General features: G+C 48.6%; 5 protein-coding genes across 13 annotated transcripts in view; 3 read left to right on the top strand and 2 right to left on the bottom strand.

Moving 5' to 3' along the window:
- The first annotated feature begins 613 nt into the window (after positions 1 to 613).
- Positions 614 to 27,225, top strand: Vrk3 (VRK serine/threonine kinase 3). 8 transcript variants are annotated; one of them, XM_050121298.1, is made up of 17 exons: positions 614 to 858; positions 3,365 to 3,426; positions 6,205 to 6,287; positions 6,649 to 6,788; positions 8,950 to 9,099; positions 10,776 to 10,970; positions 11,932 to 11,996; positions 13,902 to 13,968; positions 15,088 to 15,172; positions 15,754 to 15,859; positions 17,793 to 17,885; positions 18,780 to 18,912; positions 19,671 to 19,828; positions 20,135 to 20,255; positions 23,035 to 23,093; positions 24,923 to 25,010; positions 26,161 to 26,292. In XM_050121298.1, exons 4-16 carry the CDS (start codon positions 6,650 to 6,652, stop codon positions 24,980 to 24,982), a joined length of 1,431 nt encoding a protein of 476 aa, XP_049977255.1. In that variant the 5' UTR covers positions 614 to 858; positions 3,365 to 3,426; positions 6,205 to 6,287; position 6,649; the 3' UTR covers positions 24,983 to 25,010; positions 26,161 to 26,292. The 8 variants fall into 8 exon arrangements, 7 of the variants coding, with proteins under 7 accessions (XP_049977255.1, XP_049977252.1, XP_049977254.1 ...); XM_050121295.1 differs by lacking the exons at positions 23,035 to 23,093; positions 24,923 to 25,010 and adding an exon at positions 26,937 to 27,225 and having other exon boundaries at positions 615 to 858; positions 3,365 to 3,667; positions 26,161 to 26,320; XM_050121294.1 differs by lacking the exons at positions 23,035 to 23,093; positions 24,923 to 25,010 and adding an exon at positions 26,937 to 27,225 and having other exon boundaries at positions 616 to 858; positions 26,161 to 26,320.
- A 23,793-nt stretch (positions 27,226 to 51,018) lies between these two features.
- Positions 51,019 to 53,956, bottom strand: LOC126488164 (60S ribosomal protein L8-like). Its single transcript, XM_050121394.1, is given in 1 exon segment — positions 51,019 to 53,956. A coding segment is annotated over 1 exon segment (843 nt). The 5' UTR covers positions 52,210 to 53,956; the 3' UTR covers positions 51,019 to 51,366.
- A 2,925-nt stretch (positions 53,957 to 56,881) lies between these two features.
- On the bottom strand, positions 56,882 to 60,885 carry Atf5 (activating transcription factor 5). Its single transcript, XM_050121487.1, has 3 exons — positions 60,737 to 60,885; positions 59,453 to 59,746; positions 56,882 to 58,129 (listed from the first exon to the last, which is right to left on the bottom strand). The coding sequence occupies exons 2-3, from the start codon at positions 59,628 to 59,630 to the stop codon at positions 57,456 to 57,458; spliced, it is 852 nt and encodes a 283-aa protein (XP_049977444.1). The 5' UTR covers positions 59,631 to 59,746; positions 60,737 to 60,885; the 3' UTR covers positions 56,882 to 57,455.
- Positions 60,667 to 60,997, top strand: part of Nup62 (nucleoporin 62) — an 18,145-nt gene continuing 17,814 nt past the window's right edge. The window contains exon 1 of one of the 2 annotated variants that reach the window (XM_050121479.1): positions 60,667 to 60,812. The gene's annotated coding sequence lies outside the window, so the exon portion shown is untranslated. The remainder of the gene's footprint in view (positions 60,813 to 60,997) is intronic. The other variant, XM_050121480.1, reaches the window with a different exon arrangement.
- The window catches only part of Il4i1 (interleukin 4 induced 1), a 27,290-nt gene continuing 26,968 nt past the window's right edge, over positions 60,676 to 60,997 (top strand). The window contains exon 1 of the mRNA XM_050121477.1: positions 60,676 to 60,812. The gene's annotated coding sequence lies outside the window, so the exon portion shown is untranslated. The remainder of the gene's footprint in view (positions 60,813 to 60,997) is intronic.

The raw sequence follows: 60,997 nt of genomic DNA, 5'->3' as shown, positions 1-60,997 counted from the left end.
GATAAAGTCAGCCATGTGAGCACTGGGGGTGGTGCCAGTCTAGAGCTCCTGGAAGGTAAAGTCCTTCCTGGGGTGGATGCTCTCAGCAATGTTTAGTATTTTCCTGCCTTTTGGTTCCTGTGCACAACCCCTAAGTCAACTTAGTGTGTTTTCCGCATCTCCATTTGGTGTTAGTGCAAGATTCAGCTAGTGACCGAGATGCAGCACCAGGAACCCTTAAACAGTTGCACAGCATCGCAGCTCGTCCTTCCTTCATTGGGATTTGTCTACATTCTTCAAGATCCCATTTAAATTCCATAGTGACTAAAGCCATTGTGCATTCTAGAGTGCATCTATTTCTATTCTGCCTGTAGAAGAAAGTGAGCTATGAAAGCTTAGTCCTCTTCGAGTAGCCTCTGGTTGGCTTTGTCACTGTTCATGACTCAGCATGGAAATAAGATGAAATTCCAGCTGGAGGTTTGGAGAAGTTGATGGTCTATTAATAAAGATGTCCGCCGGGAAAAAAAAAAAAAAAAGAAAGAAAAGAAACAGTTTGGGGCGAGGCTGACGCAACGGAAGAGGATAGAAGTGATTGGTAGCTACTCGTATCTCGTCGTCCGTCATTGGCTTCCTATTAGCAAGTGCGCAGTAGGAGGAAAAAGTTCTAGAGAAGGCCAAAGAAGGGTGGCCGAAGAGGAAATGGAATAATTCCTCTTTCGGTTCCGTGCTGCTCAGGCTTCTGGGAAATGGAGCCCCAGCGGGGCTTGGGGCCGAGTTAGAGGAAGTTGGCAGCGCCGGCACGCCCTTGTCAGGCCCAGCGGAGGATGCGCGCGCAGCACCTTCGCCTCTCCCGGAAGTTTATGCTGGGCAACTGAAAAGGTGAGTACAGGTTCCCGCTCCGTTTCGGAGCGAGAGTCCGGGCCGTGGGAAACCCGGCGCCCACGGCTCTTTCTTAAGTACCGTGGTGAAAGGCCGCTCGGGCGGGGAGCCTGTGACGTCACCGCCTGTGGGCTGTGGAAGTCGACCGTGGCGGGGTTGGGGGGGGAGAACCCCCACTCATACTGCGCTGCCCGTGGGGTGGAGCCTCCGCGGTCCTGTCATTGCTGGTTTCTTTTGGATTGTGGGGCCCCAGTGCAGTTTTTGTTACCTAGGCACCTGCTAGTCCAGCACTTGTGGAAGACTGTCTAGCCTTTGGTCCCCCGGTATGCTGCGTTCTAGGGACAGGAGCATAGTCGACGATGCCAAGCTGATGTTAATAAGTAAGATAAATTAAATAAGCGGACGGATGCAGAATAAAGGCAGACTTGAGTATAATAGCCGAAATCACTGGCTGTGCAATCTTCGACGACAGGGGACCTCAGCACTTTGGGTCCCCTTCGTTCCTTCCGGCCGCACTGATTTAGCACTATTGTATGTAAGGATCTGCGCCGCATAAGTCTGTAGCTCTATACTCCAATGGTAGTGATGGCTAAACGTGGCTAATAGCTAGAGTCCTAGCATTTGGAAGGCCATGTCGCGAGGATTTTGGAGACTAGTGAGTTCCAGGACAGCCCTGCGTGGATTACAGAGTGACACCCTGTTCTGGTAATAAAGCTGGGTGTGGTGGTATGTGCTGGTAAGTTTAGCACTTGGGAGGTGAAGACAGGAGGCTCAAAAGTTCAAAGTCAGCCTGGGCTACTTAAGGCCCTATCTAAAATAATGTGTGTGTGTTTTTTAAACCTTGCCTAAGGGTTGGAGAGTTGGCTCAATTTTTGAGTGCTTACTGCTCTTCCAGAAGACCCAAGTTGCTTCCCAGTTCCAGGGGATCAATGCATGTGACCTTAATGGGCACTTACATCCACATCCCCATGTGCAGACATACACGTACATAAATTGAAATCATAAAGATAAATGTTCCTGGGGCTGGAGAGATGGCTCAACCGTTTAAGAGCTGCTTTTGCAGAGGACGTGGATTTAACTCCCAGCAGCCTCGTGGCAGCTAACAACTGTCCGTAACTCTAAGATCTGTCACCCTCGCACAAACATACATGCAGGGAAAACTCTAGTGCACATGAAATCAAAATAAGTTTTTTTTAAAGGATAAATATTTCTAAGCCCTGCACAACTAGTTTATATTCTAACATTGGTTGGTTGCCAAACAGAAAATGTAGTCGGTTGTGTAATATGCCTCCATAGAGCCTTACCTGCACGTCTGTGCAGAATCTGGAAAACAGAAGGCTTTCTCTGCCTGCAGTCCACATGGTGCCCGGGGTGGCCGGCCTGGTTCTGCTGTGGTGGTCAGCAGAGATAGTGCTGTGCTAGTTCCAGATTCTCTGCCTGTATATGGCATGGATTTGCAGTTCCTGGGGAGGCCAGCAGAGGGTATCAGTTCCCCTGGAACTGGAGCTGAAGTTAAAGGTGATTGTGAGCCATCCGTCAAACTTGAGTGAGAGACTTGTTGCAAAATATTTGTTTAACTATGTAAAGATGTGTTGCTGTTTTATCTTGTCTGCCTATGGCACCTGATTAGTCTAATGAAAAAACTGAACAGCCAATAGCAAGGGAGGAGGTGTAGGCAGGCCTTCTGGGCAGGGAGAGTAAGTAGGAGGAGGAATTTAGGTCAGAGGGAAGAAAGAGACACCAGGAAAATGCCAGGAGCCAGACAGACAGACAGACAGAGGAAGCGGGAAAATAGGACATACACAATGAAAGAAAGGAAAAGGCCCAGAGGCAAATGAATAGAAACATTAAATTAAAAGAACTAGTGGGACAAGCCTAAGATAAGGCAGAGCATTCATAATTAATAAGTCTCGTGCCTTTATTTGGGAGCCGGTTTGCAGCCCAAAGAAAATTCCAGCTACAGAGACTGGATTCGGGTCCTATAGCAGAATAGTGTGAATTCCGAATTATTAAGACATCAAGCCTGTCCTCAAAACTGACTTCAGTGGATCCCCATGGCCCCTGTTTTGATTGTAAATCACAGTAACAAGATGTGGAACCTGATGTTACCTGTAGTGAGAGGGGGTGACAGCCTAGGCTGGTGACAGTGTGGGAGAGCTAGAGGCCAGTGGTTACAAGCCTGGTGTTCCCTGGCTCAGTTTCGTACCAGCATCACCTTCCACATGGGACCCTCCAGGAACATTCTGCTCTGAAGCTAGGAACCCAGTCCATTTTCTTGATGTTTACTTTGTAAGTCAGAACCGGGTTGGGCTGGCCATGGTGCGCATGTGAGACCCTGGCCCTCGGGAAGTAACAGCAGGAATACAAGGCCAGTGCTATATAGACCCTATCTCATGGGCACTCAAGTAGCACTTGCTGACTGACCAATGCCCAGTAAATATTAGCCAGTACCTTTCCCTTATAAAATGAGTCTCGGTTCATGTCTTCCCTCTTTGTTCTTTTCCAGGCTGTTGTCACGATGGAGTTTCCAACTCAGTAATCCAAGGACTAGACCCTGAGTCCACAAAGGTACTGTTGCCCCTGCGGCCTGTTTCCCACCAAGAGCCCAGCCGTACTGCCTCCTCTCTATGGCCGCTGGTAGACCTCCCTGCCCTGTCAGTTTGGGTATGGCAAGGCTCACCTAGTCAGGCATTGGCTCCTTCAAAGAGGCCACCTTTTCCCAGTGACCACTGAAGAAAATAGACATAACATGGAATTAGCAAAGAACACCAACAGAAGTAGGTGTGGTGGTGATACCTGTTACCTTGAGGTAAGCCTGGACTATACAGCAAGACCCTGAGCAACGGTTAATACTATCGGCTTGACTGGAAGGATCATCTTGGAGACAAACGTGTGGGAAGGATTATCTAGATTGTGTTTGTTGTATCCCGAATGTGGGTGGCAACATTTTCTGGGTCCTGGACTGTATAAAAAGGAGAAAGTGATCTGGGCACCAGCATGCATGGCTCTGTGCTTCCTGACTGTGTGCAGTGTGACCAGGTGTGAGCAACTGCCTGCTCCTGCTGCCATGACTTCTGCCATGACGGATTGTGCTCTTGAACTCTGAGCCTTCAGTTGCTTTTGGTAGGATATTTTATCACAGAAACAGAGAAAGTAATTGAGACACCGTATCTCAAACAAAACACAGGCACACATACAGTTTATAGACAGAAAACAAACAGGGAGTTTGCAGTGGTGGCACACGCCTTTAATCCCAGCATTTGGGAGGCAGAGGCAGGTGATCTCTGAGTTTGAGGCCAGCCTGGTGTACAGAGTAAGTTCCAGGACACCCAAGGCTACACAGAGAAATCCTGTCTCCAAAAAACAAAACAAAACAATAAAAAACACCAGAGATTTCTAAACCGCTCCACTTTTTACATAAGTCAAGTGGACTGTCTGATCTTACTCAGTCTAGGCTGTGAAATGCCACAGTAACAAATAGCCCCTAAGTCTGTGGCTTGACACAGTTACACATTCTCTTTCACTGGTACCAACTTCAGACGACTGTCCATATCCAGTTTTGGTCTGGTGGTTCCAGAGTCACCACCTAAGCTTCAAACTTGTCACCACCAGAAGGGAGAAGGAGAAAGAGACACTAACAAGAAATAAAAATAAAAAAGCCTCCCCAGTATTTGTCCTATTGACAGAACAGTTGTGTAGTTGGCTTTTTTACTCTTTACTCAGCTCCCAAGTAATCACATGGAGAGACTCACTCTTGCCTCACCTGCAGGGCCTGGATAGCTGAGACTGGGGTGGGGGAGGGGTGCCGGGATTGAGACAGGGAGGCTTCTTTTCAGGTGGAAGAATAGCAACCTTTTTTTTTTGCCCCGAGCTAAAGCCTTTTATACCTCTACTGCTTCTGTGGAAAACCATTGGCCAGAAAGAACACAAACATCCTTGTCAATTTCAGACCACAAGGAAGTTCTGCTGTCAGTCAGGGGGAGTGAGGGCAGCTGGATCACAACAACTACCCCCACCCCCGTTTTATTTTATAAAATAAATTATGTCTGTCTTGTTACTTTGGGTGGAATACCTTGCCTGTCATGGGGAATAGCCCTCTAATATTCCCGGTCTTAGATGGTATTCTGCCCCCAAAGTATTGCTCATCCGTGGCTACCCAAATACATAGCCCTAAACCAAGTATCCCCAGGACTGACAGTGCCAACTAGCCAGACCAGCGCTGCAGCCATCTAGCATGCACTAACTGGGTGGTAAAATTAACAAAAGCAGTATTGCAAACCCCTCTCATATGACGGTTGAGTTCCTTAACAGTAGCAGAAGCATGCAATACAGTGCCATGAGTAACGCACATAACATGATAAAAAGCTAGAACATGTTAGCCGTTGAAAAGTCCAAAGATAGTCTACTTGCTCCTGAACCAGAGCCACTTGTTGGTTCAAGGTCAATATTAAGATTGCTGACTCTGAGCCAGCTGGTTGACAGTCTCAGCTGTCTGCACAGTCTGGGAAAGAGCAATTCCGGCCGCAGTATCTGAGGTAACAGAGATAGCAATAACGGCAATCACAGCTGCAGTGATTCCAAGGTCTCTCTTCTGCTGATCTATGGTCCAGCACTTGTTGCCATATTTGCTGATACTCCTGACACCGCCGTAGTGTCCCCTGGGCCGGGCACTGACTGGGCCAGGGCAACATGCCTGGCAAAGCTCTCCTCCAGCTGCCTTCTGGCCCCAGCCACACTCTCTCTGGGTCCAAACTGCTGCATGGAGTGGAGCAGAAGTCAGGGAAGCAGGCTCGCTGCTCTGCCCCAGAACCATTGAAGGGGCCCCACTTTAACAATCTTTTAGGGAATTTGGGCGTTGTCAACAAGACTAAGCTATTGACCAGGCATAATAAGTCTCTGTGTGGTTATTGGGGGCGGCTGGTGGCACAGAGCTGAGCAAGGGTCCTGGGGAGAACTCCGTCTGCATTTCTCCTCTGTGCTGAGGATCTGTAACCACTTGTCAGGTTGGCTTGTGACTTTCAAAGGCAAATTCTGGAATTCTCTCAGCCATCAGTCAGACGAAACAGGCCCAAAGGCTCTGAGATTTCCCCGTGGAAAGATGAAAGTGCAGGAATAGCAGTAAAGGGGTGGTGGGAGCAGCTCAGCTGGGAGAGCTGGTTTCTGCTGGTTTCTGCTGCTGAAACACTCTGACCAGATAGAACTTAGGGGAAGAAAGAAAGGACTTGTTTGGCTTACACGTCCAAGGTACTGTCCATCGCTGAGGGTGTCAGTATGTACCTGGTTCTGGTTCAGAAACTGGAGGGCCACCGCTTGCCGCTCATGGTCATCTCTCTGGTTCTTTTACAGTCCATGACAGTCTGCACAGGCAGTGGTGCTACCTGCAGTAGGCTGGTCCCTCCTGCGTCCACCCACATGAAAACCTGATCCAGGTAGTCCCTCAAATGAAGCTTTCCTCTCAAACGCTTTCAGGCTATGTCAAGTTGATAATTAAAGCAAAGACATCAAACAAATATAAAAGACCTGAGTTCAATTCTCTCGACTCAGAAAAAAATCTGAGTGTGATAAGCATACACCTATAATCCTAGCACTGGGATTCAGAGATGGGGCTTCATAAGTTGAATTGGCCAGACACACTGTCTTCTTGACAAGCTACAGACGGGGAGAGGCATTGTCTAACACACAAGGTGGGTGGTGCCTAGGGACCCACACCTGAGGCTGACCTTGGCTTTCCCCACGGTTCACACTCTGGATGGTTCATTCTGATCCCTGTCCCCACCTTCTGTGTTGCAGCATGATCTCCTTCTGTCCAGTCTGTGGCAAAGGTGTCAAAGGATCATTCAAGTTCTGCCCATTCTGTGGCAATTCCCTGCCTGTAGAGGAGCATGCAGAAGCTCAGACTGGCCTTTCACCTCCTGGGTCATCCTTCCAAGGTAGGAGCCTCCTGCAGCTTCTTACAGCTTCTAGTTGGTGCCGTCCTGTTGGAATTCCTGTCTGCGTACTTGTCAGAGGTGGTCTGGGGCGTCAGGACCACAAGAGGACGTTTCTGTCGCAGTTAAGCATGTCTGCAAGAGCAGAGGAGGCCCTGGGAGCTCCGTTTCTTTAGCAAACAGTTCACTGGACAGCTGTTCTTAGAAGAAAGATGTGGAGCTGAAGCCAGCAGGAGCACAAGTCAGACTTAGCAAACGCAGCGCTTCCGTCTCCATAGTCCTAGTAGCTCGGCTAACTGTTGCATGGCCATAGTGCAGGGCAGTAGTTGGGCTGCGTTGGATGCATATTAGCACACTGAGTGTTTAGTGTCTATTTCTTGTTCAAGGGCACACGTGTGGAGTTTAGAGGGCAGCGTACAGGAGTCCACAGTCTCTCCCCCATGTGCGGCCTGGGGGTTGAACTCTTGTCTTAGGCTCAGTAGCAAGTGCCCACTGAGCCATCGTGCTGGGCTTCTACGGTCTTTCTAGGCATCGTGGTGGAGGTTGTCAGCTGTCATGCTATTGGGGTCCACACAAATATCGGCAAAGCATGTTTAATGTTTGCAGAAAGGAATAAAAGTGCTTTAAATACCCATAAAAGCATATAAATAGATACGTACATACATAATCATTGCCACATGAAACTTAGTGTATGGGGCTGGAGGAATGGCTCAGAGGTAAAGAGCACTGGCTACTCTTCCAGAGGTCCTGAGTTCAATTCCCAGCAACCACATGGTAGCTTACAACCATCTATAAGGCGATCTGGTGCCCTCTTCTGGACTGCAGGATACCTGTAGGAAGAACCCTGTATACATAATACATAAAAATCTTTAAAAAAAAAATAGGAAGGAAGGAAGAAAGAAAGAAAAGAAAGAAACTTATGTATGCTTTAAATGGCAGACTAGATAGGGCTGGAGAATTTGCTCCAAAGTCGAACACAGTGGCATCATACCTGTAATCCCAGCATCGGGGAGGCTGAGGAAGGAGAACTGGGATCTTCCTGATTTTAAGACCAATCTAGGCCATATAGAAAGACCTTGTCTTTTCTTTTTGCTTTTTATTGCTTTGTTTTGTTTTTGTCTTGTGTAGCCTTGACTGTCTGGAACTCTAGACCAGGCTGGCTGTTGTGTCCGGTGTGGTTCTAACGGGTCTATGGAAAGAAGACACAGAGGCACTCTTAGGATGGCTTTTTAACTGTGCGGGGAAGCGGGGGAGGTCAGCCCCTGGCGGATTGACTCACTGTAGCTTCACAAAGCTCCCCAAAGAGACGAAGCCAGTGCAGATTCTCAGTTAAGAGACTTCTTGGTTTGCCAAGTCCTCCGTAACCAAGTTTTGCATAGGCTTTGAACCCTAGGACACTCTCAGATAAGATTTACATACTTCAGGAAAAAAAAAAAGTATTACCCAGAAAAGGCAGATCAAGGCCAGGTGCTTTGAGTCAAATGAGCTGCACAAGTGCAGACGCTCAGATCCTCCTGCTCTGCCTCTCAAGTGCTGGGGTTAAAGTGAATTAAAGGCCCGAGCCACCACAGCCCAGCTGCAGGATCTTGTCTTAAACAAACGAACAACAAACAAATGCCGGACCAGCAGGCTGGCTCGGAGAATAAAGTGCTTGCTGCACAAGCTGACCAACTGCTTCAACCCCTTAGAAGCACAGTGCAAGGAGAGAACTGAGTCCCAAAAGTTGTCATCTGACTTCCGGTATACACATTCATGCTCACACACACACCTGTGTGTCCCTGTGTATGCACACATACACATTGATAATACAGTAAATTAAAATTTTCAAAAATGGTCCTGGTAGTGGTGACGTGCACCTTTAATCCCGGCACTCAGGAGTCAAAGGCAGGCAGATCTCTGTGAGAAAGTTCCAGGACAGCTAGGACTGTTACACAGAGTAACCTTGTCTCAAAAAAAAAAAAAAATTCAAAAAAGAAGTTGCTTAGAAGACAGCAAAATGACAAGTCATGGAAGATATAAAAGAGGCTGGGGCTGGCGGAAAAGAGATAAGCGGGAAGAAGGAACACTGGGTCAGGGCAGTAGAGACAGCAGGGCTGCAGCGTTCAGGACTGGCTGTACCTGGAAGGCCCTTCAGAACTCTAATCTGCATTTGGTTCACCTTTAGGCTCAAGGAGAGGGCTGAACTCCAGTCCTGAAACCTCCCCCAAGAAAGTGAAATGGTCGCCCACTGTCACTTCTCTTCCACCCTCTGTCCCTTCTGGCTGTGGCAGTTCTGACTCTGAAGAATCCTTTAATTCTCCTGAGAGAGCCACAGGTGAGAGAGAGTTGGGACTGGTCCGTGTCTGGAAGGGGCAAAGATGGGGCATTTGAGTGTGCCTGGTCCAAGGGGCTGGAGCGGAGGCTCAGCGGCTGAGAGTCCTGGCAGCTCTGGCTTCAGGGGCTCCAGTGCGCTCCTCTACCTCCAAGGCACTGCACTCGAGTGAAATTACCCAGCCCCCACACAAACACACAGACATGGTCAAAACTAACATAAAATCAAGAAATTAAAGCAATGTTTGAGGAAAAACTGCTGTTGTTTCAATTCATTGCCTGGAACTTCTTCCCAGTGTCCCCTTCCTGTCTGTCCCCACAGGTACCTTTCACACCCACAAGTGGATCCATTGCCCACAGTCCATGCCCCTGCCTCTACTCTGACCACTCCACAAACCCAGCACCTCGCTTATCTGTGCTCCTTTATCATTCTGTATGTTTTCTAGACAATTTCTTTTGTTTGTGTTTGAGACAGGTTCTCACTATGTAGCCTAGACTGGCCTGAAACTCCCAGCTCTCCTCCTGGCTCAGCCTCCTAAGAACTTGGATTATGGGAATATGCCATCACAGTCAGTTTCTGAGTAATTTCTTCATCTCTAGCTCCCAATTTATGATTTCTTTCTCTAGCCATATCTAGCCTGCCACTTAAAACACATACTGTGTTTCTGACTCCATATCCCAGTTTCAGCTGAGCCACTTGAGGGCCCTCCATCTCTAAGTTCTGCTCCTGTGTTCCCTCAGACCAGCCTTCACCACTGCTCCCTCTGGCTGGACCTGCCCTCGTTTGTCCACTTGTCACCTCTGGTTCCGTGTCCCTTGTAGCCTCTCTACCTGCCCTGCATGTTCTTTGTGGAAAGGACCATACAGGACTCGTGTGTCTTCCCAACTCTGGCTGGGAAGAGAGGCCTGATGTCCGGGCTTCCTGGGCCCTCTGCATAGTTCAACACATAGCCAGGACCCATTTCAGGGTATTTTGGAGTGAATGTCTGTAATGCCCTTTCTATCGGGCAGACATCTATTAACCCGTAAGACCCTGCTCTAATGTCCCCTCCCCGAGAAAGCCTCCCTTGACTTCTTCCGGTCACCTATCTCTTCTCTGGCCCCAATATCCACCTTGACTGTTTCATCTCTGATTCAATTCTGACTGGTTATATCTAGGTCATAATCCCTACCATACTGGGAAGGGTCCCGACCTGACCCATGAGGGTCTCCGATACTGTAAAACAAAGATTCTGCTCTATGGGAGCCAAGGGATGGTGTGGGAAGTCCTTCTGTCTATGAGTTGCTTTTATTGGTTAATAGAGAATCTGTCTTGGGCGTGGCAAGGCAGAATAGAGGTAGGCAGGGAAAACTAAACTGAATGCTGGGAGAAAAAAGGCAGAGTTAGAGGCCATGTAGCTGCCAGCTGGCACCTTGCCAGTAGACCACAAACCTCATGGTAAAATATAAAATAGTAGAAGTGGGTTAATTTAATATGTAAGAGCTTGCTAGGAATATGCTATAGTGATTGGCCAAGCAGTGGTTTAATTAATACGGTTTCTGTGTGGTTATTTTGGGTCTAAGTGGCCGGGAACAAACAAGCAGCTTTCCCACAACACAGCGAGAATCCCCAAATGAGTAGGAGGATCTCAGCCCTGCTTCTCTCTGCTGCTTTCTCTTTATCTGGTCATCTCCCTGCAGGTACCTGGAGCAGACCCCTGACCCCCAGAGGCAGCCCCCAATCCTCCAGGCGAAGTCCTCAGACACTGAAGCGGAGCCGGGTGACCACCAACCTCCAGGCTTTGCCCACAGGGACAAAACTGACAGACAAGAAAGGGCAGCACTGGACACTGGGGGCCCTCCAGACCCGGGATGACCAAGGCATTCTCTATGAAGGTACATGCTGTTCCAGTGCACAGGGGAAGCACCACAAGGACACGGGAGGTATAATACCCAAGGACAGCAACTTGAAGGAGGAAAGATCAGCTAGGGCGCAGGGTTCCTTCCACCAGTGTTAATCCATCAGGACAGGGAGAGCAGAGCAGCTCAGACCAGGTACCCAGGAACCAGAGGAAAGGGTTACAGGAGATGACCAAGGCAAGGGGTGGCCATCAGGGACATACCCCAGTTGCCTCCTTCCTCTAGCTTGACCCCACCTCCCAGTGATGCTGTTATATTTGAGTCCTTCAAAGGACTAACCCATCCTTGAGGTCAGAGCCCCAGGACCTCATCATCTCTGGAAGCCATGGTAGTCTCCCGGAAGATGTTCCTAGCCTTGCTACTCCTCAGTCCCATCAAGTTGATGGTCAAGATAGCATCAGGACGGGGTGTGGTGAAGGGCTGTCTGTTCTGCTTCCATTCTGCTGGGAGAAGGTGGTGGATTGGGTTCACAGTTCCAGTTCATGATAACAGGGAAATAAGGCAGGAACTTGAGGGGGGCTGGTCACAACCATAAAGAACAAAGGACAAAATTGAATGCATGTTTGTTTGCATGCTTGCTTGTGCTCAGCCTGGCATCTCCACTCTTACAGCTCAGGGCCCCTTCCTAAAGAATGTGCCACCCACAGTGGGTTGAGTTTTCCCACATCAGTGCAGACAGTCCTTCATTGAGACTTTCTCCCCAGCTGCTTCTAGATTGTATCATGTTGACAAGTCTAACTATCACACTCACCTAATCTCTGGAACTTTGGAGAGGGGAGGGAGGGAGGCAGATACACATAAAGGAATAGGTTTTGAGCACCAAGTGTGCACTTTGCCATGGGAACCAGAGAACTGGCTCCTGGTTCTGACAGCTTGGGGGTCAGTGGCCCTGACTCTCCCCTTAAGTTCTGAAGTTTCTCTCTCTGCCATTCCACAGCTGAGCCCACTTCTGCCCTCCCCTGTGAATCAAGGACTGAGAAGTATAGATTCTCACTCAAACTGGTAAGTGGTCCAGGGGAAGCTCAGAAGGGAGGGTGCAGGGCTTTCAAATTAACCCTTGACTTCTGAGTCCCCTCGCAGCCTGGGGAGCCAACCCTGGAAACAGGGTGCTCCTAGTCTATGAAGAGCCATGGGACTCTGACTGAGCATACTCCTTCACTTTGGGGAGCAGAGGTGAGACATGGTGCTTCCTGGTCATGTGACACTCTCCCCTCTCAGCTCCAAGCTTCTGCATCAGTACTGCTGACTTCCTGAGCCTGCCTGCCCACTGCAGCCTGCCTTCTACATAGAATGTGTCAGCTTTGTGTGACAGTATTTCGGTGTAAAACACATCAAGGGAGGAGGGATTTATTTGGTTCATGATTTGAAAAATATGAGTGTATCATATGAGGGTATTGCCAAGCAGAGCATCTCACTTGTCAATCATATGGGGAAGATGTGGCCCAGAGCAGTTCTCGTTGTGGCAGCCAGGAAGCAGAGAGTCGAGAGAGCATGAGCAAGAGGATGTGGCGGTGGACAGTATCTGTGCAGACCCCTGCGGCCTAGTACCATCTGCTTCAAGTTCTGTGTGACGTACCCCAGCTGTCTCTGTGACGACCCCAGCTGTCTGTGTGTGACGTACCCCAGCTGTCTGTGTGTGACGTACCCCAGCTGTCTGTGTGTGACGTACCCCAGTTGTCTGTGTGTGACGTACCCCAGCTGTCTGTGTGTGACGTACCCCAGCTGTCTCTGTGACGTACCCCAGCTGTCTGTGTGTGACGTACCCAACCCCGTGCACTGCCTCTGGATCCCGTCAGCAGTCTTTGAGGTTGCCACTGCATTCCAAATTAACAGAAGAAAGGAATGGAGAGAGATGGGGAGGGAAAGGGGCAGGAAAAAAGGAAGAAAGGAGTCGGATTGGGGTGCACCTCAGTCAGTTAGTATAGTGCCTGCCAGTGCACAGACCCTGGGTCTGTCAGCACACTGCACAAGCCAGCTGTGGTTCATGCCGTCACTCCAGCATTCAGAATGCGGAGGCAGGAGGATTCAGTTTTCAGCTACATCAAGAGTTTGAGGCCAGCATTGGATACATGAGGCCATGTCCTAGAAGAATCCGGGGCTGTAGAGGATGGGGAGGAAGGGAAGGGAGACCAGGGGAACAGAAAGAGAGGAGACTGTTGGGCAGAAACCTGGCTGTGTTTAATGCTATGGTCTTCAAAACCAAGGTAGAATAGCATATATAGTTAAAAGATTTGGCTTGACTGGTGTGTGTGTGTTCAATCTTTAAAATACATATTTTATGTGAATGAGTATTTTGCCTGCATGTATATCTTTGTACCATTTGCTTGTTTGGTGCCCACAAAGGCCAGAAGAGGTGCCAGGTCCCCTAGAGCTGGACTTACAAGTGGTTGTGAGCTGCCTGATGTAGGCTCTGGCAACCAAACCTGGATTCTCTGAAAGAGCAGCTAGTCCTCTTAACCACTGAACCATCTCTTCAGCCTCTGACACACCTTTTTTTTTCTTTTCTTTTTTTTTTTTTTTTTTTTTTTTTTTTTTTTTTTTTTTGAGTCTGGTTCTCAATACATGGGCCAGAGACCAGGTTGGTCTGGATTCCCTGGTAGTGGTGGTTATGTCCTCATTGGCCAAAACTTGGTCATGAAGCTGTGCCTCATTGCAAAGGGGGCTGGAAAATGAAGTTTTTAGCTAAGGGCCACATGTCTAGGGCAAACTTGTGGGTCTTACCATGAAATAATCAAGGGGGTGGGTACTGAGAAGCACAGCCTGCTCAGTCAGGACCCTTCAGTACTGTCCTGATATAGGGACAGGAAGACTCAGTCTGCTGGTGTCACCCTGGGGTCTGGCTGAGAATTTGGGGCCCTTGTCTAAGGGAGTTTGGTATAACAGCCTCTGCCCTCCTCTCACCCCCAGGACTCCAAGAATGGGCGCCTTTTCAATGAGCAGAACTTCTTTCAGAGGGCAGCCAAGCCTATGCAAGGTATTCCTTGGGGACTGTGCAGGAGAGTTAAGTCGGGTGCTAGGGCCCATAGGGTGCTCCACGGTGACTGGGCAAGTGACGGGGTCCTCAAGATATTTAATGAAAATGGGTATGCATCTACCTGCACCCACAACCTGACTCCCATCACCCTCAGCCCTCTGACCTCAGAAGACAGCTCTGCAGAGACAAATGGTGATTGTCAGCACACTGTATGACAATCACATCACAAATCTTAGGGAAATTTTTAACTAAAAATTGGTTACTTTCAAAACAAACATACACATGGTGCCTGGTGTCCTAGACTTTTCTGTTCTGTAGCCATGCTCCATGGGTTGACTGACTCTATCATGTGCTCAGAGGGCACTGCCTGCTCCGCCCCACCTCCAGCTGCGCTCACGCCTGTGCTGCTGCCGCCGACACTGGCCTGCTGGGAAGTACTTACCCCGTAGGTCAGAGCTGACCTACCAGCTGCCATGGACCCCTGCCAGCCCGCACCTGGCCAGATCTCAATACACCCAGCCCCTCTGCACTAGCCCAGGGGCCAGTGATGCTGTGGCTGGTTAGATTTCTGCTAATCTTATCTGCTTTGCATGTAAACTCAGAGATCACCCTGTCCGCCCTCCCTTCTTCCTTTTCTTTCTTTCATTATTTTGAAACTGGGTCTCATGTAGCCCTGGGTTTCTAGAACTTGGAATGCAGTCAAGGCTAACCTTGAACTCCTGATCGTCCTGCGTCCACCTCCTGATTAGTGGGATTCCGTGTGCTCCAGCACGTTCCATTTTATGCAGTACTGAGGATGGGACCCAGGGCATTACACATGCTAGGGAGGCACTCTGCCAACTGAGCCCATCGCTCATACCTGTTGCTCTTAACCTCTTTCCCTCGTGCCGGTTTTGTGCATGTTTGCCTAGCAGTTGCTGGCAGAGGTGGTTCACAGATGTGCCCACCCTGTCCCACCTCTTGTCACTGTCACCTGCAAGGACATCATACCATTGAGGACAAATAAAGAGCTCAGAGTCTGGTCTGGGCTCTCTGCGTCTGGCTAAGCAGGGCTTGTTCCTGTGAACCTGGCACCTGGCACCTGGCCGTGAGTCTGACCCGAGTCTCTACCTCATGCAGTGAACAAGTGGAAGAAGCGATGCTTGGTTCCGCTCCTGGCCATCCCCACCTGCGTTGGCTTTGGCATTCACCAGGACAAGTACAGGTGAGTCGCCTCCCTTGCTGCTGCCACTCCTTACCCCAGCCAGTGGCCCCTCTGCTGTATAAGTAGGCTTTCTCAGGGGGACATCTGTGCCCTTCAGAATGGGGCTGTGGCTCATATGACCAGGGTAGGTCCAGCTTTCCAAGTGATGAATTTTATTCAGCTTAACTTACAGAGCAGCAGGTGACCTCAGCATCTCTTCCAGCAAAGTCTCACCGCCCTTAATTGTTCCTTTCTTTTATTGGGCAGCAGAGCGGAAGGGAAAAAAGCAAAGTGGAACAGGCAGCAAAGAGAGTGAAGGCTCAGAGACCCAAGAGTAAGGAAGGGCAGCATACCTACGAGGCCCCTGCTTGCTGAGAGCTGGGTTGTGGGAGCTGGTGGAAGCAAATGGGATTCTTTACACTCTGGTCAAGGACTAAGGGGTAGAGAACCTCAGAACTTACGGGGGAAAGGGACAGGGTGCTCAAAGGCAGAAACCCACAGCTATGGACTAGCACTGACGGAGATGGGTGTCCTAACTCACCCTGTCCAATTCCTGTGGGATACCTTGTAGGGCTTGTAGCTCCCATGGTTCTGTCTTCTAGGTTCCTGGTGTTCCCCAGCCTGGGGAGGAGCCTTCAGTCAGCCCTGGATGACAACCCAAAGCATGTGCTATCAGAGAAATGTGTGCTGCAGGTGGCCTGCAGGCTGGTACGTACCTCAGAACCACTCCTCCTCATCTTCAAATCCCAACTTCCCCATCAGACAGATTAACTCATCTTCATGGGTACACAGAGGCCAGAACACCAGTAGTCTAGTTGGGCGGGTAATGATATCCTGCAGGATCAGCCTGGAGGCCCAGCCTGGAACAAAAGGTGCAGGCCATGGAGCCTGGACTCTCAGGATGAATGGGAACGATTAGGATGCTGGGTGGAAGAATGGCGTTGGTATGTAGGAGAGAACTTTCCAGACTAAGGAGGCAGCTTGGGCCAAGGCTTGTGTCTTACTTACCTTTTTATTGCTGTGATAAGACACTGTGACCAAGGACCACTTCAGGAAGAAAGGTTTCTTTTGGGCTCATGGTGGCAGAGAGTTAGAGTCCATGTGGCAGAGTGGCAGGCGGAGGAGAAGCTGAGCGCTCAGCCCGACAGCCCTGAAGCAGCCTGCAACGTGAATGCAAGGAGGCTCCAGAAGCACCTCCTCCAACACGGCTGCATCTGATTCTTCTCAGACAGTTCTGCCGACTAGGGACCACATACTCAGACACCCAGGACTGCTGGGGACACCTCACTCAGACCAGCGCAGCTTGTGCAGAGATGTTGCTCGCTCCCACACTCATTCCTTCACTCCTCATGCGCTCACTAAAGAGTCTCCCAGTGCCCAGCTTTCTCTGGCTGCAATCCTGTCTTCCTGTCTTCATTCTCACAGTTAGGTAGACAGGGCTCTGGCAGACAGTTGGCTTTCAGAAACGACCCCTGTTTGCCAGGCAGTGGTGGTGCACACCTTTAATCCCAGCACCAGGAAGACAGAGGCAGGTGGATCTCTTGAGTTCAAGGTAGTCTGGTCTACAGAGCAAGTTCCAGGACAGCTAGGGCTACACAGAGAAACTCTGTCTCGAAAAACAACAAAAAAGAAATGACCCCAGCTTAATGAAGAACGCGGAGCCAGATCACATAGCTGGAGAGATGTAAGCACCACGGGAGTGATGTGCTCATTGGGTGAGGTGAATATCCTGGCATCATCTATAGTGTGGGGGAGGTCAGTGCGTGCAGAGAACAGCCATCAAGTCCACCACACAGAGTTCGAATGCCAGGTGAGGAGCAGGGGCTGCTGGGGGCAATGGGAAAGAAAGCTGGACAGATGAGGCAGAAAGACCCGCAGGCCATGTGGGGTTGAGTTGGAGCAAGGAAACTTGAGGCAGGATGAAGGCTCAAGTGAGGATGGGAATTGCAGAACATCCTGGCCAGGGGAAGGAGAGATTATAGAAGAACAAGTGGCCCCGGGGTCAAGTAGGGCTCTGGAGACAGAAGCAGGATGTAACTGACACCCAGATGGCTCCTCATGACTGTTCAGAGTTCAGTGTAAAAGTCTGAGCTGGAGATACAGGTAGAGATTGCTGGAAAGGGACGCCGCTCAGCAGCAGAGCTACTACTAGAACCCCCAGTAAGGGGCTTAGCAGTTTGCCTCTTCACTCTTAGAAACACGAGCAGAGCTCTGGTGTTGAAGGTGCCAGTTACTTCTGCAGAGGGACTCTAAGTCACAGGAGGTAGATGGAAAGCTAACTTGCTGATTTTTTTTTCTGGATTTTTTTGAGACACAGTTTCTCTGTGTAACAGTCCTGATGTCCTGGAACTAGCTCTCTAGACCAGGCTGGCCTTAAACTCACAGAGATCTGCCTGCCTCTGCCTCCTGAGTGCTGGGATTAAAGGTTTATGCCACCATGCCTGGCTAACTGCTGAATTCTTTAGAAAGTCTAACGTGAGCCATGACCAGGCATGCTAACCCAGTGAACTGCCTCATGCTACGCTAGAACTTGGTAGGATCCCCTTCAGTCCAGTCTGGTGTCCCTAGGCTGAGAGAGTTGCTCCTTTCCTGTTTGTCATGGCTCTGTCAGTCATGTCCCCTCGACATCCTCTCCCTCCAGCTGGATGCTCTGGAGTTCATCCATGAAAATGAGTATGTTCACGGGAACCTGACGGCTAGGAATGTCTTTGTGAATCCCAGGGATCTAAGCCAGGTAAGAGCCAGACCGCTCCAACACATGCATGCACACACGCACACATGCATCAACACCCCTTTCGTGCGGCTGGGGATGTGGCTCCATTGGTAGAGTACTTGCGCAGCGTGCATAGAACCTTGGCTTCCATCTCTGAGACCAGATAAATCGAGCATGTTGCCATTCAACTGTCTTCCCAGCCGTCAGGGAGTAAATACAGGAGGATGGGGAGTTCAGTCACTCAAAGCCAGGTGTAGTAGTGCATGCCTTTAATCCCAGCAGTTGGGAGGTAGAGGCAAGTTATCTCTGTAAATTCAAGGACAGCCTAGTCTATGTAATGAGTTCCAGTACAGCCAGGGCTATATAGAGACTATCTCCAAGCAGTCAGTGTTACAATTTGGGAATGAAGCATCTCTCCAGAGGCTGGTGTGCTGGTGGAGTGCTGGAAGTCCTGGCAAAGTCTCTTGCACAAAGCAGCTTGGGTGTTAAGCTCAGTTCCCAGAGTTGGATTTGTGAGTGCCTGCATCAAAGGGCTCTGACTCCACACTAGACTAGACTTATTTACTGATGGAGCCATACTTTAGGAATCAGGAGTGGGGCTCCAGGAGCATGCCTTTCAAGGATAAATTTTGTCTTGTCCTTGCTTCCCCTCCATTGCTCTCCCTGATCCCCAGTCACCATGAGGCGAGAAGTCCCCGCTATTTGGTCCACCATGATGTTCATTCTCACCTGAGGGTCCAAAGTAGGGATGCAGCTGAGTTTATGCCTAACCTTCTGCACCAATAGGCAGCTGCAACCTTCCCCTTCAATGCTGTCAGGGCTATAGACAGCTGCTGGCACAGGCATCTGTGCCCACAGAGTCTACCAGCAAGGCTGCAGTCCTAACCTCAGGTCTGTGTGCCTCTTTGTCCACAGGTGACCCTGATGGGCTATGGCTTCACCTTCCGCTACTGCCCGGGTGGCAGACATGTGACCTACAAAGAAGGCAGCAGGAGCCCCCATGAGGGAGACCTGGAGTTCGTTAGTGTGGACATTCACAAGGGATGCGGTGAGGGGGGACCTGGGGTTCGCTAGTGTGGACATTCACAAGGGATGCGGTGAGGGGACCTGGGGTTCACTAGTGTGGACATTCACAAGGGATGCGGTGAGGGGACCTGGGGTTTACTAGTGTGGACATTCACAAGGGATGCGGTGAGGGGGGGACCTGGGGTTCACTAGTGTGCACATTCACAAGGGATGCGGTGAGGGGACCTGGGGTTCACTAGTGTGCACATTCACAAGGGATGCGGTGAGGGGGGACCTGGGGTTCACTAGTGTGGACATTCACAAGGGATGTGGTGAGGGGCTCAACACCATGACACACTCCTTATCCTGGGCAGCTCCGTGCATTTTCAGTCTTAGGCAGGAGACACCAGAAATAAAGGGTCAGAAAAGGTGCCATGATGGAGACTGGGAATATAAGCAGTATCCTGGCCATGTAAAGGATTTGTCCCCATCAGCACCAAGGAGAACTGGATGGTGGCCTTGGAGCAGTGGGGATATGGGATTTAGGACAAAGGTAGGCAGCTTTGTCGTACTTGCAGAGGTGATGCGTGCTGCCATCGGGTCAGCTAGGAATGCAGGTGGAGAAGTGGGGCCATCCATTACTGGGCATGAGATCTGTATGGTGTCCTGAGAGTTAAGCATTGAACAAGAAGGGCCCGGTTATCCATGGGAAGTGTGCAGGAGGGGTGACCGCTCTAGGCGGATTCTCCATCCCCTTTCTTGACTCTCAGTGTCATGACCGTCCACATCTGCTTCCATCAGACGAGTCTCTGAGCAGGGCTGGAGCCTGTACTGCACCAGGGCAGGAGGGGAAGCGGCTGCTGCACTTAGCACACAGCTGTCTCAGCAGCGACTTAGGAGGCCAAAGGAGCGTCCCGCCTCATGCTGCTGGGTCTGCCCTGTTCTGTCTCTGTGATGAGGTAGCTCCATGCTGCAATCTTTTCCACTTAACTGGATGGGAAATGAACTCCAGTCTGTTTGGGAGGCCGGGCCTGGTAGACAGGCCCTCAGAACTCATTGGATTAAGTATTTTAACAAAAGATGACTCGGTAGAGTAATTGGGAGAGATAATGCAGTATGTGAGAGTCATGGGGAGAATAAGAGAGGCTGGGCGCTGAGCATGACGGCTAAGACAGTCTTCATGACTCTTGATGGAAGGTTAGGGATAGACATGGGAGGAGGTGGAGCGTTCAGACTGAGCCACCACCTCTCCCTTTTCTCCCCAGGGCCCTCTCGCCGTAGTGACCTCCAGACCTTGGGCTACTGTATGCTCAAGTGGCTTTATGGGTCACTGCCATGGACAAACTGCCTTCCCAACACCGAGGAGATCACTAGGCAGAAGCAGAAGTGAGTATAAGGGTCTCCAGCACCCAGTCCTAGCCCAGGCACCTGTTCAGGGAGGGGAGGAATTCACATCCCAGCGGAAAGCTGAGGGATGAGAAGGCAGCCGCCCACAGAGCCATAGCCCTCTGCTGCCTCAAGTAAAGTCTCTGAGGTATATTCTAACAGAAGGGAGTGTGGGCTCTATGGCCATGCCACCCACGGTTGGCTTCTGGCTCCACTCTTCTGGGTACTGGATTAGTACCCGTGAGCCCCCATGTTCCCCCACCATGGACTGCTGTATAGCACCCAAGTCACGAGATGTGATGGGTTCGGAGGTGAGTGTACTCTGCACAGGCTTCATGCTCATTGCATGCAAGACACGGCAACTCATTCATATGGCATGCACCCCTAGACACCCTGCTTCCGTGCCCCAGGACTAGTGCCTTTGGTCTCAGCACGGGAGTCTCCGGCCCTAACAGCTGCTCTTTAAGCAGCTGGTAAGAAGGACAGAGGGAAGCAGTGTACTGGGGCTCAGCACCAAGGATAGCAGCAGGAAACCCGCTTTGGGACTGGGCACTGTGGGCCACCAAGGAAACAAAAATGGCTTTGAAAGGAGGCACTCCACTGTACACTTTGGCACCGAGGACAGTTAGATGTTGGCGCAGGGTCTGCTGTATGGTGAGGAAATGGGGCAGGGTCCATAGGGTGTGGTGCTCAGCACAGGGACTTTAGACACCGGCCCTGGGGATTCCCCGAAGGTCCTGGATCTGTCCAGACTGGACGGCAGCAGGTCCTGCAACCATCCAGGATGGACTTCACAGGCTGCCGAAGTCCAGACAGAGATCAAGCCTCTAGACTGTCTCTAGGATTCTCAGTGGGGCCTTTGGAGGATGAGATCTCTGAGAAAAGAGGGAGCACCCAGGGAACACCCCCAAGCTGCTTTGCTTCCTGTTCTTGGGGTACTATGACTCCTTGGTTGTTGTTCCCCCACGGCATGTGCCACTAACTCTCCTGTTTAGCCACAGCATGTGGTGCTGTTTCTACGGTAGGAGAATAGTTTCCTTTCGAAATGGAGCCCAGTGGAGTGAGCAGGTGGCCCAAAGGCTAAGAGGCCGAGGGTAGCAGGTTAGTAAGATGCTCCTGGGACTTGGACTAGGGACACTCCAGGAAGCCTGCAAACACTGTGGGCATCCGAGATGTAGTGGTGCATAAGCAGTGAGGAACACTGTGAGCCAGCCTGGGCTTGAGTGTGACACAAAGGTGATGGAAAGAAGCAGTCATCAGGTCAGGGTGGTGGCCTAGAGCGATGAGGAAAGGAGGCACCCTCTTCCCAGGTTGCAGAAAGCGGTGAGTGGCAATGAGGCTGTGGTTCTAGGAGCATGGGACAGGGGCTGCTGGTGGGCCCTGTGTTCCTGTACTCTGCACTGGGGAGTCACATGGAGGGGTAGGGCTGGGGCTGCTCAGAGAGAGACCATAGGGCCCTGGCAGAGTCTGAGTAGGAGGCCTGAATTAGCCATAGCCAGGAAGGAGCACGGTGGAACTAAGGCTCAGAAGGGTGGCCTTGAGAAAGCTTGACTGGAGGCTGGAGAGGAAGTGAATGGTGGAAGCCAGCCTGGAGTCTAGATGGAGAACCGGTGGGGTAAGGACTTGGGGAGGCTTTCCTAAGTGGGGAGTGTTTGCGTGTGTGGTCCATCCTCACATATTAAAATATTTCATATTGTGATCCTACTGAAGGTATCTTTAACAACTAATACAGTCTTGTGGAATTGGGTGTTCACCTGTAATCTCACACAGTCACCAGACATGCAGATTCCTAGGCCTGGGGGTAGCTCAGTACAGGGTCTGCCTAACATCTGTAATCCCAACGTGAGGAGGTAGAGGCGGGAGGATCAAAAGCTCAACTACAGAGTGCATTAAAGGCCAGCCTGGGCCACACGACATTATGCCTCAAAGCACTAAACCTTCGATAGCGCTGTGAAGGTTGCGCGTTAGCTAGTTGAGGGAGCTACTGTGAGCAGAGGGGATCTGGGCCTCTGTTCCCCACACTCAGCAGTGTCATCCAGAGCTGTGATGTGGCTGGAGGTTTCTCTCCTGCCCACCAGTTCACACACATGAACCCGGAGGCGTACTGCTAACTGCAGACTGCGTGGACTGTCAGCTCAGGCTCATTATTAACTCCTTACAACTTCACCATCTCTGTTCATCTGTGTCGCCACCTGCCATCTTCCTCCTGCGGTCGCTGGCGCCTCCCAGACTCTGCCTTTTTTTTCTCTGTATCTTTGCTTGGATTTCCCACCCGACTCTATTCAGCCTGGCTACTGGCTAAATCACCTTCTATATTAACCAATGGTAATAAAACATATTCATAGATACAGAAGGCCATCCCACATCACTGTGGTTCTGGGTCCATTAATTGAGTTCTCACGGCAAATCTGTTAAGACATAAATACATAAATACCACACTTGAGAAGTGTGGGCGTTGGATGTGTTTGTTTGTGCACATACACATGTGTGCATGCTGTGTATGTGTGTATATATGTATAGAGGACACCTCATCTTTTTTTTTTTTTTTTTTTTTTTTTTTTGGTTTTTCAAGACAGGGTTTCTCTGTAGCTTTGAAACCTGTCCTGGAACTAGCTCTTATAGACCAGGCTGGCCTTGAACTCACAAAGATCCGCCTGCCTCTGCCTCCTGAGTGCTGGTATTAAAAGCATGCACCAATGCACCACCACCACCGCCCGGCTAAGGACTCTTCACCCTAAGGACACATCACTTTCCTTTCCCATGTGCTTCTCCCCTGAAGGTATCTGGGCAGCCCTGAGCTTTTCGTGGGACTGTGTGGCCGCTGGAACAGGGTCTCAGGTATGTCCTATGTCCTGGAGAGGATGGGCAGGCAGGCCACATGGCTTGGAGACCTTTCTTTACCTACTGTGTTTTTCTTCTTTGAGTTTTACCAATTACATGTGCACTGTGTGTACCTCTTGTAGGAAACAAACAAACAGAAAACATGTAAAAATGTGTAATGTCTCCCAACAGTAACCGAACACACACACACATAATTCTTAGGTTGTTTGGAAGCTAGGAGTGGAATCCAGGGCTGGTGCAGGCCAGGCAGATGCTCACCACTGAGCCATATCCCAACCTTTCTTTTACTTTTAATGGAGCTTTATACATTTTGTTTATTTAATTCGATATAGGGTCTTCTATATCAGCCTAAACTGGCCCCAAACTCACTGTGTACCCCAGGCTTGCCTTGAAATCACGCTCCTCCTTCCTCCACCTCCAGAGGTCTGGGATTACAGGCAAGCACCATGCCTGGATATACATACAGTTTCTTGTTTGTTTGTTCTTAATTCTATTTTTTTATTTTTACTTTTATTGAGAGAGAGAGAGAGAGAGAGAGAGAGAGAGAGAGAGAGAGAGAGAGAGAGAGAGTGTGTGTGTGTGTGTGTGTGTGTGTGTCACAGCCTGGGTGTGGAGGTAAGAAGACAACTTCAGTGCTCTCTTTCCTGAGGCTCAAACTCAGCCTTGGTGGCAAATGTCTTCACCCACTAAGCCATATTGATGGCTTTGTAATTTTTGTTTTGTTTTTGTTTTTTGGATTTTTTTTTCTTTTGGTGTTTTGTTTTGGTTTTGGTTTGTGAGACAAGGTTTTTCCTGTATAGCCCTGACTGTCCTGGAATGCACTCTGTAGACCAGGCTGGACTCAGACTTACAGAGATCCACCTGCCTCTGCCTCCTGAGTGCTGGGAGTAAAGGCGTGCACCTCCACTACCTGGCAGGCCTTATCATTTTTTAATATAATTGTATTACTGAGATTGGGTTTCTTGTCTTCCTTGCTTGAGACAGGTAGATTGTGGAGGTTTCTTACATTTAATTTGTAGGATTTTGTTGTTTGAGACAGGCTCTAACCTGTATTTACCTGCCTCAAATACTAAGACCAAAGGTGTATGCCTCCAGCCATTTTATAGGATTTGGTAAGTTTTGTTTTTTGTAATTAAAAAGTCCATAATATCTTTGACTTTAAAACTGAATTATAGTCTGGGAAGATGGCTCAGTGTGGGCTACATGTTTAACATGTAAGTGCGAGGTCTGAGTTCAAATCCTCTGAGCCTACATGAAGCCAGGTGCAGTACATATGTCTATAAGCCGGTATTCCCATCTCGAGACAGAAGGCAGAAGTGGAAGTCCTGAAGTTCATGACCAGCTGCCCACCACGAGGCACTGCTTCAGTTATGGTGGGAGATGAGACCCAACACTCCGGCTCTCTGACCTCTCCAGGCATGGCGCACACACACCTACATGGACATACTTCCTCGCATGCACACGGAAGATTGAAAACTGAGGTGTGGCTTTGTAGTCATGAAATCAGTTTGGTGGCTGAACACTAGAAGTTAGAAGAAGAGGAGGAGAGATGGCTCGGCGGTTAAGAGTATTTAGTGCACGCCTTTAATTCCAGCACTCAGGAGGCAGAGGCAGGCCAGTCCCAGTGAATTCAAGGCTAGTCTGGTCTACAGAGTGAGTTCCAAGACAGCTAGGGCTACATGCACCGCGAAACCCTCTCTTACCAAAACAAAACTCCATGAGTTCTGAGTCAACCTGGTCTACACAATGAGTTCTAGGTCAGCCAGGGCTACATAGAGACTCTGTCTCAAAAAATCAAAACAATAATAATAAAAATGTTTCCCCAGCACTCAAGAGACCAAGGCAGTAGGATTGTCAGGAACTGGAGACCAGCCTCTGCTACATAGTGAGTTCCAGGCCAGCCTGGGCTACAGAGTAAGACTCTTTATAGACTTTTTTTTTCCCCCAAACTAAAAAAGAGCCCTTTTCTTCTAACCTGTGTGATGTAAGGCCCACACCTACTTACAGGACCAAGGTTACCTGATATGGCTGGCGAGAAATTACACCAAGCTTGGGTTGGAAGGGCCCATAGCAAGACTGAATTTTATTGAGAGCAATCAGACTTTGTATACTCTTATCAGAAACAATATAGTGGCAATTTCCAGGATGGATACGTTGTAGTTACCAGGATACAATGTTACTGGCAAGCCATACAGAGCTTAATGTCTAAGACCAATTGTCCTGTCAAGCATCCATGCTTCCTTGACTGCTAAGGAACATACTGAGAAACACAAAGCAGCCCGAATGCTTCACTGTCTGAGGGAGTGCCTTGATTCTCAGGAACACAGTCCCCCAGGAACCATGGACTCTCTCCTGAACAATCTATGACCCATGCCTCTCAAGGCAGCGAGGCCAAGCCAGCTCCATGGTTCCCTGCAGCGTGGCACACCTCATTTTGTGCTGCCGTGAACTAAATGTTGTTTCTCTTTTCCATGGTTGAAACCTTTTTAAAAGAATACTTTTTGGGGCTGGAGAGATGGCTCAGTGGTTAAGAGCATTGCCTGCTCTTCCAAAGGTTCTGAGTTTAATTCCTGGCAACCACATGGTGGCTCACAACCATCTGTAAAGAGGTCTGGTGCTCTCTTCTGGCCTGCAGACATGCACACAGACAGAATATTGTATAATAATAAATAAATAAATATTCAAAAATAAATAAAAAATAAAGAATACTTCTTTGCACATAGGGCTTGCCCACAGTTTCTGCTGGCCACAGAGATGCCCGTCTGCTTCTCTCTGCTCTGTGGCTCCTGTGTGCACTGTGCTCATATTTCCATCCGGCCTCAGCTGGAGCCTGCAAGCCCATGTTAGGGGTGCACATAGGTTTTCCTCTCCTGGACGTGCTGGAAAGTAGTGTGGTGGGAAGGGGTGGGGCGGAAGAGTGGCCCTACGTGGCAGCCGCTGGCTCTGAATGGTGAGCTTCCCACACATGGACAGCAGACATAGGACTTTAAGTGGCACTGAGCTCAGGGATCTGGGGATGCCACCTCTCAGCCCTCTCCTGTGCTTTTGGGTGTCTTGATCACAGAGACCCTGCAGGAGTACCTGAAGGTGGTGATGGCCCTCAATTACGAGGAGAAGCCGCCTTATGCCACGCTGAGGAATAATCTAGAAGCTCTGCTGAAGGATCTGCGGGTGTCACCCTATGACCCCCTGGACCTCCAGATGGTGCCTTAGGTGGAATCCAGGTGAGGAGGCTGTTGTCTTAACCCCTCACCCCCAACCAGGCCTGTGAAGGACTGTTTGTCCCAGACCCAGATCCTGGTAGGCCCTTGGCTTCCCCATTGGCTCCTAAAATTTGTTCAGGAGGAAGCAAGATAGCTGGAACTCAGCTAGATGATCTGTGGTAACCAAACAATTCTGAAGGCACCCAAGTGATGCTGTACACCTGCCCACTCTTGCACTTTGTGTGTTTGAGACAGGGTTTGAGAAAGTGAGGAAGCTCAGGCCATGCCCAAACTTTATGTAGCTGAGGGTGACCTTGAGCTCCCATCCTACTCAAGAGTACTGGGGTGCCCAGTGCCACCATGCCCAATTTAGGCATGTGGGAATGGACCCCAGAGCCTCCCTCGTCATCCTAGGATTCCTTGATGCCGGTCACATTTACCTCATCTCACCTTCACGCCCAGTCCTGCCTCCCATCAACAGGGCGACTGACTTTGAGTTGTGTTGGTCTTGGGCCACTTGCCTCCACATTGCAGGCCCTCGTGTTGTTGATGCACCTCCAGTACCTCCCAGAAGTCTGGCAGGAAGGAGGGGCTCAAAACCCTAACGTTCCTTGCAACCATGTTTATTATTTTACAGGGCTTCTGACTTGCAGTTGAACTCGAGCATGAAGTAGTGTGTCCCAGCTGTTTGATCTCATTCGCTCCTGAAAACCCTTTGAATGTGCATTCTCACCGCTCCCTTAGGACATGGGACTCTGCCCCCTCAGTTTCAGGGGACCTGAGTCATCTCCCATAATGTGAAATGTCCTCATCCCTCCGCAGTTGTGGGTGAAGGTGACTGGGTGCTGGTGGCAGCAGTGGCCACTCCCTAGGGCCCTCCTTCCACAGGCATTCCTGTGATTCCATAATAAACTTTTTAATCAACACCTGAGGCATCCAGTGTTCACAGTTGAGGGAGATCTTTCTCATGTTCACCCAGCCACTCCATCTTTTCCTTAGTAATTCTAGCTGGTCAGAGTGATAGTACATACATGAAGTCCCAGGGGCTGAGAGTTGCCTTAGCATAGCAAGGAAATGTCAATCAAACAAAACCTTCCAACTTGCTCATTCCTACTTTCATGAAGTCAGTCGCCCATCCAGCCAGTGTTACCTGCTTCATCTCACCACCTTCACACCCTCCAACTATTTTCATCCATCCACACTTGCTTTCATCCTTCCTCTTTGTGTCTTCCATCCATCTGCCTAGTGCTCCATCCTGCCAGACGGTGACAGCTAGTGTTCAGCAGGTTGACCCACCAGACTATGATGGGGAGCCCCATTGGCAAAGCCATGGAGTTACAGGCTGTAAATGACCGGTTGCTTCTGGCTCTGATCTCTCAGGTGCTGCTGCATTCCTTCACCTACAACAGCTGTGGGTGCTTTCCTACTGCCTGTGATTATCTCATGTATAAACTCCACCCACTGTGGATACATTTAGCTGTGGATGGTCAGGAAGGTGGTTTCTGCTGAGTAGAAATAACACTAGGATGTTTGACATTACTCAGACTGGCATAGGAAAGTAATAGTATTCTCTGTTACAAAGACAGCTGATTTTAGACTTCAGAGCAAACTGGTTTCCCCTAGAAACAAATACATGAGGTCATTTTCTCAGGTCAGAGCTTGAAGTAGACATAACTTTCTCAGCAATGGACTTGGTGCACACTCCCAACCTCAAGGTTCAACCTTTTATTGTCTTAAGTCCTAAGTTTCAGTGTCACTTTCTGTCTAGGAAAGAGCTTTGTACACAGCCAAGTGTTACTCACTGGCCAGTCATTGTGACCTCCCTGGCCTGAGAAAAATTGTGATTTATCTTGTGAGAATGGGTCAGGCCCCGAAAACGTAATGTAATTGTCCAGAGTTTGGCTGAGAGAGGAGGTATGTGGAGCTGTGCGGAGAAGTGCTGTGTAAAGCGCTGGGCAGAGGTGTGTGTGCGTCTGTGTGTGTATGTGTACACGCGCGTGTGCGCTTAGGGGTGTAGCTAAATGAGCAGAGAGGCAAGTGTGAGGGAGGAAGCGAGATGAGAGACATGGCCGAGTTGGCAACTGAGACAGATGTAACTGGAGACGTGTGGCTGTGGAGATGCGGAAGGTGGATGGGGAAAGGGATGGTGTGCAGGGCAGAGAGGCAGTAAAGAGAGCTGTAACTATGTAAAGAGATGTAACTGCAGAGAAATGGTCAAGAAAGTATTTAAATTGAAGTAAAAGAGAAGGTTACCATCAGGAAAGTGTGTGCTTGTTTCTTTTTTCTTAAGTTATCATCAGAAATTGTATGTTTCTTTATTTACCCTCAGATAGAAAAAGTCTAGCCCAAAGATAGAGAAGAAATATTTCCTCAGTCCCTCACTGATCTGAGAAAGCTTTCTTTTTGCTCCCCTGGGTGCAATTCTTGGAGCTGGCCTCCCAGGCTGAAACACACCTGTACATCTGCCACACCCATTTTTTAAGGTTTATTTTATTATGTATATATATGTCAGTATGGATACTGTGTGTGAATTCATATACCAGCAAAGATCAGATCCCCTGGAGCTGGCATCCGAGGGGGTTTTGAGGAGCCCAGTATGGGTGCTAGGAACAAAAGTTGGGTTCACCACAACAGCAGAAGCACTTTCAACTCCTGAGTTATTTCTTCAGCCCCCAACTTGTTCTCTTCACTGGGGGATTCGAGACAGGGCTCGAACCCTGAGCCTCAGCCCTAGCCCCTCACAGTGGGGGGGGGGGACACTCATCACAATGGCAGGAGCATGTTGGAGAGAAAACCGTATGGTGTACTAGTTAACTTTCCATCACTATGACCAAAGACCATGTACACGGTGTAGACAACTGAGGAAGAAGGGTTTCTTCTGGCTCCTTCGCAGCGATTGCAGTCTGTCCTGTGGAATGAACAAGGTAGACCAAGAGACACAGAGAAGGGTCTGATATCCTCTAGCTTTCTCATTGTATTCATCCTGGGTCTCTGCCTTGGTGTGCTGCACAGGCCTGCAGGCCGAATGCTTGCTGTGTAGTCTGCTTGCTTGTTCTTGTTAAGACTCAAGAACTAAGGCTCCTTAAGACTCAGGAAGTAGAAAACATTTTAAAAAGAAAAGGGAGGGGACAAGCTGGGGATGTAGCTCACAGTAGACCACCTGCCTGGGTACATTCCACATCACTAAAGATAGGAAGGGAGGAAGGGAGGGAACCACAATGTGACTGCTGGGAATTGAACTCAGGACCTCTGGAAGAACAGCCAGTGTTCTTAACCTCTGAGCCAGCTCTCCAGCCCTGCTTTTGACCTTTTTTAGGGATAAACTAATTGGGACATTTTCATACACCTGCTATGCATTGATCATGCTCCTTCTACTACCCCCACTCTCTCTCTTTTCACTTCCCCTGCCTTGAGTCTGCGTTCCAACACATAACAGTCCCTCACTTGAGAGAATGTATGTATCTGTCTCTCTGTGTCTGGCTTTTTTTTTTTTTCTTAACATGGTATCTTTCTGTTCCAAGTATTCTCCAGCAATGAGGTTGTGGTTTCATTCATATTCATGGATGAATAATATTCCAGTGGGGTGTGTGTGAGAGAGAGACAGAGACAGAGACAGACAGACAGCAGTCCTGGCTGTTTTGGAACTCACTCTGTAGATCAGGCTAGCCTTGAACTCACAGAGATCTCTTCCCTCTTCCTACTGAGTGCTGGGATTAAAGGTGTGCGCCTCTGCCACCTGGCCCACATTTTCTTTATTTCTGCATCTGACTGATGTCAACTTGTGACTGACTAAACTGACTGACTGACTAAATTGCACATTGTGACTGGTGTTGCAATAAACATGGGTTGTGGGAATCTCCTGGTCTGATGACTTCATTTCCTTCACTGTGTCAGGATTTGTCAGTCATTTTGTTTGTTTCCTGGTTTGCATAGTTGCTTCCCAACTATACAATTCCACCAACAGTAGTGAAAAGTATCATATTTTATATCTCCGCCGGTGTGGAGTGTTCTGCTCAGCTGGAGAGATGGCTCAGAGGTTAAGAGCACTGCCTGTTCTTCCAGAGGTCCTGAGTTCAATTCCCAGCAACCACATGGTGATTCAGCTTTGCTTTTGGTTTCTGGATTGCTGCTCTAAGTGAGGAGAGCTGGAATCCCACTGCACTCTGATCTTTCTAACAGTGCCTGGGGGTTCTGTGTTCTATTCAGAATCCATTTTTGAGCTGGGAGGTGATGGCTAACATCTTTAATCCCAGCATTCGGGAGGCAGAGGCAGGCAGAGTTCGAGGCCAGCCTGGTCTACAGAGTGAGTTCCGTGACAATCAGAGCTACACAGAGAAATCCTGTCTTGGAAAAAAATTAAAAAACAGAATCCAGCTGGGCGGTGGTGGCGCACGCCTTTAATCCCAGCACTCGGGAGGCAGAGGCAGGTGGATCGCTGTGAGTTCGAGACCAGCCTGGTCTACAAGAGCTAGTTCCAGGACAGGCTCCAAAACCACAGAGAAACCCTGTCTCGAAAAACCAAAAAAAAAAAAAAAAAAAAAAAAAAAAAACAGAATCCAGTTTGGGTTTTTTGTATGTTGGCTTGGGAGAGGTAAGACAGGATCTTACTATATATTACTAACTGTCCTGGAACTCGCTATGTAGACCAGGCTGAGCTCATAGCCTTCTGTGGATGGGAGATGTGAATCGGCATACCTGGAAAATTCTTGTTTTTCTTTGTCTGCATGTGATATTTAATCAGACATCTCTTCATACTCTGATATTCCTTCTGCTTGACTTAGTCCATTCTGAGGCACTAAACTGGAGAGTTTGTTTATATTTTGTCTTTTGAGGCATGGTCTGTGTGTGCAGCATAGGATGGCCTAGAACTCAGAGCAGCCCTTCTGCCTCAGCCTCCCAAGATTTTATGTCTTGAATTTTTGTTTCCAATGTTTTTATTTGCCTCTTTTTCAAAATTCTTACCTCAAGGCTGGAGAGAGGGCCCAGCAGTTAAGAGTGTATACTGCCTTTGCAGGCTCATTGCTCACAAGTATCTGTACCCAGCTCCTGGTCCCCTCCCTGGCCTTCATAAGCACCTGCACTCGCTTGCACACACACACACACACATATGTAACACAAATGGGACCTGCTTGTTGGGATTTCTGTCCTGCCCAGTACCCCACAGCCGGCAAGCCCCAAAGAAAATCACACAGAGATCTCTAAAGGTTATAAAGCTGATTGGCCCATTAGCTCAGGCTTCTTAATAACCCTTATCACTTATATTAACCCATTATTCTGATCTATTTTTGCCATAAGGCCCAGTACCTTATCCAGTGGGGCAGGTCACATCCTGCTTCTTCAGAGTCTGGGCAGGAGTGGGAGGAATCAGCTTCCTCCTTCCCAGAATTCTCCTGTTCTCCTTGCATCATTTCTACTTCCTGTTTGATTTTCTCACCTATACTTCCTGCCTGGTCAGCAGCGTTTATTTAAACCATGATTGACAGAATATAGACAATTCTCCCGCACCACTTCCCCCTCTTTAAAAAACAAAAAACAAACAAACAAAAAAAAAAACAAAGGAAAATATCCATAGTCCATTTTTTGGATGTGGGCATAGTATTCCAGGCTACTTCCAGCTGGTTGGGGGTGCTGATAATCTTAAGGAGACCTAAAGAAAATTTAGAGTTATTATCAAGTCCTGATTGAAGTATCCTGTGAGTCTTGATCATCTCAGGCAGCAGTCTTGAACCTGTTCTGGATGAAGAACTCAGACATCTGGGCCATCTATTCCTGCCGGAGATTTCTCAGGTGGTCTTCTTTGATCAAAGTTGATTTTTCTTAACTCTGAATAAATCCAGAGCCTCTCGTTTTCTGTGGAAACAAAAGCAAACTCTCTTCTCCAAAGTAACATACCTTTTGACTTCAATTTTGAAGTCAAGGTATTTTCAAAATACCTATCTTGGATTAATTCTGCAGCATTTATAAGCAAATATCTTTTAGCAGCTGTTGCTCCTTCCTCAGCATTCAAACAATTTAAAGAAAGCATAATAGCATACAGTATCAAGATTCTTTGTGTGTTTTCCATCTTTACATTGCTTTATTTTAACCTCTATTTCTTTTATTTTTACTTTTAACTTTTGGCTTTTTGAGACAGGTTCTCTGTGTATGTTTGTCCTGGAACTCCCTCTGTAGACCAGGCTATCCTTGAACTCACAGAGATCTGTCTGTCTCTGCCTCCCAAGTAAATCCTACTGTCCTGCACCACCACAACCAGCTATTCTCTTTCTTTCTTCCTTTCTTCCTTCCTTTCCTTCTTTTCTTTCTTTCTTTCTTTCTTTCTTTCTTTCTTTCTCTCTTTCTTTCTACTCTGAGAACTTTAACCTTTAGCCTGTATATATTTTTAACACACTATAAACCATTTAGAGGTTTTCTTCCTCTTTGAATCTCTCTTTACTGTATATCTCTCTTTTTCTGACCACATGGGTCTTTAATTTGCTAAGGAATATGGAGAAGTTTTTTTGCCACAACTCTATGGCGTTTCAAGGTCCTTACCAGGAAGCGAGCTGCAATAGTGTGTTCATAGCTCCATAGTCGGGACCACCTGCTTGAAAGAGTCAGAGTTTTCCCTGGCAGGATGACCCAGAAAGCCGGCATTTTAAAACAGTGTAGCTTTTTTCCTGCTACAGCTGACAACCAAAGTGCTTTACTCTAGTCTTTCCCAAGCTTTCTCAGGTTTTCTGTGGATGCAGTTATCCACGTGGGCACCATTTGTAACATGAAGGGGGCCTGCTTGTTGGAGTTTTCTGTCCTGCCTGGTTCCCACAACTGTTTAGCCCCTAAGAAAATCACACAGAGATCTCCATAAGTTAGATAAAGCTGATTGGCCCATTAGGTCAGGCTACTTATTAGCTCTTGTAACTTATATTAACCCATTATTCTGATCTATGTTAGCCATGTGGCTCAGTACCTTTTTCAGCTGGCAGGTCATCCTGCTTCCTCAGTGGTCTGCACAGGACTGGGAGGAATCAACTTCCTCCTCTTTAAAAAAAAATTAGAGATCTCTGTGTGATTTTCTTTCGGGCTTGCTGGCTGTGGGGTACCAGGTAGGACAGAAATCCCAACAAGCAGGGCCCTTTCGTGTTACACACACACACACATTGTTCTAGGCACTGTTCCGTGGCTGGGATGAAACACTCAGACTGTGTGAGTCTGCAGCGACTGTGGCCAGCAAAATGACCCTCAGGAGGCAAGGCAGTAGCTTGGTGCAGCACGACTCAGTAGCTACTGCTGGTTCAAACTTTGCATGTCTGACCCTGAGCAGTTTATTTTAGGAATATTTAAGCACAGCACAATTTGGTGAAAGTTTCCTGGTGATAATTAACTCATTATGCACCATGAAATTTCAGACATGACCAGATCAAAACTCTTTTGTGCTACAGATTGGCTAAATGTGACACCTTTCATAAAAATAAGCTCTGGAGATTGGCGTGCTTATGATAAAGGTCTGGGTGAGGATCCATGAGATCACAGCCACAGAGAGAGAGCACAGAGGTCACCAGGCTGTTAACTACATCTGCTTCCAGCCTTCTAGGCAGGTAATAGGTTACACATCCCTCCCTCTGAAGGGGCAATCCTCTGTGTTTAATCTCCTGGTTCTCTTGGTGTTTATCTGTGAGCACAAGGACCTCACCCATGATGAGGACAATTTAGAAGCAAGTTCATTTGTGTTTATGGCTCTAGAGAGTTTGAGTCCACAATGGTGGGGACAGCTTGGCAACAAGCAGCAGACAGGACAGCAGGATCAGGAAGCTGAGAGCTCACATCTTGAACCCTAGCATGAAGTAGGAGCAAACTGAAAGTAGGCCCAGCTTTTCAGTCTCAAAGCCCACCTGTCACATGCATCCTCCTGCAAGGCTGCACCACCTACCAGAGAATTCTCTTTCCTCCTTGTTGCTGCCTTGGGTGGGTCACTAGTCTAGGGGTTGTAACCCACCCTGCAGCTAGTTATTCCAGGGTCACGGAGGGGCGCTACCTGGAAGGGAATGAGCTAAGACAGAAGAAGGAGGCCAAGCAGATTTGTCAAAGCCTCCGGTTTATTAGGGTCATGGTTGCTGTTTATATAGGCCTGGGATGAGGACTTTGAGGGGCAGGGAAACTGGATTCTTGCCGCGTCTTCCAGATCACGTGATTCAGGTTCCTCAAGTAGGCCAAGAGGTCACGAGTTGCCACACCTGGTTCCCTGGATAGCTGGAATGTGAGGCGTGTTCTGCTAACAGATTAACAGTTAATTGGGTGGGGGGCAGATTCTGTCAATAGAACATAATTATGGGTGTGAGGTTCCCTGCAGACTCCCCAGGGTGATGGTTCCTGTAATGATAGGGGGAAATGGCTCGTGACACCTCCTTTCCTCCTTCCTTCCTTCCCTCCTTCCTTCCTTTGTTGCTTTTTGAGACAAGGTCCCTCTGTAGCTCTTGCTGTCCTGGAATTCACTCTGTAGACCAGGTTGGCCTTGAACTCACAGAGAGACTCCTGCCTCTGCCTCCCAAGTGCTGGGATTAAAGGCATGTGCCACCACCCAGCCCTCAGTGCTTTGGTGATATACTATTATATGGAACTGTTAGTGAAATAAAAAATAAATCCTCGCCTCCTTCAACTAATTATCTGTATTCTTTTAGAATCTATTGAGTACTTTTTTTTTTTTGCTTTTTGGTTTTTTGGTGGTGGGTTTTTTTTTTGGGGGGGGGTTGGGTTTTTGTTTGTTCATTTGTTTTTTTCAAGACAGGGTTTCTCTCTAGTTTTGGAGCCTGTCCTGGAACTAGCTCTATAGACCAGGCTGACCTAGAACTCACAGAGATTCTCCTGCCTCTGCCTCCTGTGAGCTGGGATTAAAGGTGTGCACTTCTACCACCCAGTTTTGTTTTGTTTTGTTTATTTTTAAATGTGTAGCCCAGGTTGACCTTAAACTCATGATCCTCCTGCCTCTGCCTCCTTCAGAAAATTTCTATCAGCAGGTGCCACTACAACTGGTGAGTATTTTTTTTTCCTGCTAAGCTTCTGAAAACATCACTGTACAAAATTTCTCGTCTGGGTTGTCATCTCCTTCAATATCTTTGGAATCTGTTACTGTAGAATTATGGACTTTCGGGGCTTTTTCTGCATGTTTCATGTTGAGACTTTTAAGTCACTTCAGGTACTTTTCCCTCATGTACGTGAAGGACTTCTTGGTCGGTGGCCTTCTCTGGAGAGTGTCTTGGGTGTTGCCTTTCAGGGGGTAACACCCTGCACACTCTGCTGTGATTAGCTTTTATACCTTTAGGCCAGAGACCTGCTGAGCAGCTAGAGATCAAGATCAGGGCATCTTGTACTGGGAATGCTTCTGCAGAAAACCACAGACCAGAAGGAACACAAACATCCTTGTTGATTACAAGGAAGTTTAGCTGTTGGTCAGGGGGAGTGAGGGCAGCCAGATCATAACACTTGAACAGTCGCAAAAAGGAAACAAAAAGAAAAAATTGAGCTGGGTGTGGTGATGCACACCTTTAATCCCAGCACTTAGGAAGCAAAGGCAGGTAGATCTCTGAGTTTCAGGGCAGCCTGGTTTACAAACTGAGTTCCAGGATAGCTAAGGCAGAGAAACCCTGTCTCAAAAAAAGGGGGGGGAGCATTAATTAAAAATAAAAATATCCTCCCCACAAGGTACTTAAATAAGAGGTTTTTTTTTTTTTATGGAGTATTAGTTTAAGATGGGTCACATTCATTTATTCTGTGGAACATTTGTTTAATGATGCAAAGACATTATCTTTTATGTGGCATTTGGTTAACTCTGAAGCTGTGTTACTTTGCCTGTCTAAAACATTTGATTGGTCTAATAAAGAGATGAACGGCCAATAGGTGGGCAGGAGAGAGAAAGAGATAGGTGGGACTGCCAATCAGAGATAATAAATAGGAGAAATTTAGGCTCAAGAGCAAGGAATGAGAAGAGTGAGGAGCAAGAAAAGGAAGAGAGGAGGACACCAAGGGCCAGCCACATGAAGAAGGACGCTTAAAAAAACCCACAGTACCTCAGAATTGCGTATAACTGAGGGTTATTTATTTAGGGGTAGATTCACAGATCACAATCCTATGCTGGAATGGGGAACAGCAACCGAATCTTGCAGCTGGAAAAGAGGCCGGAAGCTCACTTTACATCAGAAAAATAGTATAAGAGGCCATGCCCAAGTGGGCAGGTAACTTAAAGGCTACTGATGGTAGGAATTCCTACAGCACCTCCCCATTTTGTTTAAATAAGAGAGTTCTAAGCCAAATACAAAATTATATACAATAAGAACAAATATATCAAGCAAGAAACATGACAAATGTTTCAATAATTACCCTATCCTAATGAGTTTGAGTCTTGTATAATAACTTGGCCAAGTCATGAGAGGAAAGTAACTACAACTATCTAGTCTTCAACCCCATCGAAGATCTGAGAAGGGAAATAATATTACTTGAGTAAGCAGGAAGTGCAATCAAGCAACTTCCAAAATGTCCAAAAAATGAGAGACAACTGGCTATCTGGGCAATCACCCAAAGTCTCATTTTCAATGTTGGAGCAACCAGCTTTGTTTAAGGCCTAGAGTAACAGACAGACCATTTTCAGAGGCAAGAAAATTTTCAAAACCGTCTTATCCTGTCTTGGCAAGATTTGACAGTCCTGCTTATCCATTTCCAGATATCATGTACCTCGTCAGTGGTTGAGGCATTGTCAGTCCTTGCTGAAAGGCCAGTTTTGCCAATAAGAAAATAAACTCCGAGTGGAGTGTCTTCAGTGCTCAACATTCCCTTGGGAATAGATTGGTGCTGCCAGGAGCAATCTGTCTCACTTCAACAGAACCCTAAGTTATTTAAATACCAACTTCTACAGTTCTTTGAAGTGGTTAAAGATTGCCTATTTATGCAGAATACAATCTCTATGTATTTAAAGAACCTGATTAGTCTAACTATGACAAACATAAATGATACTATTGATCTATAATTCTTAATACCTATATAACTTAAAGACTAAGACTTCATATTAGAATATTAAACAATCCTAACAACTGTGCAACAAGTGAGGACAATGACCTCAAAATTTAAACAATGTATATGTCTCTTGATCAGAGGTAGAAATGTACATTGCAATATTATAAATATATCCTAAAATTGTATCAATATACAAAATGTCTTAAGCAAAGTTAGAAGCATGCATGCATACAATATGACAAAATAACCTTACCTAAATATACAAATATTGTAGATGAAATCAGAACATATTCAATATAATTTAAGTTTGTATCAATATACAAGAATCTATACCAATGTAAATTGCCTATAAATAATAGCTCACAAGTATTCACTCTATTACTCACTATTATTATTAGTGTGGGTAAACTCACACTAATCTGTTATCCCATCCAATTTCCCCCCCTTTTTTTTCAAAGAGAACTCTGAGCCTACAAAATTTCGCCCCAACCCCCAACCCTATACCAATTATAATCAATCCCTAAATGATGTCCCTAACCCTGAAGACAAACTTTGTTGGGAGAGGGGACATGGTCTTCTAGAATTACTTCCAACTGTCATGGGGATGATGTTCTTTCTATGGGATCCTGTGAAAGTAAAATGATGGTTAAGTTACAGCCGAACAGTCACATAGCCACAAAGTCACACAGTCACACAGCCAGCCACACACACAACCAGTCACACAGCCACACAGTCACACAGTCACACAATCAGCCACATAGCCACACAGTCACACAGCCACACAGCTACACAGTCACACAGCCACACAGTCACACAGCCACACAGTCACACAGCTACACAGTCACACAATCACACAGCTACACAGTCACACAGCCACACAGCCACATAGCCAGGCACAGAGTATGAAGGAAAGAGGAATATACATAATAAAGGTAAAAAGCCTAGAGGCAAAAGCTGGCTAGAAACAAGCCAAACCAAGGCCAGGCATTCATAAGTAAGGATAAGTCTTCATGTATTTATTTGGGAGCTAGGTTGTAGGCCCCCAAAGAGAAAAGAAACAAAACTACAAGAAATGGCAATCACAACTGTCACCATCAAAGCTGCTCCCTTGCCTGTCTCCATCTGTGTCGGCACTGACAGAGCAAAGGTGAGGGGGTCAGAGGTTATTCAAACACCACCATCTTTCTATTGCTTCCCTTGTGGCAAGTGTTGACTGCTGTAGTAATATGAGCGGCAGGGCTGCATCCCCAGCACCCCGGCCGCCTGGCTAGCTTATGCCTGAAATAACAACACACAAACTGTATTCATTTAAACACTGCTTGGCCCATTTCTATCTAGCCTCTTCTAGGCTAATTCTCGCACCTGGACTAGCCCATTTCTAATAAGGTATGTAGCACCCCAAGGTGTGCTTACTGGGAAGATTCTAGCCTACGTCCATCCTGGGTCTGAGCTTCATCGTGTGTGTCTCTGAGAGGAGCTATGGAGTCTGTCTGAGGAGTCTTACCTCACTTCCTCTTCCTCCCAGCATTCTGTTCTGTTTACTCCTCCCACCTATGTTTTAACCTATCAGGACCAAGCAGTTTCTTTATTGCTCAACTAATGAAATCAACAGATTGATATATGACACTCCCACATCAGACTGCCATTCTTCCCACAACCTTGACCAGATCTCAGGTGAGCACAGGTCTACCAGGAGCAGATTCTCTCCAGAGCCCTTTGGGCCTCACGCTCCTAGACCAGAAATGCTGGCAACACACACCCCATAGCCATGGCCTGCTCTCCAGCTGTTAGTTCTTGCGTCAGCCCACCCTAGGCCCTTCCGGCTCCCAGGATTGCCTGTGACTCACTCCCTCATGCTCTCTGAACAAGCTTTTGGAAGCATGGGTTGGTAGGGAGGGGTGTTTTTCAAGACAGGGCTTCTCTGTGTAGCCCTGCTGCTGTCTTAAAACTTTGTAGACCAGGCTGGCCTTGAACTCAGACAGCCTGCCTCTGCTGTCTGAGTGCTGGGATTGAAGGTGTGCCACCGCCGCCACTGCGGCCACCACCCAGCACAGAAGCATGTATTTTTTAATGTAGTGTCTACTCCTCTGAGAGGGTGTCTGTCAGACTCCTTCCCGCCCAATGGCTAAGGAAACAGAAAACATTTGAAGTAGGAAGAAACAGGAGCATGCTGTGGCAGAGCAGGAAGCTCAGACTTCTGGAGCCTTCTCTCAGTGTGGCAGTCTGCCCCTGTGGTGGTCAACACTGCGTCTCAAGTTCACACTCACTATGACTGGGAGACCATGAAGCCAGTAGACTCCTCTAGCAGGGAAGCCCCTGGCTGTGCAGGCTGCACCACCAGCCCACTTCCCTTGTTCCTAGGTACTGAAGACATGTTACCTGGGACCCCGTACTGGGGTGCTGTTTGTCCGTTCCTCTGTCTGAAATCTCTGGGTTACCCTGGGACTCTGTACTGGGGTGCTGTTTGTCCGTTCCTCTGTCTGAAATCTCTGCGTTACCCCAGCCTATCTCTATCGCTTCTTTTCTGCGCCATCGGTGACCCACCTCAACATGCAGCTCCGGACCTCTGGTCCTGCCTCTCACTTGGGGTCACTCCGATCCACTGGCTCAAATCTTGCTCATTTGAAGAAAAAGCTGAGGGCTGGAGAGGTGGCTCAGAGGTTAAAAGCATTGGCTGCTCTTCCAGAGGTCCTGAGTTCAATTCCCAGCAACCACATAGTGGCTCACAACCATCTATAATAAGATCTGTTGCCCTCTCCTGGTGTGCAGGTAGAACAATGTATACACAGTAAGTAAATAAATCTTTTTTAAAAAAAAAAAAAAAGAAAGAAAAAAAGCTGAGTCTGGAGAGCTGATCCATTCCTGTGGAGCAGCAAGAATGTCTTCTGAGGTGCCATTAGCAGTCGCCCACTCTCCAAGCACTGGGCTTCACCCTTTAAAAGTCCACACCCAGTGCCACCACCCAGGAAATCAAGCTACCAACATATAAGTGCTCGGCACACACATCCCATTCAGATGGTAACAAAAAAGGCACCAAAAATTACTGGGTTTCTACATAAGCCCTGGAGGAAAGCCTGTCTTACTTATGTATACTTTCCAAAATAAGAAGAAATGAAAGCAGTGTTAAGAGGCTCCTTACGTGGGAGGCAGAGGCCGGCAGATCTGAGTTCTAGGCCAGCCTGACATAAAGAGCAAGTTCCAGGGCAGCCAAGAATACACCTGGAGAGAGACTGCTGCTATTCCCCTCCAGCAGCCTCTCCCGCAGTCGCCAGCGCAGCGAGGGGGCGGGGCAGGCAGCAAGGGGACGGGCCAGGCTCTGGAGGAGCAGCTGCAGTGGAGACCCTCAGCTTCCCAGGAGCAGGATGATCTGGGCATCTGTGGGGGGGCTGTGGAGAAGGAAGAGAAGGGTCAGCAGGGGGCCCCTCATCACAGGTCCCAGGTGTCCCTTTCCCCACTCACAGTGCACAGAGAGGCTCAGAGAGATGCGCTGAGCACCCAGTGGGTTCTGTGCAGCACAGGTGAATTCTCCTTCATGTTCCTTTTGGACCAGAGGCAGCTCCAGCTTCCCAGGCTCTGAAGACTGGGCCGGGATCAGAGTCTGTGCCACCCCGGTCCAGCTCAGATTGGCTGGGGGGTTGCTATGGGTGACACAGACTAGACACGGCTTTGGCCCTCCAGGACCGGGAGGGAGGTGCCGTTCCTGAGGATTTCCAATACTGGGGAGGACAGGAGGCAGAGTCACCATGAGATCCATCAACCGGGATGCCTCCCATCGCCACCCAGATATCCAGCTTCCTCTGTCCGTCCTTTCTACCTGTCCTGTTTGCTTGGGAAGCAATCACTCTCAGGTCCTCTGGGGGATCTGCAATGAAGACAGGGAACTGGCTCCAGGCAGGCCAGGGTCTTCTCTCTGGGTATAACATCCCTCCCAGAAGTGGAAGCTGGGGGTGGGTGAGTCACTCACTGGGTCCCCAACCCAAGCTGCCTGGTGGTCTAAGCATGGCTTTGGGAGCTTGGTGCTCTAGGCCTCCTTGCTGCTGTGCGATTCAGTGTGTTGTATCTCCCTATCCCCCCACCCCACACACAATGTTCTCCCCAAACCAAGTCCTCCTTCAGGTCACTCACCCAGTACAGACAGCTCTAGGGGGATATTCAGGAAACCCAATCAGTTCCCTGCCTCCTAGATGAACCATCCCAAGTTCCTAGCTTTCACCTGGGGCAGCTCTAGACCCCGGGTTCGAGAACCCAGGACCAGGAGAAGATTTGGTCCTCAGGCCCCAGCTCAGTGGGGGGGGCAGTGGGTAGGGGGCTGGCTGTCGGCAGCATAGTTGCTGCAGAGTCTGCTCTTGCTGGATTTCCAGCTGTGGGGTATTCCCACGCAGTTCCATGATCCAGCTGGGGTAGAGAATGAATCAGGGATAGAGGCAGAGACAAACACAGAGCAAGAGTGAGCATGAGATAGAGAGAAAGGGCGTGTTGCTTTATTATTTGTGTTTCAGTAAAGTTTGCCTGAAGATCAGAGGACAAAGCAGCCATACAGGCCAGGCAGTGGTGGTGCACACCTTTAGTGCCGGCACTTGGGAGACAGGCATATGGATCTCTGTGAGTTGAAGGCCATCCTGTACTACACAAGATTAAATATGTCTAAAAGAGCTCACATGCCTTTAATCCCAGCACTAGGGAGGTGGGGACAGGAGCGATATGGCAGAGAGAGGAATATAAAGGGAAGAGACAGGAACTCAGTGGAGTGTGGAGTCTGAGGATTCATGGAGACAGGCTCTCACACATGGGGTCTAAAGATTTGGTAGAAGTAAAAGGTCTCTCTAGTGGTTGGCTGCTTTGCTTTTCTGATCTTCAGGTTGAACCCCAATGTCTGTCTTTGGGTTTTTTTAATGTTTCATGCAACAAAAGGGGGTGGGAGAAGGCCTGGGTCTGAGCCTACCCCTCTATTGCTGTTATTTCAGCTGGGGAAGGGATTCCACACTAACGGCTGTGCTGAGGTTCAGCATACATCAACAGCCCATTTACCCTGCTTACACTACAGTTCAATGTCCCTGTGCACGTACACAATCACCACTACCATAAGAGAACATTGACATCACCCACAGAGAACCCTTGCACCCCAAGTTGCCATTCCCAGGGGATAGAGAGAACCCTCTCAGAACAAGGCACTCTTCTCCCAACCCAGTCTGACTCCTCTCTGAACACAGCCTGGTCAGGATATTGCTGGTGGTTCCTGACAGTACATGAGGGTGTCATTTTGTCCTGCTCAGCCCTGTGCTGCCAAGAGTCAGCTTGTATAGCACATACCAGCACATGGCTCTTTCGGCAGCGGTATTATATTCCTCTGAATGGACTTGCCACATCTGTGTGTTCTCTCTATTGTGGGTGAGCATCCGCGTTGTCCCTAACTTACTCAGTGGTTCTTATCCACATTTATTTCCTGTGTGGAACACTCAAACCCCTTAAGCCTGTCATCTAAGTATTTGAAAATCAGTTTTCACCACTTCTGAGGCTTTTGGACTGATCTCCATCTCCAGTGAAGTCAGGATGAGCAGGTGTCCTAAAACCCACTGAGGGCTTCTCAGATTATTGACCCTCCCTGAAATCCCCAGCAATAGGTGTTTGCTTCTTTTAGTCCAGGCTGGCTCAGACTCACTGTGTGGCTGAGGGTGATCTTCCAAGTCCCGATCCTCCTGCTTCAGCCTCCTGGGTGCTGGGATATATATACACAGGGAAAGCCGGCCCAAAGAACATGTGCTACAGGCCAACTGCAGGCATCCAAGACACTAACATGTGACCTCCAACAGTCACCTGGAAAACTGGGTTGGGGCACTGACACAGCCTTACGTCAGGAGTTGATGTGTGTAGACATTATGACCGCAGTAACAGCGATGTCAAGATCCTGAGGTAGGTGTCAGGAAGACAGCCCCTTAAGTGAAGCACTTGCCACACACACCTCACGAGCTGAGCTTGGATTTGCAGAGCCCGTGTAAAGCCAGACACGGTAGCACACATCTGCAATCCCAGCTCTCCTGTGGCGGGGTGCAGGTGCAGGCAGCAGAAGCTCAGAAACTCAGGGGCCAGCTAGCCGGTGTAGACAGCAGTGAGCAAGAGACACTGTCAGGAAGTGAAATGTTGTCCTCTGATCTCCACCTCTCTCTCTCTCTCTCTCTCTCTCTCTCTCTCTCTCTCTCTCTCTCTCTCACACACACACACACACACACACACACACACACACACACACACACACGGTATCAGGTGGAGCTGAAGAGATGGCTTACAGGCCCAAAGACCTGACTTTAGTTCTTCAGCACTGAAAGGAATAATACTCTTTATTATTAATAAGAGGAGTGGAGTCCTCACCCACAGTGTCATGGCTGACCCTGGCTGCATGAGGCCAGAAGAGCCAGATGTAGGAAGTCATAACATGAAGGGAAAGTCCATCCACAGGGATAGAAAGACTTGCCAGGGCTGGATAATACTGGGACTGAGGGCACAGGGCTCTCTGTGGGTCTAGACAGAGTTGAGGGCACCAAATACCACCAACATGTTAATTTTACAGTGGTTGGTATTACATTAAATAAGTTCAAGAGATCTAAATAAGAGAGGAACACACAAAGTCCTTCATTCAACCCCCAGTACTGCATAAAACCAGCTTTTCTGGTGAACGCCTATAATCCCAGCACTTGGGATGTACAGGCAGGAGGATCAGAAACTCAAGGTCATCCTCATCTACATAGCAAGTTTGAGGCCAGCTGGGGCTACCTGAGACCCCCATCTTAAAAAACAAGCAGCTGTGGCCATGGCTCACTTGGTGAAGCAAATGCCTTGCACATGAGGAAGTGAGTTCCATTCCTAGAACCAACCAGAAGGAAGAAAAGGTGTGCTTATGCACCTCTGTAACCCTTCTGGGGAAGGCAGAGGCAAGAGGACCCCTGGAGTTCATTGACTGACCAGCATGACCTATCAGTGAGTTCAAGCCAGTGAGAAGCCATACATCAAAGAAATAAAGTGGCGAGAGGCCCTGGGTGTGACACTGCTGCTGACTTCAGCACCCATGCACAGCCACCCACATACAGACACAGGCAGAGGCTGTTCATTCCCAGCTGCTCAGACCTGAAATAATCAGAGAAACCATATTAATTAAAACACTGCTTGGCCAATTACTTAGGCATATTGATAGCTAGCTCTTATATCTTAAATTAACCCATCTCTATTAATCTGTGCATCACCATGAAGTTGTGGCCTACCAGCAAGGTTCCAGCAGGCTCCTGTAGGCATCTTTCTCCTTTGGCAGCTACATGCATCTCTGACTCCACCTACTTTCTCCCAGCATTCAGTTTAGTTTTCCTGCCTTGCTCTATTCTGCCCTGCCATAGATCCAAACAGCTTCTTTATTAACCAACAAAAGCAAGACATATACAAGACTTCTAACATCATCTCCCCTTTCTGTCTAAATAAAAAGGAAGGTTTTAACTTTAACATAGTAAAATTACTTATATCAAAAGAGGTATCAACAAGAATTACAGTTACAATAAATATATCTACTTTATCATAACTAAGGAAAACTATAACTATCCATCAAAGACCCCAGAAGGATATAACATTACTTAAGTTAACAAGAAGTGCATTGTAAGCAAGTCCCAAAACTCTAGAAGTGACAGAGATATCTTGCTACCTGGACAGTCACATAAATTTCTTCTGTAACATTCCAGCATCCATCTTCAGCCTACAGGCCCATAGTATCTGGCAGAGTTTTCCTTGAAGCAGGAAATTTGAAGATCTGTTTTGCCTTGTACTGACAAAGTTGATTTCTTCTGTGTCCTGCAGAATGTCTGGCAGTTCTTTCATGATGCAGGAACCTTGAAGGACCATCTCACCTTTAGACAAGTTCACAGTCATTCTTCTGTGGGTCCTGAATGTCCAGTTCATACAACATGCCATCAAGCAATCCAGGCAAGAGCAGTCTCTTGCCCAAATGGCTACCAGCTCCATAAGGAGCCTCTTTGATGCCCATCATCCTCTTGAAGTAATTGGTGCTGCCAGGAGCAGATGTGTCTCATGTCATGAAAAGTCCTAAGTTCTTAAAACATTTTAAATGCCATATTCTGTTGGTCTTTGAAAGATTTAAAGAATACTTATCCATCTGAAATACATCTTTGTACTTCCAGAAAACCGAACTAACAAGACTACAAGCTTGACTATTATAGGTGACTATCTCTTAACCTGTATTTCTTTTTTGTTGTTGTTGTTTTGTTTTTTGGGTTTTTGTTTGTTTGTTTCTTTTTGGTGGCTGGAGAAACACCTGTGGGTGCTGGGAACTGAACTCTTATATTTTTGGTTGTGAGCCTAGCCTTTAACGGCTGAGCCATCTCTCCAGCCCTTAACCTGTATTTCTTAATTATACATTACATATAAACAATATTTATGGAATTTGGGCATTGTTGTGTCCAACCTGCTTCCTGCTTTTTGTTGGGTGAAGTAATTTTAGGGGTTTTCAGTAATCTTTCAGGGGGGTCTTGTTCCATCAAACCACATTAGTCTGGAAGGAATCCACGGGTTCTCATCTTTTGTGGAAACAAAAGCAGAACCTCTTTTCCAAAGTAACATATTTGTAGACTCAAATTTTGAAGTCAAGATATCTTTAAAATATATATGTTGGTTTAGCTTAGCAGCCCCCAGAATCAAATGTCTCTCTGCAATCAGCACCTTTGAAACTTTGAAAGAATGGATCTGAGATAACAATCAAAATTGAATCTCATGACTGTGATGATGTTTGGATAGAAGATAATTTCCAGAGGTTTGTAAAAAATCAAAATGTCAGCCAGGTGATCAAGGTGAAGGGATGTTCCCTCTTTGTGGCCTTCCTCCTGCAAACCCACACCAGGTCCCTCACACCAAAACCATTGGCAAACCTAGTAGAGTCCTTGCCATCAGGACTGCAGAATCCAGGAAGCACAGAAGCTCAGGGCTGGTTGTAAGTGGCTACATAACAGCAAGACAGACTGGGCTGATGCTGTCACAGGCACTGTGGGGTTTGGTTTGAGACCAGGTCTCACTGTACTTTCTGTCCTGGAACTCACAGGACTGTTGACTTCTGCCTCCCAAGTGCTGGCTTAAAGGCATGTGCCACCATGCCAGCTGGCCACAAGAACTCTGGGAGCACTGCTGCAAGACTTCCCATGACAGACTTGGGCTTGTGCCCAGTGGTCGAGCCAGGTGAACCACGGCAGTTCAGTGAGCACACAATAGACAGGGCTGGGAAGGTTCCCAATTGACAGAGTAAGTCAGGCTTCTGATGAAGGGAAGATCCCAAATTCACTGCTCGCCTCAGGAGAAGACTCAGGAGAAGTCCAGAAAGGGCTGGGGCTTCCGGCCACACAGAGGCAGACCCAGGAATGTTAACAGATTTTAAAAGAAGCACAGGTAGGGGATGAATGGGTGTAAAGATGGCTCAGTAATTAAAAGAACTGTCTGGGTCCAGCTCACTGCCATCTGCTACTCCAGTTCCAGGGTGTCCAGTGCTTCCTGACCTCTGCAGGCATCAGACAGGCTCACAATGCACATACACGCAGGCAAAGCACTCATAACATTTAAAAGTCAAAACAAAAATTCAAAGATAGAAAAAATAAACCACAAGGACCCAGAAGGACCATGGATCCCATGATGGGGGTCAAACATGCCATCAGACAGAGTTTCCATGGGAAGGAAATTTATTGGGAAGAGAAGGGAAAGGGAGAGACAGAGACAGAGCGACAGTGACATGCTTCTTCAAGAGACAGCAGAAAGAGAGAGAGAAAGAGGGAGGAGTTGATGGAGCTTGTCTCTTAAAGGGATCTTTGCACCTGTGTGCAGACTATGTAGCAGCCAGAGGACCCTGGGCATATCCTGCAGGTGACCTGGGTCAGCACAATGCCTGAAACAGAAGTTCAGGTCTTCCTCAGCTACATAGCAAATTTAAAGCCAGCCTGAGCTATGTGAGACCCTGTTTCAAACACACACACACAATCACAAACACACACACCACTAGGGTGCTAGGGAGCTAGGGAGTTGACTGAATAAACAAAAGCTCTGTTTGTTATTTGGAGATGGTTGTTTTGAAGTTGTCTCTCTATGTAGACTGGTTGGAATAGAACTTTGAGAGCTCTGTCTGCCTCTACCTCCTAGCGCTAGGTTTAAAGGTCTGTGTCACCACTCCCAGCACTGAAAAATCTCTAGCTATGCAAACTTGAGGACTGAGTTTGAATCCCTAACAACATGTAGAAGCTGACCAGGATGTTGGCCACTTGTAATCCCAATACTTGGGAAGCAGAATTGGAATCCCTAGGGCAAGCCAGGATGGGAGCACCAGATTCAACAACAGGCTTGTGCCTCAGTACGTGAAGCAGGGAGGAAGGGAGGAAGATTCTCAACCTTAATTTCAGGCACAAATACACACCACAGTTTATCTTCCCCACAGATGCAAACATGCATATACACATGCATACACATTACACACATGCACAGATACCTAAACCCCACAAAAAAAAAGAGATGAGAGTCTACAGGCTCTGGTCCTCAATAGGGTCAGAGGTAAAGCCTGCTGGCTAGTTTTTAAAGGCACCTTGAGCCAGCTTCAGCCAACCATAGAGAAACAGAAAACATTAGACCCTCCCTATACCCATTAGTCTAACTACTCCCACCCAAACTCTGCCAAGTTATCCCCTCAACACACACCCAAGGTTTCTCTGTCCCTCCCCATCCTGCAGCCGCTTCTAAATAATCACTCAGAGGCTTAATATTAATTACACAATGTTTGGCCTATAACTTATTTTATAAATATACAATAAGTTCAGACTTACTACAAACTAGCTCTTATATTTAAATTAACCCATTTCTATTCATCTATGTAGTGCCACATTGCCATGGCTTTTACTGGTATGCTGGCATCTTGCTTCTTGAGTAGCTGACTGGAGTCTCCCAACTCTGCCCTTCTTTCTTCCTGTATTCAGTTTGGCTTTCTCACCTAGCTATGTTCTGCCTTGCTATAGGCCAAAACAGCTTTTGACCTATAGCAACATATATTCACAGCATACAGAAGGGTTATCCCATAGCACTTCCCCCTTTCTGTCTAATCAAAAAGGAAGGCTTCAACTTTAACATAGTAAAATTGCAGACAAAACAGTTATCAAGTAAGAATTATAGTTACAGTAGTTAGTCTATTTGTATTTGACAAAATTAATAAATATAATTATCTATCTTGGTGAGTTTAATGTTTTATATCTAATTTGCCTTTTTATCATACCTATCTTGTCTTCAACTCCATCAAAGACCTGAGAAGGAAATAATATTATTACCTGAATAAGCAGGAAGTGCAGGCACGTGACTTCCAAAAATGTGAGAAATGACAGAAACAATTGGCACCTGGATTGTCTCCAAAGTTCCTCTGTAACATTGGGGCATCTGTCTTTGGCCTACAAGTCAAGAACATCTAACAGACTTTTCTGTGAAGCAAGGGAATTTGAAGGACTGTCCTACTTTGTCTTAGCAAAGCTGGGAAGTTGCTTTCTTGTGTCCTACTGGTTCAGTTTAGACAGGAACTGTCAGCAATTGAAGCAAGGGCAGTTTCTTTGCCTACATGCTAGCTTTTGCCACAAAGAAAATAAACTTCATACAGAGTTTTCTGATGTCCATTATGTTTTCTGGAGTACACTGGTGCTGCCAAGAGTATACATGTCTCACTATCATGAAAAGTTTAAGTTATTAAAACGTTTTAAATACCATATCCTGTGTGTCTTTGAATGTTTTGAAGAATACCTATCTATCTGAAATATATCTTTGTATATCTAGAAAACCTAACATGACTATTGTAACTTTGACTATTATGGATGACTAACTGTATTTTTGTAAATTTGCATTTTTTAATTATACCTTATATTTTTAATTGAGCTATAGAAACACAATATCTTAGGCAAGAGTATATATATATATATAGAGTGAGAGAGAGAGAGAGAGACAAAGAGAGAGAGAGAGAGAGAGAGAGAGAGAGAGAGAGAGAATAACAAAATTAACCTTAGCCGAGTGGTGGTGGCACACGCCTTTAATCCCAGCACTCAGGAGGCAGAGGCAGGTGGATCTCTGTGAGTTCGAGGCCAGCCTGGTCTACAAGAGCTAGTTCTAGGACAGGAACCAAAAACTACAGAGAAACCCTGCCTCGAAAAATCAAAAAAAAAATTAACCTTAAATTTATATCAATAAGCTAAAATCCATACCAATGTAAAATATTTTGAGATTAACAGTTGTGTTTTGGGCTGAATTAGATTCAATAATCTCTCCTTTTACCTTATTTCTATATGAGAAGATTATTCATGGACAAGCTTGTCTACAGGACAGTGCATCTAATAAGCTTTAAAATAAACTTTCTGCAAAAGCTAGAGACAAACTCTACATGCTTCACCCTCTTTGCTAAGGAAAAGACCAATGTAAGGACGAGATAAGGCCTGCATAGCATGCATGATTGTGCTCTCTTGATTACTAAAAAGGGAGGAAGGGGCATGAGTCTAGTTTGAAGTTGGTCTGTGCTCAGGCAGCATACCTGCCTGTTGTGGAATATTATTTTAATTAGGCAAAGATGAGTTATATTTGTTTATGCTGCAGAATATTACTTTAACTATGTAAAGATGATGTGTTACATTTCTTTATGCTGCATTTAATTAGGTAAAGAGGTGCATTTGTTCCACTTTGCCTGCCTAAGGCCCCTGATTGGTCTGTTAAAAAGCTGAATGGCCAATAGCTAGGCAGGAGAGGGATAGGTGGAGCTGCCAGGCAGAGGGGACAAATAGGAGAGAATGAGAGATGAGAAAAGAGAATAAGGTTGTAGCTCAAATTCTAATTGGTCTTTTTTCTAAAGGTTTATTTAACTTTTTATTTTATGTGCATTGGTGTGAAGGTGTCAGATCCCCTGCAACTGGATCTTTAGACAGTTGTGAGCTGCCATGTGGGTGCTGGGAATTGAGCCCGGGTTCTCTGGAAGAGCAGTCGGTGGTCTTAACCACTGAGCCAACTCTCCAGCCCCTCTAATTGGTCTTAATAATAAAAACCTGGAGTCAGATATTGGGGATAAAAGCTGAATCCTCAGACTGAATGCTTCAAGCTCCTGTCTCCTCCCACCTTATATTCCTCTCTCTGCCCAGTTATATCCCTTCCTGTCTCTACCTCCCTAGTGTTAGGTAGATTAAAGGCACGGGATTCCCAAGTACTAGGATTAAAGGTGTGAGCCACCACTGTTTGGCTCTGTTTCTCTTATAGACTGAACCAATTTTGTGTGACTCAGAGTGGCCTTGAACTAACAGAGATCCATCTGCCTCTGTCTCTGGAGTGCTGGGATTAAAGGTGTGTGCCACCTCCTCTATGGCTAACTAGTGTGACTAGCTCCACATTCTGATCTTCAGGCAAGCTTTATTTGTTACAGCACAAATAAAATATCACCGTATAAGGGAGACAGAGAGGGACACGTCCAGGGCTAGAAGCCAGAAAGCAGGCAGCTGCGGGCCAGACATGAGAAGCAGGAAGGTTGGAAGTACAGAAGGAAAGAGAGGGGGAAAGCCCCAAGGCAAAGCGTAGGTGAAGAGAAACGGGTTAAGTTATAAGAGCTAGCTAGAAATGAGCCCAAGCTAAGGCTGAGCATTCTTTTTAAAAAAAAAAAAATTATTTATTTGTTATGTATACAATATTCTGTCTGCGTGTATGCCTGCAGGTCAGAAGAGGGCACAAGACCTCATTACAGATGGCTGTGAGCCACCATGTGGTTGCTGGGAATTGAACTCAGGATCTTTGGAAGAGCAGGCAATGCTCTTAACCACTGAGCCATTTCTCCAGCCCCCAGGGCTGAGCATTATTCTTAACTAATGTCTCTGGGTCATGATTGGGGAGCTGGTTGGTGGCGTGCTCCACCTGCCTTTCTAGGCTGACCTTGCAAAGTCGTGAAGTAAAGCCACTTCCCTTTTTGCTTTCTTCATCACCAATACTCTTACTCTCAAGTGAGGATCATTATTTCTTTCTTTCTTTTTTTTCGCCAAAAGACATACTTTATTAGTTCCTGAGCTCTAGTTCTCCTTCTCCTGTACAGTTTTGGTTCCACGTAGTCGCCCAGTCCGGCAGGCAGCAATGAGACGCACTTTGCGTCCAGCAGGGGCATCTCTTCGGATAGTGGATGGTTTGCCAAAGTGCTGATGGTTACCACCTCCAAAGGGATGCTCTACAGTATTCATGGCCACCCCACGTACACGTGGCCAGCAGTTCCTCTTGGCCTTGTACTTGTGGTAGGCACGGCCAGCCTTGTTAATTCTGCCCCCACCAGCCACAACACCAACGACAGCTCTGTTGGCCGAGGAAATGACCTTCTTGGACCCTGAAGGCAGCTTCACTCGCGTTTTCTTGGTCTCCGGATTGTGGGAGATGACTGTGGCATAGTTCCCAGAGGCTTGTGCCAGCTTGCCCCTGTCCCCAGGCTTCTCCTCCAGACAACATTCGATAGTACCTTCAGGCATGGTGCCCACGGGCAAAACATTGCCGATATTCAGCTGGGCCTTCTTGCCACAGTACACAAACTGCCCGGTATGGATTCCCTCTGCGGCGATGAAAAACTCCGTCCGCTTCTTAAACCGGTAGGGATCATGAAAAACCACTTTGGCGAGGGGAGCACCGCGACTGAAGTCATGAATGATATCCTTTACAATGTCCTTAATGTAACCGTGCCGCTCGGCGAAGTCCACAGCTCACAGCCGCGCGGCGCCCTTACGGTGTTTCACGTGCGCGTGGAACACAGAACCTGCGCCTTTCCTCTGCCCTCGGATCACACGGCCCATGGCAGCGAGTCTGCCGGCAAGCACGGTCGAAAGAGGATCATTATTTCTTACACCAGGAAATTCTAGGCAGCTGACAGACATTAAGGACCAAGGGTCCCAGACACCTTATGCCCCATAGATGTAACATTACTTCCAGAGACCGTCAGTTCTTGTCCCCAAGGTCTGACTGACACTCACATGAGAATGTTCCATCCTCTGCTGCTGCCTGCAGCTGTCTGCTCGGCTCATGGCTGCTGAGAGCACAGGACTATGAGAGTTGCTGAGTGTTGGGATCGAAGGTGGTTGGAAGCCCCGCAGGATCAGCCTCTATCCTGAGAGCTATGGGTCTCTGGCTTCTAGAGCGTGGTGCAATGGGCCCCTGGCTCTTGGGGTTTTCAGGGACCTTAGTATCCCAGGGGTAAATAAATGGCCCTGGCTAGCTGACTGACAGCAAGTGGAGGAATGAATGGAATCTCAGTGCCTTGCCTGAGAGCTTGCCTAACCAAGTCCCCTTTGAGCCCTACTCAAAGAATGGCTCTGCCTAAAGACCAGCCCAGGATGGGCTCTCTGTAGTGAAACAAAGGACCTCATGGGGTCCCTGCCTCCCAAGCTCATCTTTGAAAGGATGTGCTAGCTGGTTTTATGTCAACTTGATACAACTAGTCACTGGAGAGGAGGGAGCCTCTTCTGGAAAAAATGCCTATGTAAGATTGGGCTATAACCAGGTCTGTAGATTTTCTTACTTAGCAATGGATGTGTGTGAGTCCCACCCACTATGGGTGGTGCCTTCCCTGACCTGGTGGTCCTGAGCAAGTCATTGGGAGCAACCAGTAAACAGCCCCCCTCCACGGCCTCTGCATCAGCTCCTGCCTCCAGTTTCCTGCCCTCACTTCCTCCAATGATAGACTACTATGTGGAAGTGCAAGCCAAATAAAACCCTTTCCTCCCCAACTTGCTTTTGTCATGGTGTTCCATCACAGCAGTAGAAAACCCTAAGACAATTTGGTATCAGGATAGTGGGGTACTGCTGGGGGGGGGGGACTATAGAAGGACTTTGGAACTTTGGATTAGAAAAGTCACCGAGTGTTGAGACCTCAGATGGAAGTAGGAGCGTAGAAGATACAGACAATGGAGGCCTGGCTAGTTTCAGGGGCAAGTTTAAAGACTCTACTGGGCCTTTTGTGTGAAGAATCCGTGGTGTCTGGTCAGCTGGGGCTGAAGAGTGAGCTATGATTAACAAGAGACCAGCAGGCACCCTTAAAGTGAGACCTTTGTGTCACTGGGACAGCACTGATGGCTGGTCAGCTGGAGCTGAGAAATGACCAGGGATGAAGACGAGACCAGCATAACCGAAGTGAAGGCTTCTGGGAAGTGTTTCCTTAGAGTCGGCACACAGCTCTGCTCCAGAGGCAGCTAAGGTTGTACCTGGTACTGGGAGTTTCAAAGCCACCCGGGCGGTACTGGTGTTGAAGGCGTGAACAGGTCGTGGAGAGCAGCAACTGGTCAAGGCCACAGAGGCTGTCGGTGAAGGTGCAGCCTGGGTAGCAGTAGAAGGCTCAGGGTTGAAGGGGCCATGGAGAAAAGTTGAGGCTTTGCTCCGTGAAGAGGGCCCAAGGAAAACTATTGGGGAAAGTGTGGCCCATTTGCAGAAGGCCTTTTATAGATGCCCGTTCCATGGGGTGACCACCAAGACCAGCAGTGTGGGTGGAGTGGAGCCTGTGAGAGCCTAGGTTAGCTGAGCGTGCTGCAGATGGAGCCAGAGAAGTGACCCAAGTCCTCTAAGGGATCCCAAACAACTGTGAGTGGATCTCGGACATTGACCATTATGTTGTTCACACAGTTGGGAATTTGATTCACTATGCCATGCTCTTCCCTGCTGAAGTGTTTAGTTTTTATTTTATTTTTTTGGTTTTTCTTTTTTTTTTGTTTTTTTTTAATATTTATTTATTTATTTATACATTATGTATACAATATTCTGTCTGTATGCCTGAAGGCCAGAAGAGGGCAACAGACCTCTTTACAGATGGTTGTGAGCCACCATGTGGTTGCTGGGAATTGAACTCAGGACCTTTGGAAGAGCAGGCAATGCTCTTAACCACTGAGCCATCTCTCCAGCCCTATTTTTTTTTTTGGTTTTTCGAGACAGGGTTTCTCTATGGTTTTGGAGCCTGTCCTGGAACTAGCTCTTGTAGACCAGGCTGGTCTGGAACTCACAGAGATCCGCCTGTCTCTGCCTCCCGAGTGCTGGGATTAAAGGCGTGCGCCACCACCGCCCAGCTAGTTTTTATTTTATAAGAGCAACTGAGAGACTTTAAACTTCTTCTTGGGGGGGGGGGTTGCTTTTTTGAGACAGGGTTTCTCTGTGTGGCTCTGCGTGTCCTGGGACTCACTCTGTAGACCAGACTGGCCTCTGCCTCCCGAATGCTGGGATTGTAGGTATACACCACCAAGCTTTCATAATCAACAAGTCTCTGTGTCATGATTTGGGAGCTGGCAGGAGGGACAGAAAAATACACCTACAGTCATTTGGTGTTTGTGGATAAAATAAAAACAGATGAGGAAATCCAAAATATTAAACTCCATTCCCACTTCCTCAGGGATCTCCATGCTAACAGCTGTTCCCTGGGCATCTCTGACACCCAGAAAGGGAGCACTATCTGACCCCTGAGAATGAAGCTGAACCATACAGTTGCCAGCATTCTGTACTCATTATAAATAGCTGTCCCCAAGAATGGAGAAGACAGGGGGAGGGGCCTCTGCTCTGGGGTGCCTGAGCAGATCAAGGGGGCAGTGTCTGTCTCAGAGATTCACACAGGGTCCTGGGGTCTGTCCTCTCCCTCTGTCCTCCAGAGCTGAGACAGCTGCCTGATGTTCATGCTCCATGCTGAAGGCCTGCTCCTCACAAACCCTTTGTGTTACAGATACCTTCAGTTGCCCCATGCGAATCTTGCCTTGAGAGTTTCCCAAGGATACAAAGCCTATGCAGAACTTGGTTGGGGGGCAGCCAGGAAAACCGTGGTACCATCTGAATCTGGTATTGCATTTGGCATTGTATTTTTGAAAGCTTCAGTTATGGAAATCTACTGTCTAAAGTGCAAATATAGGAAAAAAATAAAAATGCCCTAGGCAAAGGGGAAATGCTTCAGTCCACCGAGGCTGGGACCCCTGCAGCTACAGAGGCTTAAGTTCATTCGCAAAGTGTCTCTGAGTCTCCATTTCACAGACCCACGTGAATCCACACTCTGGCGCCGTGACATCCATGACAGTCTTGTTTTTTGAAAGGTCACATGTAGCCTAGGATGGCGTCAAAATTAATTTACAACTGAAGATAAACTTTGGCTCTTGATCCTCCTGCCTGGTGCACCAGGCCTGGCATGTGCAGGTTAGGTTAGAACCCAGAGCGTCATGCCTGCTGGGAAGTGCTTTCCCACCTGAGCCACACCCCAGCCACCCTAAGAGGAGCACATGGACACAGTCCTAACGGGGTTTGCTGGATTATCCCGAGGCCAAGCTCACTCTCCACATTTGCTGAGTTAAGGCCACCCAGGGCTTGGCTCCACACTGACCTCCCCTGTTGTCCCTCACTGCTCTTTGCACACACAGTATTGGGCATCCTGTAAACCATAGGCATCGGCTTCAGACTGGACTCAGAACCTCTTGGACATTGGCTACACAGGGCTTCCCCAGCCATGATGGGATTTATGCATAGCTGCTAGTGGACCTCATCTGTCACTATAGGAGCAGAGCAGAACCAGGGTAGGGTGTCCATAGGTGACCTGTAAGAGGAGCTCCGGTGACACTGTTGGAGTCTCCTGCAGCAATGCTGCACAGATTCAAACATTCCTGTGGGTGACCCCAGTACTCAGTCTGCAACTCCTCAAAAGGTCAAGCTGATGCTCTGGCTGGCTCAAAATGGCCACTATAAACCACACTAATGCAAATGTACCTCTTGGCTGGCCAGTTACTATGGGAACACAGATCCCTCAAACAGACCAGACTGCAGGTGCTTACCCTAAAGACTGACTCCTTCCCAGAGACCTTGCTTTGGGAGCCCACTCTGGAGCCTTTGTTTCTTGGGCTCTGCCAGCTTCCTCACAGTCTCACCAGGACACTAACTTCACTGACAGTCTTTTATCCCCCACACTGCTTGCTGCAAGGCCATGAACCAGTCAGGTGGCTGCTGGGGACTGAACTCAGGTCTTCGGGGAGAGCAGCGTGGACGCTCGCTGCTAGCTGTGTATTTGGACCTATTCTGCAGACTGAAGTCAGGCCCTCAGGTGTGCTGAGCAAGCATTTTACCTATGGAGCTGTCCTAGCCCCTCTGCCCGCTACCACAGTGCTGCAGCCCTGTTTGATGGCGCCTCCTCAGTGTGTACCTGCTCCGATTACCAGTGGTTGTCTCTCTTCTGCTGCCAGTGCAGCAGTTATCCGCCTCAGTCTCAATGTGGCATGGCACTTGTGTCCTTACTGATCACATCTCATGGTCTCCCCAAGTGGATGTACTTGACAATGAACAAATATTGCTTTTGTTTGGCTTCACTGTTTTGTTAGAGATGGGCTCACTCTGTAGCCCAGGCTGGCCTCAAACTTAGAGCAATCCTTTTGCCTCAGCCTTCCAAATGTTGGGACTGCAGTCTTGAGCACCCACACCCAACTTCTTTCTCTTATGCTAGGTGCATACTGCGGAGCTTCAGTCCCAGCCCTTTGGCTTATTCTCATCTGTCTTTATGACCACCTCTCCAGCATCTCCCCTCCAAGATAAGACACACAAGGCCACAGGAAATTCTGCATTTTATTTGTGCCCATAACCCCTGGATGCTCAGCCCCACTAGATGTGACCCTTCCCCAACACCTTTACAAAACACTGATTCTCTCCCAGAGCTAAAATGACCCCTAGTTACCAACTACAGCCACCCTTTCCTCTCCCTTGGCCAGCAGATCTCCTGCTCTGAGGAGGCAGATCCCTTCCCTTGGCTGGCTTATCACTTGGATCCCATGTCCCTCATTAAAACCCTCCCTCCCTGACTGGTCTTTTCCAGTTACCCTGATGGGCTTCCTGCCTTACCTCCATGCCAGGCCCAGCAGTCCTCCCCCCCCCCCCACTAGGACTACCCGCAAAAGCACACTTGTTTTAGACTCCAGAAACCAGGGATCAGGCTGGGTCCTCAAATTCCCTGAGGGCCCTGGCTCCTTAGCTGCACTGAAGGGTACGGAAACTGACTAAGGGGGTAGGTGGGGAAATCCAGACACGGCTGGGACAGGGGAGTGAAGCAGGGTTGGAATACGGCTGGGGGTGGAGGGATAACGGACCTCCTAATGGACCTCCCTCCTCCAGCTGGACCTGCACCCTAGGTGCTTCGGGTCCTCTGGCTGCGGGCCTTGTACACCTCTATTAGCAGGTCCTTCACGTACTGGATCTCCCGCTCCACCGATTCGGCCCTCTCCCTCAGCTCCCGGTTCCGAGCCTCCAGCCCCTGGCACTCGCCCTCCAGGGCCTCGCCCTCTGCCCGCTTCCTCTGGCGGTACCTGAGAGCCGCTGACTTGTTCTGATCTCTCTTCTTCTGCTTGCGGTCCCCTCGGGTGGTGGCAGGACCAGGATAGGGGACTGGGCGGGAGGGTGAAGGCAGAGGGGCCAGAGGAGGAGGAGGAGGCTGCTGGGGGACAGGCAGGGCTGCTAAGCCTGCATCGCCTGGCCCAGCCTCACTGCGGCAGTAGACAGCCAGCAGGTCTAGAGTATCCAGAGTAGGAGGCTGAGGGAGGTCAAAGGTGGGCAGGGGCAAGGGCAGGGGCAGGGAAGGTGCTGGTGGTGGTGGTGGTGGTGGGGAGGGTGGTGGGAGGAGTGGGGCATCAAGGAAGAAGTCTTCCATCTGTTCTAGCTCCTTCTTGAGCAGGGATGCCATGGCTTCCAGGTCAGGGGGTGCTGGGGATGGTGGAGGGAGGGTCCCTGGGGGCAGAGGGGCCTCCAGAGGGAGGAGAGCCGTGAAGTCAACCCGCTCTGTCATCCAGTCAGAGAAGCCATCACCTGAGGATGGAAGGGGAACATAAAAGGCCCCTGAGGTCTGTGCTTCACCTACCTGGTGCTCACTCATGTCCCATTCACTCATGTGACAAATGACCAGCCAGCCTGACAGCGGACCAGTAACTCAGGCAACGAACCAGGCAACCAACCAAGCAACCCACTCACCCACCAAGCCACTAATCATGAATTAACCAACTAATCAGTGAGCCACAGAATCTACCAGCTAACCAACTGACCAATAATCTACTAACCAATGAACCAGCCAATCACACAACAAACCAACCAACAAATTCATTAATCAATGAACAAGTCAGCCAATCAATCAGCCAACCATAGTTTACCAAATAACCAATAAACTGATCCACTAACAGTGAATGAGACAACCAACCAGTCAGCCAAGCATACTGTTCAATAACCAACCGAGTAACCCATGAACCAGAGTTCACCAGCCAACAATTAGCTAACACATTAACCAATGAACCAGTCAGCCAACCAAACAGTTCACCAGGCAACTTGTTGATAAACTAATCAACTCCCTAAGCGATCAATGAACAAGCCAATCAATAAGTCAAGTCGGTCAACCAATCAACCACCTAATTTATCAACTAACCAATGAAATAATGGGCCAACCACTCAGTGAAGCAGTCAACCAACTAATGACCCACCCAACCAAAGTCAGCTACTGCTTTTCTAAGCATCCTCTTTACGGTGTGGCTGCTTGGCTGGACCTGCTCTGTGGCTGTGGACAGTCCTCTGCCTCTCCCCCAGGGGCTGATTCCTCTCTCTCTGGATCACTTAATCTCTCACACCCCGTCTTTACTCATTCTTGTTTTCTGTTTTTGAGAAGCCTAGGTTGGCCTGCAACCCGTGGGCTGCAGAGGGCGAACAGCCTGACAGGGAGAACTACAGGCATGTGCCACCAGGTGCGCCTGCTCTTTAGTTACCGACATCCCAGCGTGAGCCAAGCATCTGCTATATAGTCAGAAGAGAATGACGTCTGCCCAGAGTGCCGTGACGGAACCACCCTCAGGCCTTCTCGTGGCTCCTTTCTTCTCATCCCTCAGCCCTCACTCATTCAGAAGCTGTCTGCTTGGAGAAGGCTACGTGACTTCGTAACTAGATCGTCCCTCACTCTCGGCTCAGCAGCTGTTTCCTACTTCTGGCTCTTGTCAGTGTCCTGATGTTCCATGAGCTCTGAGGCCTGAGCAGCTAGCACAGTGCTAGGCACCCTGAAGGCTGTCAGCACTCAAGAATTCTTCCTTTTCCCTGTGCCCCGCCCCTCCCTGCCTCCAGCTCAACCCACCTCTACTTCCTACCTGTTCTTACCTGCCAGGGGCTCTCCCCCCCCTGGAAGCCCGCCCTCCAGGGCTCCCCCAAGGACCTCATAGGGACCCAGGGGGGCAGGGGCCAGGGGGAGTTTCCCATAGTCTACGAGCCAGCCCAGCCCGCTAGCTGGGAGCAGGGTCCTGTCCAGCTCCAGTCCCAGGGTCGCCAGGAGTGACATGGCTGGGACAAAGGCGGAGGGCGCCAATGGCAGCGGAAGCGGCACCAGCAGTTGGGAGGCAGTTTCTGAGATTGTTCAGCTGGGTGAAGACAGGCACCAAGACGACGGCGGAGGACCTGTGAGGGAGACAAGAGGGGTGGGGGTTGGCTCAAAAGCGGCTTGACCCACAGGCAACTCGCACTTCCTTCTCTCTCCAAATTCCAGGGTTCCACACATTCCCAAGGGAATTCGTGCCACGTCTCCTCCCTCAGCACAGAAACCTAGAGTTTTCCCAGGGGAATTACCTCCAGCCCCTCCTGCCCACCTCATCTTACTCCTCTTCAGAAAAATTTGAATCCCAAGGGAATTTTCTTCTAGCCATGTCCCTTCGGCATCAATATTCCTTCAGGTTTTGCTCCCTTTAAAGTCCACCGACCCCGCAGGGGTCCCGAGAGGAACTCCGCCAGGCCTGGGCCCTTCATCAGTGTCACTCTTAAATCCCATTCTACCCTCAAAATTTTAGGTGACTTCTGCAGCCAGTGCGAGAAGCCCCGCCCACTCGGCTGTTCCCGCCCTCAACTAGCGAGTCCCAGAGGCCCCGCCCCTATGACCCTAGCGCCACCTATCAAAGGCGTTCCTAAACCTTGTCTTCCCTGTCAATCTAAGCCAGTCACCGCCCTAGCAGGAGCCTGATTGGAGGCCTGAGTCAGCACCTCAAGGAACCCCGCCTCTCTAAACCCCACCCTTTCTTTCTGTTAGCGCAGGCTCAGACCCTGAAAACAGGCCATTGTTACGCCACTAGTGCGCACGTTTAGCCATGTACTGGCTGCCCTTCGTAGTTCAGGCTGTGGAGTGGGTAAATGTGCATGCGCATCAGGGGGAGGAAGTCCTCTGGGAACTACTGCGCAGGCGCAACGGCGCGCGACCGGCTCTTATAGCACCCTCCCCCACATCTCGAGCCCAGCGCGCATGCTCAGCGGACCCGCGGCCACCAGTTTCCCTCTCTGCGCCTGCGCGCCCGCGGCTCATCACTCTGCGCCCCCCACGAGGCCGGCCCGTGAAGCCCCGCGAGCTCTGTGAAAGGGCGGGAAAGGCGGTTGGCTAGGGAGGGGCGAGCGGTTACTCACTCCATGGCTGCGGGAAGGAGAGGAGGCGGTGGCGGCCTCAGCTGAACAGACGGTGGGAGCGGAGAGTGCAGGCGCGGTGAGCGCGGAACCGGGGCAGGGGCACGACGGGATCACGGCTACAGAGCCATGGCGGAGGCCGAGCGGGCGGAGGCGACGTGGCGGGAGCGTTAGGATAAGTGGTTCTGAGAAGATCGAGAATGAGGCGGCCCTGGGGCCTGGGCACAAATATACCGGGGGCGGCGCAGCGCGGGCCGCCAGATC

This window comes from Alexandromys fortis, unplaced genomic scaffold (genome assembly GCF_014885135.2).
Source record: "Alexandromys fortis isolate MF-2015 unplaced genomic scaffold, M_Fortis_MF-2015_v1.1 scaffold_161, whole genome shotgun sequence".
NCBI classification, from domain to species: Eukaryota; Metazoa; Chordata; class Mammalia; order Rodentia; family Cricetidae; genus Alexandromys; species Alexandromys fortis.
Note: the sequence above shows the minus strand (reverse complement) of the source record. Positions and strands in the feature narration are given on the sequence as shown.

Bases quoted from the DNA above. Each gene is read 5' to 3' on its own strand.
- Vrk3 (XM_050121297.1), top strand. From the start codon at position 6,650: ATGATCTCCTTCTGTCCAGTCTGTGGCAAAGGTGTCAAAGGATCATTC. The intron at 10,971-11,931 runs GTACATGCTGTT...GCCATTCCACAG, and splicing joins CCAAGGCATTCTCTATGAAG to CTGAGCCCACTTCTGCCCTC. The intron at 15,860-17,792 runs GTACGTACCTCA...CTCTCCCTCCAG, and splicing joins TGCAGGTGGCCTGCAGGCTG to CTGGATGCTCTGGAGTTCAT.
- Atf5 (XM_050121487.1), bottom strand. From the start codon at position 59,630: ATGTCACTCCTGGCGACCCTGGGACTGGAGCTGGACAGGACCCTGCTC. The intron at 58,130-59,452 runs GTAAGAACAGGT...TTCCATCCTCAG, and splicing joins GGGGGGAGAGCCCCTGGCAG to GTGATGGCTTCTCTGACTGG.